This window comes from Stomoxys calcitrans, chromosome 3 (assembly GCF_963082655.1).
Source record: "Stomoxys calcitrans chromosome 3, idStoCalc2.1, whole genome shotgun sequence".
Lineage (NCBI taxonomy): Eukaryota > Metazoa > Arthropoda > Insecta > Diptera > Muscidae > Stomoxys > Stomoxys calcitrans.
Genome location: NC_081554.1, coordinates 115,510,679 through 115,582,767, shown reverse-complemented (window position 1 = coordinate 115,582,767; position 72,089 = coordinate 115,510,679). Strand labels below are relative to the sequence as shown.

The 72,089-nt window shown below is 37.4% G+C and overlaps 1 protein-coding gene across 2 annotated transcripts; it reads right to left on the bottom strand.

The window, feature by feature from the left end:
* Positions 1-47,397: 47,397 nt before the first annotated feature.
* Positions 47,398-71,803, bottom strand: LOC106091558 (neutral and basic amino acid transport protein rBAT). Of its 2 annotated transcripts, none has more exons than XM_013258109.2 (3): positions 70,796-71,803; positions 48,959-49,140; positions 47,398-48,896 (listed from the first exon to the last, which is right to left on the bottom strand). In XM_013258109.2, the coding sequence occupies exons 1-3, from the start codon at positions 71,162-71,164 to the stop codon at positions 47,531-47,533; spliced, it is 1,917 nt and encodes a 638-aa protein (XP_013113563.2). In that variant the 5' UTR covers positions 71,165-71,803; the 3' UTR covers positions 47,398-47,530. The 2 variants fall into 2 exon arrangements, with proteins under 2 accessions (XP_013113563.2, XP_013113564.2); XM_013258110.2 differs by lacking the exon at positions 70,796-71,803 and adding an exon at positions 49,223-49,336.
* Between the last annotated feature and the right edge of the window lie 286 nt (positions 71,804-72,089).

Sequence of the window (72,089 nt, the reverse complement as noted above, 5' to 3'; positions counted from 1 at the left end):
TCATTTTACTAAAATAGCATCATAAACAATAATGAAAAAGTATACCGACTGATAAAATCATTGTTGTGTTTTAAAGCTTATTTTTTCCACTTATTCTTCCTTATATGTTCAATGCGAAATAGGAACCCAGTACAGTACATTTAGGGTAGCAGTATTTTAAGAATAGATAACCGAAATATTGATACTATAAGCGGAAACGTAAAAATTATTTGTCGCAATGACAGAGACGTCTATTCTAGCCAGTGACAGCAAAGCGGTAGACCTTTTCAAGTCTAGATTGGGCCACATAGGTTTCGAATGCTCACAACTCCCACTTTGTGACCATCCATCATTCATTCCCCTGGGGGCCTGATACTGAAAACTTAGCTTACATGTCGCAGAAGCATACCTACAGATTCCACTTTCCCTGGAATGTATATAGTAGTTTCTCTCAAGCTCGTCCGCTTTACAGTTCCCTGGGATGTCTCTGTGGACCGGCAACCAGAACAGGTGAATTTTAAATTGTTCGCCATCTCAAGAGATGAGAAATCTGTGAAAGTCGAGGGCGGTTTTTGTGTTCAGAAATATGTTCTTCAGGGATTTAATGGCTTCCTGAGAAATTACGTATGCCAATCGTTGTTATGACATTATATCTTAGCCATTCCACCACTTCTTTAATTGCAAGAATCTCCGCTTGATACACACTACAATGGTTTGGGTCGCATTTCGTAAAATCTTCAGCACTCGTTTGGGGTACCCCTTTAAATTTAGGTGTTCCATTTGAATTAGGTTGTAATTTTTCATGAGTCCGTTGTTGTTATAAGTGGCATACTTAGTCGTTCAGTAGGCACAGATGGTGTTATGTATATACTTTTATTTATCCCAAAGGTAGGTACTAAGTTCGAGTTTCATAGGGAAATTCAAAACAACAATCTTTATGAAAACATAATCATTTTACTAAAATAGCATCATAAACAATAATGAAAAAGTATACCGACTGATAAAATCATTGTTGTGTTTTAAAGCTTATTTTTTCCACTTATTCTTCCTTATATGTTCAATGCGAAATAGGAACCCAGTACAGTACATTTAGGGTAGCAGTATTTTAAGAATAGATAACCGAAATATTGATACTATAAGCGGAAACGTAAAAATTATTTGTCGCAATGACAGAGACGTCTATTCTAGCCAGTGACAGCAAAGCGGTAGACCTTTTCAAGTCTAGATTGGGCCACATAGGTTTCGAAGAATCTCCGCTTGATACACACTACAGTTTTCGGGTAACCTTCTCGATATTCCCAGTTCTAGATCTTTATTACATCCCAAAGCCCACCTGGTTTTTAGTTTGGACATAGTACACAGAAAAAATTAAAAACAATGTTCAATTACGAAATTTGTACATTCAATTAAAAAATTTGCTGAAATCGAACCTATAAAAGAATTTGTATTATTGATTAATAAAAATAAATAATTGATATATTTTACATAAGTAAAAAACTTGTTATTGCATTGGATTAAATTGCAAATAAAACATGAAATATATTGGTTAAAAATATTTATATGTTTTCTTAATGGTCCCAGAGTTAAAAAAAGAAAGATTGTCGATTCCATTTGAGCCTCTCTTCGTCGTTAAATGATCCACATGAAGTCTAGATCCACATGTGTTATCTTCCATCCTCAGCGCCCAAATTAACATAATCTATATATGGATATTAAAATATAAAAATTAAATAATAATATGTATTTATAAATACCATGTTTACATTCTACAATGTTCTCCAATTTATTGCGTTTGGAATTTATCCATTCTATTTCTTAACATCCGGAATTTTTCTGCATTACACTATCAACGCGACATTTTTTACAAATAAATTTGTTTTATTTAAAAATTATAATGAAAAAAAAAAAAATTTATGTAGAGACAAAAACCACGCCTCAAATTTGCTTGATATTTTTTGTTTGTTTTGCCACGCTACTTATAGTTTGTATGTGATAGAAGCTAGACATATATTAGACTCATTCACATATGTGTGAATTGTGGTATACAAAATTTATACCATTAAATAACAATTTAATTCGTACAACTAAAAATATCTTCAGCGTATACCTTCTTTACCAATCACTTGCCGTGATACAAAAAATATCGAATTTCTTTGTCCAAAATAATTAAAGTAATTAACACCTTTGTTGAAGAGATTTTTATAAGTCAATACCATGTTTTATCGGGCAAGTTTAGGCTATATTTTTTCTGTGTAGTTAAAAACAGAATAGTGGCACACACTATTCAAAAAGCGACTCAGGCAGAGTGTAATCCACACTGCCTGGAACATCGGCATTGTATCTAGGTTTACATAGTGTCCGTAGCCGCCACATGACCAAAGGAAAAGCTTCCTTAGCCTCACGGCAGTGGTTGCAGCGATTTGCCTAGCCACAATGTCCAGGGGTATAAGATGTAGCATTAAATTCAGTGCATCAGATGGTGTCGTCCTCAATGCGGCTGTGATGCACAAACAAATCATCCTTTGGACCCGGTTGAGTATTAAAAAGTAGGTGGACTTTTGAAACGCCGTCCACCAGACCACAACACCATATAGTCCATATATGACTGACAATAGTATATGCCCAATCCAAGATACTGGATAAACCATATGCTAAGGAACAGGTGGATAAATTATGTGTCCCATGACATAAATATAGGGGAGAAAGTGGCACAGGGCACGCCACAGGAGGGCATTTTATCGCCACTCCTATAGGTGACCACCATAAATGACCTATTACGGATGCTGACTGAGGAGGGATTTGAACCCGTCTGCTATGCAGCCGGTGTTATAATACTTCTAAGGGGTAAGGATCCGAACGAGCTATGCAGAAGGGCCGAAAGGGTCTTGCATATGGCATATGACTGGGCTAGACCCAGAATTCTCAATGTTAACCCAAAGAAGACCAAAATATGCCAGTTCACGAGGAAGACGAAGGTGGGCCAATTTAGCGCAATTAAACGATTTCGATATCTGACACGGTCAAATACTTAGGTATGATCTTGGATAGTAAACTGAATTGGAAGTATCACATTCAGGAGCGTACTGAGAAGTCACACATGTTGGGCACTATGAAATGGGGCCTGAATCCAAGGATAGTCCACTGGCTCTACAGAAGCGTGATAAGACCTATACTTACATACGCCTCAGTAGTTTGGTGGACTGCTATGGAGAAAAAGTGCAATGTAAGGATACAACAGGTTCAGAGAACATGTTGTCTTGGCATAGGCGGAGCGATGAAGACCACGCCCACTAGAGCACTGGAGACTATTCTAGATATCCGACCCATTGATAAACAGATTAAGTATGAGGCAGCCACTGCGGCTATAAGACTTAAGGGGATGAGAGAATGTATTGAGGATGGGAGCAGCCCATCGCGGTATAATCGAGGCGACGATAGGAAACCTGCAAAGGAAGTGGAGAGTTTTCCGATCGGATACCTGAGATGAACCTTGAAGTCGAGTGCGGCACAGTCATGGAATGACGGAACCATAGTATTGCCATCTGGAAGATCATGTTACACGGATAGAACAAAGCTAGAGAACAGAGTGGGCCTGGGGGTCTACATTAAGAACCCAGGGACTGTGATCTTTTTTAGACTGCCTGACCATAATACGATCCTACAGGCGGAGATCCGGGCGATTACAGTCTTGCAGTGTAAAAAGGAGATTAACGCCTTCTCTGAGGATGGCAATATCCGCATCGTTTGGGTGCCATAACGGAGTAAGCGGAAATGAAAGGGCAGACGATTTAGCGGTGAAGGCCAGAGGACTGCCGTCAATAAATTTGGTTAACCCGAAGCCTTTCGAGTCGACACGAAAGTTCGGTAGGATGGCGAAAATCCTAACGAGGCTATTACTGAAAGGAAGCAAGAAGGAGGTCTGTATAGATATTGGTATCATAACGGGACACATAGGACTACGAGCTTATGTAAAATCGGTGCGGCAAGTGATAGCATGTGCAGGGGACGATGATGAGACGTTGGAGCATTTCCTTTGTCACTGCCCGGATTTCGCGTCTAACGGATACCGGCACTTAGGAGATGACACAACACCAGACATGAACTAACTTTGGGGAGTGGTATTGAAACAATTAAGTAGCACGGAATTCCTAACTTAAAATTTTCTTTTTAAAGGTTACTTTTTTGTTTTTGGAGCGCGCAACAAGCCGAATACTGGCTTAGGTGTATGTCCATAGTGGCATGGGGCGGATTAATATCTGCACCCTCTTTTCAACCTAACCTAACCTTAACAAATATACAATGACAAGATTGACGTTAAATAAATATATAAATAAAGAACAAGTAAAAAGGCATTAAGTTCGGCCGGGCCGAATTTTGGATACTCACCACCTCTGGTATATATGTTTCATCATAATCCGTTGAAAAATGCATTATATATGCACCCATAGCAGCTATATCCATATATGGTGCGATTTGAACCAAATTCGGCTCGGACATAGAGTGGTCTAATAGATACAAGTCACTGTTCAATTTTGGCTCAATATTGGTCTTTTTGGCAGCTACATTAAAATGTATACACTCAACCAAATTTGTTCAAAACAGCAAAAATGTTTGCTAAAACAGCAGTTTTTGTCTGCTGAAAATGGGAAAGCAGACATTACTGCTGTTTCAGCAAACATAGGGCTGCTATATTAGCAAACATTTCTAACTGCTGTTTCAACGAACAAAATCTATTGTTTTTAGTACAAACATCTGCTGAATGAATAAAATTTAATGCTACCTTTTATGGTTGCCTGTTACTTGTTTTGATTACTTTAGGCATTTATTAGAAATTTTGTTGGAATATTACTGTAAAGATGTTACCTAATCTATCCATTGGAATACATTTCGGAATGTGGCTGAGCTAGCTGGCATTTTTTTTTTGGCTCTACTAATGTGCACATGACTGGCATGGCTTTTGTATCTTAACTTAAAGAAAATAGGTTATGGAAAGTATACATTCAGTGGTGATAATAAACATCCACTGAGACACACATTTACATATGTGTTCTATTTTTTCTTTTCCCCATTTCATAATCCCCTTTATAATTAAGCAGACATTTTCAGCAAACAACAGACTTTTCAACAGTAAGCCTGCTGCTCTGAAATTGCAGAACTACTGCTACAATAGCAGTAAAATTCACAACTAATAATCAGCACACAGAGTTTGCTTTTTCAGCAAACATTTTTCCAAGAGCGCCATGTATATAATAACGCCATGGATAAAGTCAATGATAAAAGGGGTTGCGCACGATGTATGAAAGTAAATTAACCAATCGTCAAAGTATTCATCTTGTTTACAGTGTGCTGGGTATCAAAGCGTCTTTTTTGTTGTTTGTATCTGTAAAGTTGTATGTAACAATCGCATAGACTGATTTTACGATATACGGTTTTGTGCCTCTATCGAGAGATCGGTTTATATGGCAGCTATATTTAAACATATTTGTAAAAAACTATGAGAAGTTAGCTTAATACGTTAGGATGCTCTCAGCCGTCGCACGGAATTTCCTATGATGGAAAGTAGAAAAAAATTCTTACAGCCCTAGTGTTGCCCGTCGTCATACAGCTCGTGGTCATACGACGCCTATATTCTCCATTAACGCAGACTGGTCCATATATTTTTTTCGAAGGGTTTTTCTCTCAAACACTCCAAGTATCGCCTCATCCGCTTTCGCAAGTACTCGCAAAAAACGAAAAAGTTTGAGACATTTTAACGCGAAACAAAGTACTTTTATTAAGAAATTTTTCTATTATTGTAACTATGCAAAGTTTCGCTTCAACATATGATATGTTAGCCGTAAACGTAGAAGTATTGAATGCGACTAACTTTATTTATTGAAACCCCTTTAGCAACTTTCTTTCTTTTGCTGTAAAATCAAAATCTCTTTAAGAAAGGGTTTCACTGGCCGCAAACGATTGTTCGTTTACTGGGCCAATAATTATTCTCTTGTATCTCTCCTACCAGAGAGAGGGCGCCATAGGTACTACCAATAACAAACAACATCAGACCAACATAGAAGGCTTTTATTGGGTTGCCCAAAAAGTAATTGCGGATTTTTTAAAAGAAAGTAAATGCATTTTTAATAAAACTTAGAATGAACTTTAATCAAATATACTTTTTTACACTTTTTTTCTAAAGCAAGCTAAAAGCAACAGCTGATAACTGGCAGAAGAAAGAATGCAATTACAGAGTCCCTGCTGTGAAATTTGTCAACGCCGACTATATGAAAAATACGCAATTACTTTTTGGGCAACCCAATAAGATATGTGTATTATAACATCGAAGTAAAACCAAATACACTCTAGAAGAGTTTGAAATACCAACTTGGACCTGCTTATAAATGGTAAAAATTTGAGTTAGAATCATCATGTTACAACATTAAATTGAACTTGTCATCCTTTTCAGTATGCACAATCTTTTTAAAATTAAAAAGAATATACATATACATAAGCATGACTTTGAATTCAGTAATAAGTAAAGGAAAACTAGTTGAAACCGCAAATAACATTTTATGTATCAAGAAAGGAAGGTATTGCTAGTGTAAAAGATATTTGTCACAAATTCTTGCAAGAATTAATCGCAAAAAACGTGTACTTTTATCGTAAACAAAATCCAACGATTACTTGGCTAAAATTTCTTTTATGTTAAATGAATTATTTTTTTTGCGTGTACCCATGTTTCGGCATGGGTTGGAGGCCACCTTAGCGCAGATGCCAGCATGTCCGCATATACGCTGAAGGCCTGGATTCGAATCCTAGCGAGAACATCAGAAAATTTTTTCGGCGGCGGTTATCCCCTAATGCTGGCGACATTTGTGAGGTACTTTCCCATGTTAAAACTTCTTCCCAAAGAGGTGTCGCTCTGCGGCACATCGTTCAGATTCGGCTATAAAAAGGAGGTCCCTTATCATTGAGCTTAAATTGAATCGGACAGCACTCATTGATTTGTGAGAAGTTTGCCCCAGTACCTTAATGGAAAGTTGTTCATGGGCAAATTTGCATTTGCATTTACTAAAGCATGGGTAGTATCAGTGTCTTATATAGAGTAATTTTCGTCTGTCGAGAGGTGGCTTTACTCTTCATCTGCTTGCTTAATCCAATGATGCATCTGTTACCCAATATTATCATTCGTTTTATTTGAAAACTGGTGTCATTTCTTTCTGTTACTGCGGTGCCGAGGTTGATAAAATTTCTGACTATCTCAGAGTTGTAGTTTCCGACTTTCTCCATTTTCTTTATCTGCTCGGGTTTACATGGCTTTGTGGATGTTCAAATCATCCACTTTTTCTTATCTGCATTTACTGCCAAACCCACTTGCGTTGATTCTCTTTCAATTCTTTCAACGGCTCCAATTTTTTCTTCCAGTAACCGATCCATAATATTAAAGAGATCACACGATAGGCTGTCTTCTTATCTAAAACCTCGTTTTATGTTCAACGGTTCGGAGAGTTTCTTTCCTATTTTGACATCGTCATCCTGCAAAGTGGTATCAGTTTCGCAAGAATACCAGACGTATAAACCCAAAGTTTTTATGAATTTTTTTACATTAATGCTTATTAAGTACTAGGTTAAAATCATGAAATCGTAGTCTAAAAACTCATATGAATTGTATAAAGGGTGAAAAGGCATTGCCATTAATGCAACGAAATGTAAATGTCATGAAAATGTACTAAAGAATATACAAATGCCAATACTCGAAGGCTTCATGACGGGCTTAGTCAGCAGCAGCATTCGAGTCAGTATTGCTGACTGAATTTAGAAACATCAACCTAACCCCCTAAAGACTCTATTACACGGCATGTAGTTGTCTTATGACATGTTTAATTTAGCACATGTTGAGTTGTACATGTCGTGTGATACAAACGAAACTAACATATGAAAATCACTTTTCAAAATAGCACATGCAACTATTTTCGGTTAGAGCGTGGTCTATTCCTTCTGATAAAAACATACAGAAATTAGCTGTTTTTGTTGTTAGCCGAATGAAAGCAACCCCAAATTAAATTGTTTACGCAAATTTATAATTTAATCAGCTTTCTCAAAACTTTAAAAATTATCACGAATAAAACGAAACGAATGCAGGTGTGAAAGCAAAAATGATGAATCGTATGTAAATTGACAATTTTGACAAACATTTTCAATTATATGTGAATACAGAACGTAACATGTCATAAGACATCTACATGCCGTGTAATAGCGCCTTAACCTATTTGTTTCGCTTTCCCTTTTTATTTCACTCAACGGATAGCATCTTTCACCTTGGTGGGAATTGTAAAACTGTGATCCAACAAATACTGTGCACAACCAGTTGGTAGGATAACATCCAAACCGTTCATAAACTTTCATCTCCCCTTACGTACTGGACGTCTCCACGATTTTACTTTACCAGCCTCAGACAAGGCTTGAAATTTCTTTCAACGTAGGGGGCTGTCGAAGGCGGCTTTGTGGTCAACGAAAAAATGATTGGTGTTGATTTATGCAATGCTAATTGCATCGCTATCGACACAAAAAGGTCACAGACATAAGAAATTTTTGCTATTTATTATTATTTTTTTTCTTAATCAATCAGCACGCAGGGAATGTCCCCTATGACCGTACATAGGGGACAGCAGCCCCAGGGATGATTGTGAATCTCCGGCCCTTATATGCGAGTTGTATTCCATCTTCGGCCTGATGTACGTAGTGCAGATATTAAGAATATCAGAGGGAGTGGAAATCTTACACCGCTTAAGAAAGCCCAAGCACTTGAATGCTTCCTTCGACGCTTCGAATACATGTTTTGACCCACGATGTTTACACCGTCGATAGATATTGACGATTGTAAAGTGTCTGTGACTCGTTTGTGGGTCGACAAACAGCACTGCGTCTTGCGTGTATTAAAATCCACTCTCTTCATTCGACCCCACTCAGAAATGGCCAGCAAATCCCTGCAGAGTGTTACAAATTTTTGAGTAGACGAACGCACTTTATGTTTGCCTTCTGAAAAACTGTCAAACTTTATATAAAAAAAATTGAAATGAAAAATGTATGATACAAACGGTTATTTCACGCTTAGGATTCAAAGATAACACTTAATATGAAGGCAAGATTGTGTTGGTACACAAAATTTCTTATAACTAAGTTTAAAATAATTATAATTTTTTTTTTTAAGTTTTCACAACTATAGGTGGGTATTAAGTTCAGTTTTCACAGTGAAACTCCATATAAAACAAGTAAAAAGGAGTTAAGTTCGGTCGGGGCGAACCTTGAATACCCACCGTCATAATCCAGTGAAAAATGCATTATTTATGTCCCCTACCAGCTATATCGAAATAGGGTCCGATTTAGATCAAATCCGGTACGGACATTGAATGGTCTAATAAGTACAAATCATTGTTAAATTTTTAGAACAAAATATTTTTTTTTTGGTAGATATATCTAAATATAGACCGATCTGAACCATATGCGACACGAATGTCGAAAAGCCTTTCATGAGTCACTGTGTCAAATTTCAGCGAAATCGAATTATAAATGCGTCTTTTAGGGGGCCAAATTGAAGAGGGATATTGAAGGCCCTAACACAACTCACTGTCACAAATTTCGGCGACATCGGACAATAAAAGCGCCTTTTATGGGTCCAAAACCATACATCGAGAGATCGGTCTATATGGCAGCTATATCCAAATCTTATCTGATCTAGGTCAAATTGCAGAAATATATCGTAGAGCCAAACACAAACCACTGTCCAAAATTTCGGGGAAATAAATGCGTCTTTTATGGCCCCAAAACCTTTTATCGAGAGATCGGTCTATATGGCAGCTATATTCAAATCTGGATCGATCTGTGCCATATTGCAGATGTATGTCGAGAGGCTTTACTTATTGGCCCAAAACCTTAAATCGAGATATCGGTCTATATGGCAGCTATATCCAAATTTGTGCCGATCTGAGCCAAATTGAAGAAAGATGTCGAAGAGCCGAACGCAACTCACTGTCCCAAATTTTGGCAACATCGGACAATAAATGCGCCTTTTATGGGCACAGGACACTAAATCGGCGGATCGGTCTATATGGCAGCTATATCCAAATCTGAACCGATCTAGGCAAAATTGAAGAAAGATGACGAAGGCCACAACACAACTCATTGTCCCAAATTTTGGCAAAATCGGATAATACATGTGGATTTTATGGACCTAAGGGGCTATATCATGATATAGTCCGATAAGCTCATCTTCGGAATTAATCTGCTTATGGACAAAAAAAGAATCTGTGCAAAGTTTCAGTTCAATATCTCTATTTTTAAGGACCGTAGCATGATGACAGACGGACGGTCAAAAATATATATATATTTTCTAGGGTCAGAAATTGATATTTCCATGTGTTGCAAACGGAATGACAAAATTAATATACCCCCGTCCTTCGGGGTGGGTATAAAAATAGTGACTTTCTTTAAAAAAGTGGATAAAGTGTTTTTCAATACGGGCCAGTATGACAAAAAAAGAAATCTCGTTGAATTTCTGTTCATTGCGTTTTAAATAAGTAACAATTGTTAGCAAATACAACTCTTCCACTTGTATAAATACTTTGTAGTAACACTGCGCAAGCAACACAATTTTCCAAAAATTGTTCACAGTGAACGACCTTAATGCCTACACTAATCCGAAATCACAACAGAGTACCCTGCCTTTCCCATGATCCGGGTTAAAGCAGTGATTTTTTTTAGCTAGACCATTTGTAAAATACGAATGGGATTCCTCGGCTACAATTAATGATTCCGAACTTTTGGTTAACCCCAGAGTTTTTGATCCGTCACTTCATATCGTAAAACTAACCTTCGGCGCATACGGACATACTGTGCGAGTGCTTGTAAACAAACCCTTCTTGAAGTCATTAAACTATACGCAGCATATTGATATTGCCTTTATTCGGTGGCGCTGAATTCTCCGCGCTAGTGCAAGTGAAGGTTTCGCAATGTGCGCGTGGATTATTGAACAATTAATTAATAAAAAGATTCATTTTAATTCTTATCAAATCACAAAAATTAATATAAGAGAAACTCTACCGACAGAGACGAAGATACAAATAAAAATTTATATACAAACAACAAACATCTGTTCTGCTTCAGCAAATACTGGCATAGAAGCGACAGTGTTACCATATCAAAAAAAAGGCGGCATCTGCTAATCAGCTGATTGTCAGTCCAGTCAAAACGGTGTTATCGACTCTGCTACGGTCGTTAATTTCAAAAAATGAGTTTCAACGAGTTTTCTTCTCTCGATTCTCCCCGTAACAGCTTAACCCTATTTAGGGTAAATAAAATGAAAGAATTAGAAAAAATCAATTCGGAGCTCATGCAGCGTATCCAATCTTTGGAACAATACTGTGCCCAGTTAAAAGAAGAAAATAAAATATTAAAACAAATGCCTATGGTTCAATGTACGAGTGCAAGTTCAAGTTATAATTCAAATGGAAGTACAAATTCCAAGCCTTGCGAAGATCAAACCATACACTACCAAACTGACGAGGAAGAACTAGCTCGAGAAACCGAGTGGATTCTACAAAAAAATAAAAAGAAAAGAAAAAAGTTAAATAATGATGTTTCTCCTCACCAAAATCAGCAAAGTGACAACGCACATCAAATTTCGCCAAAAAATAATATAAATAATAAAAATAAAAACGATGAGAAATATCGCCCACCGCCAATAATGGTATCAGGCATTACTGACTACATAAAGTTTCATCATGATTTAAAACAAAATATTACAAGCTCGTTTTTAATTAAAATGCTAAGTAATGAAACATACAAAGTGAACACATTTAATTCTGATGATTATAGAAAGTTGACAAAACATCTCTTTTCAATCGGGGTGTCTTGGCATAGCTATGAAAATAAAAATACGAGACCAATTAAAGTGATGGTAAAAAATCTCCACTATGCAACCGATAAAGAATCAATAATTGATGACCTCAAATCTCAAGGTTTTAATGTTCTTGATGCCCAAAATAAACTTAAATTCAAAACTAAACAACCTCTTAATATGTTCGTTTTATCTTTTGATTCCAAAGAAGACATCCAAAAAATATTCAAAATAAGAAGTATTTGCCACTCCATTGTTCAAATCGAGGAAATAAAACAACAAAGAGTGCTTCCTCAATGTAAACAATGCCAAAGTTTTGGTCACACCAAAAATTACTGTAATAAACCTCCACGGTGTGTCAAATGTGCGGGTAAACATAATTCGTACGAATGCGATAAAGAAATAGACCGTCCAAAATGCTGTAATTGTGGTGAACAACATCCCGCATCATACCGAGGATGTCAAGTCGCCAAAGAGTTGCAGAAGCTAAGAAACAAGAAATTACAATCAACCAGTAAGCGTACTATACCATACACCAATATTCCACGAAATAGCAATGAAAACCCGCAATCATATGCGAGTGTCACCGGAAATATCGTTTCAGAAGCTCCAAACAATATACTGTCACAAATACTCAGTAGGCTTAGTACTCAAGAAAACTTTTTTAAAACTATTGAAATCAGACTAGCTAATCTCGAGAAAACATCAAACGTATCTAAACATGTATAACCCGCTTAAGATTATGTTATGGAACGCCAATGGCCTCCACAAACACCAAAGGGAGCTTGAAGTCGTGCTCAACAACGAGAAAATAGATGTTTGTCTAATATCAGAAACCCATTTCACTACTCAATCATATATAAGATTCAAAAATTACGAGGTGTATCATACCACTCACCCAACGAATACTGCTAGAGGAGGTAGCGCAGTTATAGTTAGGAAGTCGATAAAGCATATAGAAGATGAGGAAATAAAAACGGATGAATTTCAGGCTACCACAATAAAAATATTCACTAAAAATGAAAATTTACTCATAACAGCTCTCTACAGTCCACCGAAACATCAAATTAAATACGAACAATATAAACAGCTGATAGAAAAACACAACGACAGGCACATTATTGGAGGCGACTTTAACGCCAAACATACTCACTGGGGATCCCGATTAACAACTACAAAAGGCAGAGAACTACTCAAAGCGTCGAATGATACTGGTTGCTCAATAATCTCATCAGGTACACCAACCTATTGGCCAACTGATACAAACAAAATTCCCGACTTAATAGACTTTTTTCTGGTCAAAAAAATATCGACGTCCCGAATAAAAATAGAAAATGGTTTTGATCTAAGCTCAGACCACTCTCCAATCTTCCTTACACTTTTTGAAAAAATACTAACAAAAGAGCCTCCACCCTTTTTGATAAATAAATTTACCGACTGGCAATATTTCAATTTAATCTTGTGGAATGCAGATTTGAAAGTCGAAGCACCAATCTCTGTAGACGATTTGGAAAATGAAGTTGAAATACTAACTGCAACTATTCAGAAAGCCGCATGGCAAAGTACTCCTGATTATCGAAGTACTGCTTCTGAACAAACCTACCCGGTATATATTAGAGAAAAAATTCAACTGAAACGCAAAATACGTAAGAAATGGCAGCAAACTAGACATCCGTCATACAAGACACTCTTAAATAAAATCACTAAGGAACTCAGTGCAGAAACCAAACTTTTCAGAGATATGGAACTTAGGCAACATCTGTTGTCGTTAACAACTGATAAAAGTACCGACTATTCACTTTGGAAAGCAACAAAAGGAGTTAAGAGGCCTGTACCAAGAAATTATCCAATAAGAAAAGATGACTCATCATGGGCCAAAACGAATATGGAAAAGGCGCAAATATTTTCAGAACACATGGAGAACGTTTTCTCCAATAACAATGAAGTTCCAACTAATGGTAATGAAGGTATAGGAAATTTCGAACAAAGCATCGAGAATGTTACAGTTGGTGAGGTATATGCAGAAATAGGCCGTATGCAGCTAAAGAAATGTCCAGGTTTCGACTTAATAAATACTGAAATACTAAGAAATCTTACATATAATTGCATCATTAAAATAACCCAATTATTTAATTCCTGCTTCAAGTTAAGAAGAATGCCAACTTTTTGGAAAATTGCAGAAATCCGTATGATACCTAAACCAGGTAAACCTACAACAGAGGTAACCTCATATAGACCAATATCTCTACTACCAATGTTATCCAAACTGCTAGAAAAACTGTTTTTGAGTCGTTTAAACCCCATTATTGCAGAAAAAAATCTCATACCAGACCATCAATTTGGTTTTAGAAATTCCCATTCAACTATTGACCAGATACACCGCATAACTAATACTATTGAACAAAGCTTTGAGGATAAAAAAATATGTTCTGCTGTATTCTTAGATGTGTCGCAGGCTTTTGACAAAGTATGCCATGTCGGGCTTATAAGGAAATTAAGCAGGATGTTGCCTGAAATATATGTTGAATTTCTAAAATCATTCTTATCGGATAGATTCTTCAGAATTAAACAGGATGACTCCTACTCAGACATGAAGAAAATTGGTACAGGTGTGCCTCAAGGAAGTATCCTAGGTCCCGTCCTATATCTTTTATACACTAGCGATTTGCCAGAACCACCAAACTCAGTCATTGCAACTTTTGCGGATGATACTGCTATACTTGCTGTGGCAGATACAGAGGAGCAAGCAATCACTAAATTGCAACAAGCTCTTAATGAAATAAATCGTTGGGCCTCTGTTTGGCAAATAAAGTTGAACCATTCGAAGTCGGTTCATGTAAACTTTACAAATAAAGCTACCAGGAACATCCCCGTGCATATAAATGGAGTCAGTATCCCTTATTCGGACAATGCGAAATATCTTGGTATGACCCTGGATTCGAAATTACGCTGGAAAGCGCATGTCAAGAAGAAAATCGAAGAACTTAATATTAAATGGTCAAAACTCAAATATCTTATGGGCAGGAAATCTGAACTTTCCATTCAAAACAAATTACTTTTATATAATCAACAATTAAAACCAATATGGCTATATGGCATCCAACTATGGGGTTGCACGCATAAGAAATATATCTACATGATTCAAAATTTTCAAAATAAAGTACTAAGGAGCATAGTTAACGCCCCTTGGTATGTTCGCAACAGTGATCTCCATAGAGACCTCCGCATGAACACAGTGTCAGAGGAAATATCAATTGCAGCAACGAAACATGATGCCAGATTACGCCTTCATGTAAATCCAGAAGCCATTAATCTCAATGATCCAAGTACCAGACGTAGACTGAATAGAACTAAACCCTATGATCTCTTAATATCATGAGCTTTAAACTTATTTATTTTCTTTTTGTTTCCAATGTAAAATAAATTTTCAGATAGATTATATAAAATTTACATATTTTCAATGATAATTATGTTAAATTTGAAAAAAATTGCTTGTTAGCTTCTTATTGAAAGCTAGTTGCAATTAAAATAAAAATAAAAAAAAAAAAAAAAAAAAACTTCAACTTTGAATTAAAAACACATCGTTGTCCGACTTTTTTGACCATTTCCAAACATTACACAACTTTTTTTCTTTATCAACTTTATATGGAATGATTAACCATGTATGCCGAATGTTTGTAGCGCTGCTGCCCTATATTAACGCATCATTTGGCGACTAGAGTATTTACATATCGTGAGTACGCGATGGTAAGGCAATGATTTTTTTTTCATAGATACCAACAAACGTAACGTTTTTAAACAAAAGCAATGTTGACTGGCGAGCGGGTAACCGCTCATGCAACCAAGAACCAGTTGACACCAACATCTAGTTCGGTTGTTAGCTTTTGAAGTGAATTTTGTATTAACAGTTCCACATTATGCTACAGGTAATGCAAAATTTGCAGAATTGCAGTTATTTCAAATTTTTCAATAATAAATATTTACTGTACCCTACAAAAACTATTTGCTGAACTGGAAATGAGAAATGATTTGGAAAAATTCTTGTTTCTTATGTGGAGGCAAGAATTTGGTACACCACAGATTCTTCAAAAAAGAAATAGCGCTATTCCATAAAGATTGCTGGCGTGGGAATTGGGTGGGGCGGGTGCTCCACACGCTTAGATTGGTATGTCAAAAGTGATTTTGGAAAGCGAAAAAATGTAAAAAAGGTAAGTATGAGCAGCAAGCGGAGAATACATACATATATTTAAAAAAAATAGCCGGTATGAAGCTTGGCTCCACGGAATTGCACCCAAAACGAAAATATGGCCCAAACAGGTATATGGGCTGTTTTCAAGCAGCCATTGGGACCAATTAAATTAAATTAATATTGGGGTATATTTTCATTTTACTATGGAGCCTTATTTCACGATCTTGTATTAATGGGGGAATATTATTAAAATTTAAACAAGCAAGGGCAATTGCTTGCTGTGTGAAATGACATTTTGGACACACGACTTAATGCGCAAAACAATGAAGGAAAGAAAGAATCGGGCCTGGATGCAATACCCTCTGAAATCCTAAAATTAAAAATTGCTAGGAATATGCAAAAGATGGTTAATCTTTTCAATCACATTTATGACACAGGACACCACCCTACCGAATGGCTTATATCAGCATTCATTCAGATAACAAAATCAAGCCATGCGAGGAAATGCAACGAATTGCAGCCTTATAATTTCGATGTCACACGCTTTAAAAATTCTCTTGAGAATAATACATGAAAGAAAATTTGATTCATATATGGAAGAAACACAATTTGGTTTCAAGGAAGGAGAAGCGCTTTTAACTTTAAAAATATTAATGCAAAAATGCCGAGATGTACAGAAGGACGTATATATTTGTTTCACAGACTATGTGAAAGCAATTGATGCGATTCAACTTGCTATCCTGATTGATACCCTTTAGTCTATTGGAATATGTAGAAAGAATTAAGGTGTATACAAATTTTTACTGGAACCAGTCTCATACATACAAATTGAAGGCTAAGCGACTGCTAATATTCCCATCTCGAAAGGAGTAAGGCACCTTAGCTATTCAATATATATTCAGAGAAAATCAGTCAAAAATGATAACATCGGTAATAGGATTGTTGGATTTAACGGGGTACTTATAAATAATATGCGATATGCCGATGACACTACACTAACTACCGAAACTAGTGGACAAACACACTCACCACAATTAAAGGTATGGTCTAAAAATAAACATAAAGAAAACAAAATATATGTACAGCAAAAAGTCAAATTACCAGTAAGTCAATGGGTAACCAGAAACAAAATGCAGTAACCAATTATAAAAATGTTCTGGCCTCAGCACCTTAAAGGCATTACATGAGGTAAGCTGGCAACAAATTATTTACATTATTGTACAAACTAATAAAGTTTTCAAATAAAACAAGTAAAAGCGCGCTAAGTTCGGCCGGGCCGAATCTTATATACCCTCCACCATGGATCGCATTTGTCGAGTTCTTTTCCTGGCATCTCTTCTTAGGCAAAACAGGATATAAGAAAAGATTTCCTCTGCTATTAGAGCGATATCAAGATATGGTCCGGTTCGGACCACAATTAAATTATATATTGGAGACCTTGTAAAATGTCAGCCAATTCGAATAAGAATTGTGCCCTTTGGGGGATCAAGAATAAAATAGAGAGATTGATTTATATGGGAGCTGTATCAGACTATAGACCAATTCAGACCATAATAAACACGTATGTTGATGGTCATGAGAGGATCCCTCGTACAAAATTTCCGGCAAATCGGATAATAATTGCGACCTCTAGAGTGTCAAGAATTCAAGATCCCAGATCGGTTTATATGGCAGCTATATTAGGTTATGAACCGATTTGAACCATACTTCGCACAGTCGTTAGATATCATAACAAAATACTTCATGCAGAATTTCCTTCAAATCGGATAAGAATTGCGCCCCCTAGTGGCTCAATAAGTTGAGATTCAAGATCGGTTTATATGACAGCTATATCAGTTTATGAACCGATTTGAACCATACTTGGCACAGTTGTTGGATATCATAACAAAATGCTACGCAAAATTCCATTCCAATCGTATAAGAATTGCGCACTCTAGAGGCTCAAGAAGTCAAGACCTAAGATCGGTTTATATGACAGCTATATCAGGTTATGAACCGATTTGAACCATACTTGGCACAATTATTGGATATCATAACAAAACACGTTGTGCAAAATTTCATTCAAATCGGATAAGAATTGCGCAATCTAGAGGCTCAAGAAATCAAGACCCCAGATCGGTTTATATGGCAGCTATATCAAAACATGGAGCGATTACAATACCAACCGACCTACACTAATAAGAAGTATTTGTGCAAAATTTCAAGCGGCTATCTTTACTCCTTCGAAAGTAAGCGTGCTTTTGACAGACAGACGGACGGACGGACATGGCTAGATCGACATAAAATGTTGCTACGATCAAGAATATATATACTTTATGGGGTCTCAGACGAATATTTCGAGCAGTTACAAACAGAATGATGAAATTAGTATAAAAATAAAATTAATTTAATTTGCAATTTACATTTAATAGCTGTGTTCAGGAACTCAAAAATTTGTGCACATTTGCCAGCATAAGAGAGCGCTGGAGAGAGCAAATTTTGACAGTTATAAATGCAAATTTCTACTGGGACATTTTTTGCCAGCAGAAATTTGCAACTTTGAACAGATGCTTTGTAAAGGTCACCAATTTTATGAAAAGCAGCCGTTACATGAAAATACAAATGCTAACGGCAAAATGGATCAAAAAGGCAGAGGTAAGTAAAAAATAGAAATATTGTTTATTGCCAATTGTTAAATTTGTTTAATTTTTATTTACTTTTGATGAAAATTCATGGCAGCAACTAATGTTCAGGTCAGGTCAGAAAACTCGACAAATGAAGTTGTCATTTTACCTCAAGTCGGTTGTTTTACATTAGAAGGCAAGTACAAAATTTGCGGAATTATCTGGAAAATCTTGAAAAATTAAAACATTGTATCCTTTCAGATAACAAGAAAAGAGCAGTTGTCGGTTTCTTAAGTGTTTTGATGGAATCATCCCATCGGAGAGCTGCGATGAAGCCAGGGAGGGAAGATGCTGCCATGGGATTGAGTGGGTCTAGCTGGGCAGTTAACAAGTGATGCACAGTGGAATTAGAAAAAATTAGTGCAAATTAGTCTGCCAATTGTGAACGGGTACAGATATCTTCAATGATAACAAAGTGTCCGAGCCACCACATGAGCAAATAGAAAGCTTAGCCTCACATCAGTGGTCGGAGCAATTTATCTAACCACAATATCCAAAAGCATTAGATGGTTAGTCCAAGGTATCTTTGTCAGCACAACAAGTGTACTTTTGTATACGATGATGGCATGTAAAGCAGTTGTAATCCTATGCAGCCTTCGAAATGCATGCTGATGAATTGAAATTGTCCAGCGAAAGAAGCGGGAGTAGTAGTCCCTCATGCGCCTTGGCTACTGATAGGAGAAGGGAGATCGGTCTGTGCGACTCCCCCTTGGTCGCGTCCTTTTCACATTTCAGTAGCGGGATCAGACTGTCCATCTTCCAAACATCGGGTACTATAATAGTGTTCAGAAAGGATGAGGAAAGTTGTAAGATAATCGATTCCAGGCAGATAGAGATTCTACAGATTCTACTGTTCGACTTCCACGCCACGGATGACATTCGTAGCTTCGTGCACGGTTGTGTTTGTTGATGTAGCAGTGTGTCGTACACTGAAGTACTCCATCGGGCTAATGCGGTACGCACAACCGGCTGCCATGGGATTGCACGGTAATTTGTGATGGCTGTCCAGCAGCACGGAGATCACGGATATACAAATGGTTCCGCTTCCAGCCTTTTCACTCTCGGGTCAATAAATTGACGTTCAAGGAAAATACCTCAAAATATCACCAGTGTTTTTTATTTAAAAAAATTGTTTTCCAAGCAAGCAAATAAAAAACTAACCAAAACAAAAATCAGCTGTTTTTCTGAAAATTTTCACTGGAAGTCGGTAGCGTACTTTGGCTTGCAAATTTTTTAAAGAGAGTAAAATGGCTTTTACTCTCCTGCAAATTTTTACTGGAAAAGTTAGGGTACAAACCTAATGTATTATTAAAATAAACATATTTGTTAGAATCATGGCAGAAGCTTAACAGAAGATTGACAAATTTGCTTTTATATGAAATTTTAAATGCAAAAATACTATTTATAGCTTTCAAGTTATCTGGTAATTTATTATCAATATCGATACGTTGTTTAATTTTTTCCAATCTACAAAGTGGAACTCTTACATTGTTTCTATGACTGATTTTGGAAAAATTAAAAGGTGTGATGACCGATATTATTATTGTATTTGAAAACGAACACATTCATGCAATCCATATGTTGACAGTATAGTCTTTCCTACATCCCGTTACAATGATAAGGGTGATACAAGGATAAGTTAACAGCGAGTTGTATATCGCCATCAGAGCTTTGTTTTGCATTCTTTGTTATGATTTCAAAGAATTATTGATTTAATTGTTGTCATAGGCAACGGCCAGATATTTTAAATGCGGTTGTACCAGTGACTGAAAAATCATAAGTTTGACTTCAACGTTTAATCCCAACATAAAGTTTGTAACACCCAAAAGGAAGAGAGGTAGACCCATCGATAAGTATACAGATAGTCTCAGAATCACTTTCTGATTCGACTTAATCCGATTGTCTTCAAATTTGATATGGGCATGTTTTTCGGCCTAGAGACGAAGCCTATTGAAATTGGAAAAAATCGTTCTAGATTTGGATATAGCCCCCATACATATGTTCGACCAATTTGCAGTAATACTGCAATAAAATGGTCATTTGTTAAGCGATTCTCACGAAATTTGGCCGGAGGGATTTTCTAATGACTCCCGACATTACTGGAGAATTTTCATAAAAATCGGTTCAGATTTAGATATAGCTCCCATATATATATATCGCCCGATTTCCACTCCTAGAGCCACTGCAAGCGCATTTATTGACCAATCTTCTCAAAATTTTGTACAACGCTTTCCTCGACGACTTCTATAAAGTTTGCTCGAAATCGATTCAGATTAAGATATAGCTTCAATATATATGTTCGTCCAATTTGCAGTAATATTGCAATCAAATGGTCATTTGTGAATCGATTCTCTCGAAATATGGCAGGAAGGATTTTCTCTTGACTCTCGACATTATAGATGAATTTCGTAGAAATCGGTTCAGATTAAGATATAGCTGTCATATATGTATATGGCCCGATTTTCACGTCTAGAGCCACTGCAAGCGCATTTTTCGAGCAATCTTGCCAAAATTTTGCACAACGCTTTTCTCGACGAGTACCACATTATCTGAATTATCGGTTTAGAATTAGATATAGCTCCCATATATATGTTCGTCAAATTTTGGGTAATTATGCAACTAACCTAAAAGAACTAGTTTGTTGGAATTATAATAAATGCTAAAAGTGCTATGAAGGGTCAATAGTTTAATGCCTATGACAATCCCATGTTAAATTCATCAGCAGTTAGCATTTAAAGTAATCGAGTGTAAAAACAGCTCTGATTACTTTGCAGTTAGTGAATATATATAGATTTGAAACAAGTGGCCTGGAGCACTGGGTAGTTATGTGCGTATGTATCAATGTGTGTATGTTCATATAGAAATTCACATATATGAGTTAATGGAGGTATCTGAATGAAATCAAAGATCTACATCAAAATGCGTAAAACACCTTATGTTTGCTTCTTTCTATCAATTGGATAGTGATGGCCCATCATTTCATTGTTCAGGTGGGAATAAATTTGTATCTTTAGCGGCTGTATGGAAATATTAAAGCGAAATTCCTCTTCCCACCCACAGATGGGAGATCTTAGTTTCTGTTATTTTCATAAAACTTTTGACTCTTAATATCACAGACCAAAAAAGAAGGCTTGGAGAAAACAATCCTCCAAGCTCTTTAGTTTTGTGCTCTTCTTCTAAAGATTACTCCAAGTTTCGGTATTTGATCTTCCCTCCGAAGTTTTGTTTCTCCCCGCCTATGGTTTGAGTAGAGGCTCAATTGAAAATATTTTCTGACTGAAATACGTTCGCGTAGTTAGTTTTTTCTTGCTTGTGTTTTGGCTAAAACCCACTGATTAGAAAGTTATTTAAAAAAAAAACACATGTGTTATAAAGAAGCTAAATCGGTAGATCGGTATACTTAGTTAAACGCTTCACTTTCGGACATATAATGAAGTCCGTACCCTTATTTCTTATTGTTAGGAATAACTAATATACACTGAAAAAAAAATTGTCCTAATATAAAAGATTTTTTTCGTAATATTAAGAAAGAGATTTTGTCCTAAATGACAAGTAACTCTATCGACCTGTTCGTTGAAAAGCTTCCTGGAGGCACGTTTTATATGGCTTCTGAATTAAGGCAATATGAATCTTGCCCTTGCTGGTTTTCCCTATTAGAACGTGTCTCGCTCCGGTGGAGGTTTATTTGGATGACCTCAATCATTGGTCCTCCATTAAATGGGCTTCTTGGGAGAGGATGTTGGTCTCATCGTTCGCTCCCTGTTATTTAGGCTGCATTGACTTTTCTGTCACTGCACTGCCTGATTTTTCTTGCACTCATTGGCTACTTATTAACTCATTATTAATAATAGACCAATAAAAAATTGTTGACAATGCGTCAAATTAAAGATATCTTGGAATTCTATAGTAAACAAAACCATTTTTAAGCTAATTTATAGGCTGTGCACAATCTATCAGTTAAAAACAATCAATGTTAAAAGTTTACAATAATTATACTTACAATACATATAAATCATTGCATATTTAACAAGTAAACGCGTGCTAAGTTCGTCCGGCCCTAATCTTATATACCCTCCACCATGGATAGCATTTGTCGAATTCTTTGTGCGGTATCTCTTTTTATAAAGGGTGATTTTTTTGAGGTTAGGATTTTCATGCATTAGTATTTGACAGATCACGTGGGATTTCAGACATGGTGTCAAAGAGAAAGATGCTCAGTATGCTTTGACATTTCATCATGAATAGACTTACTAACGAGCAACGCTTGCAAATCATTGAATTTTATTACCAAAATCAGTGTTCGGTTCGAAATGTGTTTCGCGCTTTACGTCCGATTTATGGTCTACATAATCGACCAAGTGAGCAAACAATTAATGCGATTGTGACCAAGTTTCGCACTCAGTTTACTTTATTGGACATTAAACCAACCACACGAATGCGTACAGTGCGTACAGAAGAGAATATTGCGTCTGTTTCTGAGAGTGTTGCTGAAGACCGTGAAATGTCGATTCGTCGCCGTTCGCAGCAATTGGGTTTGTGTTATTCGACCACATGGAAGATTTTACGCAAAGATCTTGGTGTAAAACCGTATAAAATACAGCTCGTGCAAGAACTGAAGCCGAACGATCTGCCACAACGTCGAATTTTCAGTGAATGGGCCCTAGAAAAGTTGGCAGAAAATCCGCTTTTTTATCGACAAATTTTGTTCAGCGATGAGGCTCATTTCTGGTTGAATGGCTACGTAAATAAGCAAAATTGCCGCATTTGGAGTGAAGAGCAACCAGAAGCCGTTCAAGAACTGCCCATGCATCCCGAAAAATGCACTGTTTGGTGTGGTTTGTACGCTGGTGGAATCATTGGACCGTATTTTTTCAAAGATGCTGTTGGACGCAACGTTACGGTGAATGGCGATCGCTATCGTTCGATGCTAACAAACTTTTTGTTGCCAAAAATGGAAGAACTGAACTTGGTTGACATGTGGTTTCAACAAGATGGCGCTACATGCCACACAGCTCGCGATTCTATGGCCATTTTGAGGGAAAACTTCGGAGAACAATTCATCTCAAGAAATGGACCGGTAAGTTGGCCACCAAGATCATGCGATTTGACGCCTTTAGACTATTTTTTGTGGGGCTACGTCAAGTCTAAAGTCTACAGAAATAAGCCAGCAACTATTCCAGCTTTGGAAGACAACATTTCCGAAGAAATTCGGGCTATTCCGGCCGAAATGCTCGAAAAAGTTGCCCAAAATTGGACTTTCCGAATGGACCACCTAAGACGCAGCCGCGGTCAACATTTAAATGAAATTATCTTCAAAAAGTAAATGTCATGGACCAATCTAACGTTTCAAATAAAGAACCGATGAGATTTTGCAAATTTTATGCGTTTTTTTTAAAAAAAAAGTTATCAAGCTCTTAACAAATCACTCTTTATATGAGCAAATCTACTTATTTGAGAGGATTTGCAGCAAATCTCCTTCCAAATTCAAATGCAACATTGCGTTAGCATTACATACCGGTTATTATTTGGATTTTTGGGCAGTATTTTTTTTTAACATCTGGTAATTTCTTACTGAAATTATAAACTTTTGTAGTAATTTAATTAAACCGTTTCCCAAACTTAATCGCTGACTGCAGTGTATATGCTGAACACAATAAAAACGCTCATCACAATAAAAACGCTGTCAAAAGCGTCACTGTTTACCAATAAAAACCGCATAAATCGTAGTGGAAAAGGGTTTTGGAGATTATCTCAAATAAAGTGGATTCGGGCTCTAGTGGAAACGTGGTATAATGAATAAGAAGTGTTAGCTATATCAAGTTGTAGTTCGATTCGGACCCTAAATGAAGTGAATGATGAACATTGTAGAAGTCATTGTGTAATATTTCAGTCCATTCGGATAAGAATTGCACCTTGTAGGAGCTTAAGAACAAAACCGAAAGATCGGTTTATATGGACGCTGTATCAAGATTCATATCGATCAAACCATATTTCACATGCATGTTAAAGGTCACGGGAGAAGCCGTTGTACAAAATTTCAGCCAAATTGGATAATAACTGCGCCCTCTAGAATCTCAAGAAGTCAAGACCCTAGATCGGTTTATATGGCAGCTATAGGAGGTTATGTACCGATTTGCGCCATACTAAACACAGTTGGAAATCATAACAAAACACCTCATGCAAAATTTCAGCCAAATCGGATGAGAATTGCGCCCTCTAGCGGCTCAAGTAGTAAAATCGTGATATCGGTTTATATGGCAGCTATACCAGGTTCTTAACCGATATAAACCATACTTAGCACAGTGGTTGGCAGTGATACCAAAACACCTTATGCAAAATTACAGCCAAATCGGATAAAAATTGCGCCCTCCTAAAGCCGAAGATGTCAAGACCCAAGACCGGTTTATATGGCAGCGGTATCAGGTTATGAACCGATTTGAACCATACTAAGCACAGTTTCGGTCAAATCGGATGAGAATAACTCCCTCTAGAGGTTCAAGACCCAAGATCGGTTTATATGATAGCTATATCAAAACATGCAACGATTTTTCCCATTTACAATCCCAACCGACCTACACTAATAAAAAGTATTTGTGCAAATTTTCAAGCGGCTAGCTTTACTCCTTCGAAAGTAAGCGTGCTTTCGACACACAGACATACGGACGGACATGGTCAGATCGACATAAAATTTCATGACGATCAAGAATATATATACTTTACTAGCTGACCCGGGCCCGCTCCGCTGAGCCTTCTTTTACTTTATATGGAACAAAAGTTTCCTTGGAATATTCATTTTCGACTATTAAAGAGCTCTTAGTAAAATATCATGCTACGAAAATAGTATTTCGCTTGACAAACAGTTTACCAATATAAGTGCCTTTATCTGAATCCCACATGAATTTTATTGGTCTACGAATTTAAGTTTGGATGTAAGGTGTACTCCATTCTAAAAATACTTTATTTCAGCCCGATATTCTCATGATATCTGATTTAGGGGTGTTTTCGGGGGTGAGGTGGTCCCTCAGACACTTGAAAAAATATCAGCATCGTGCTCTTCTTTCAAATACCATTTATTTAAACCCCATATTGGCATTGGTTTAGAGGAGTTTACACGATGAGCCGTCCCCCAAACACATGGCCCTATAATAGGTTATAAAATTCTTTTTCTAATCTCAAATACCTTTCATGTGAGCCACATATTGGCATGATCGAAAAATTTTTACCCTTTGGGGGGTGTTTTGGGGAAAGGGTGTTGCCCTAAATACATGGTCCTACATCTGGATATTAAATTCGTATTCTACTCCCAAATACCTTTATTTGAGCCCCATATTGCGATGGTCCGTAATAAATTGCTGTTTGTGGGGTATTTTTGGAAAGGGGTAGACCCCCAGAAAATTGGTCCCGAAAGAGGGTATCAATACCCCAATGCCTTTCATTTAAGCTCCACATTGACATTGACGGTTATTCTCGATTTAAATATATCAGCAACGTACTCTATTCTCTTATATCTATATATCATTTATTTAAACCCCATATTGCCATTGGCCTCAAAATTGGATATCAAATTCGTTTTCTAATCTCATATAAACTCCTTATTGCAAAAGTCAGCAAATGTGTCCGGTTTGGTGTATTGGCTCTAAAAAGTATAAATATTTAGTTGCACTCTCTTTAAGACCCAAATTGTCGTGGTGAGCAAATATGTCCTATTTGAGGGTTGTTATGGTGGTGGGACGTCCCCTAGACAGTTGGTCCCTAATGTTGATATCAGATACGTGGTCTACTCCCAAATACCTTTAATTTGAGCCCCATATTTCCATAGTTGGCAAACATGACCGGCTTGGGGGGGTGCTTTGGGGGATGGGCGGCCACTCAGTGAGTTGTCCTTGAAAATTGCATTTGGATACTAGATTCGTATTCTACTCGAAAATTCCTTTCATTTGAGTCCCATATTGCCATGGTCGGTAAATAAAGGGTGATTTTTTTGAGGTTAGGATTTTCATGCATTAGTATTTGACAGATCACGTGGGATTTCAGACATGGTGTCAAAGAGAAAGATGCTCAGTATGCTTTGACATTTCATCATGAATAGACTTACTAACGAGCAACGCTTGCAAATCATTGAATTTTATTACCAAAATCAGTGTTCGGTTCGAAATGTGTTCAAATTTTGACAAATTTTGTTCAGCGATGAGGCTCATTTCTGGTTGAATGGCTACGTAAATAAGCAAAATTGCCGCATTTGGAGTGAAGAGCAACCAGAAGCCGTTCAAGAACTGCCCATGCATCCCGAAAAATGCACTGTTTGGTGTGGTTTGTACGCTGGTGGAATCATTGGACCGTATTTTTTCAAAGATGCTGTTGGACGCAACGTTACGGTGAATGAACACATTTCGAACCGAACACTGATTTTGGTAATAAAATTCAATGATTTGCAAGCGTTGCTCGTTAGTAAGTCTATTCATGATGAAATGTCAAAGCATACTGAGCATCTTTCTCTTTGACACCATGTCTGAAATCCCACGTGATCTGTCAAATACTAATGCATGAAAATCCTAACCTCAAAAAAATCACCCTTTATGTCCGATTTAGGGGTGTTTTGGGGGTTGAGGTGGTCCCCCCAACACTTGGTCCGACAATTGGATATCAGATACGTTTTCTAATCTTAATTACCTTTTATTTGAGTCCCATATTGTCGTGATTGGTCTAAGCATATGTTTGGTAGGTTTTAGGGTGGGGCGGCCCCCCTAGGTACCCCATCCGAAATTTGGATACCAAATTTTTATTTTTAGGGTACTATATGAGAACACACAAAATTTCGCTTAAATCGCACCACCCATCGCCGAGAACTGGTGTTTCTAAAAATTAGGGTAAGTGGGAGGGTTCTTCAGATATCAAAAAGTGTATTTTCACCACGGGATCATTATGCACCATCTGTGAAAATTTCAAGCAAATCTGTCCAGCCGTTTCTGAGTCTACAAGGAAAACACAAACATACAAACAAACAAACACAAATTGATTTTTATATATAAGATGGGGTCTTAGACGCATATTTCGAGATGTTACAAACAGAATGAAGAAATTAGTATACACCCATTCTATGGGGTATACTAAGATATTTCAAAATTTTCCATAGAAAAGTTAAGCAATTGAACAATTTTGCGAATAATGAATTGCTTTAACGATATATATAAAATTTTGTCAAATTCCCAAACCATTGGCAATAAATCTAAAATTCCTTAAAAAGAAAAATTCATTTAAATAGGCCAGATTTTTATTAACCCAATTAGTAAAAATGCAAATTAGCTCAAGAACATTCAATTAAGGAACAGCTAAATTACTGTTACTGTCCGATACAAGTTTAAGGTCATTGATAAGGGACCTCCTTTTTATTTCTGAGTTCGAACGGCTTGCCGCAGAGCGACTCCACTTAGAGAAAATTTCCGGCGGATTACCTATGGTAATAATCTTTTGATTTTTTTTTTCGATTTTAGGTTCTAATACATTTTTATTTTTTTCATTAGAAAAATATGGGCATATTAAGCAATAGTTGGATTTAATATTTATCAAGTTTCATTTTCACCAAAAACGCAGTTTTGATTGTTTTTAATGAGTTCGAAGGAGAATTTAATGAAGTCATTTAGGCCAAATGAAGATTGCTTTCGTAAAAATGGTCTAAAATTATTTTTTGAAATATCTAAAAACTATATTTGCTTAATGTTGAGTTTGTTTGCGTAGAATTTGAGTTTGTTTGCGTAGAATTTTTTGAGCATAAAATGCGTATAAATTTCCGAAATTGGACAGTATTCAGGTATATAAAAAAATAATGAAAAAAATTGAGTTTAAATAAAAAATAAGCGCAAAATAATTTTTTTAATATTTAAATCAAAGCAAGAAAGCTTATTCGCCGAAATGTTTAACAAAGTAATTAAATAGCCCATATCTTATTATTATAAAATAAAGACATCCGCTATGGGTCTGTTTTTGGAAGCAGTAACGTCCAACAATTTTCCGAAAATAAATTGGATTTTGAAAAATTTTCGATATGTGTAGGCCATGTGCGGAAAGAAATTTGACGTTGGAGCATTTCCCATGTCATTGCCCGGCAATAGCACGACAATAGCAGACATGAACCAACTTTAGATCGGGGTATGGAAAACATGGGTATAGGATTTTTTTCAAGGTTACTTTTTATTATTTAAGGCGCACAACAAGCCGATTACTGGCTTAGGTGTATGTGCATAGTGGTATGGGGCTGATTAATAACCGCACCGTCTTTTCAACCTTAACTAACCACAATATGAAGGGGTTTTCATAGAAATCCGTTCAGATTTAGATAAAGCTCCAATGTATATGTTCGTCCGATTTTGCTTAATATTGCAATAATTTAGTGATTTGTTAACGATTCTTCCCAAAATTTGACACGAAGGTTTATCTTAAGACTCTTCTAATCACTGGTAAATTTTCCAACGTGGTGTAGAATACTGCTCAACAAGACACCTCTGCGGCACGCCGTTCAGACTCGCCTATAAAAAGGAGGTCCCTTATCATTGACCTTAAACTTGAATCGGACAGCACTCACTGATATACGAGAGGTTAGCCACTGTTAATTAGTGGAATGTTAATGGGCAACTTTTCATTTTTGTGTAGGGTATCAATAGGTCGGCTTTGTCCGACCTTACTGTTATCATCATTTTCTCTCACTGTATGCATGTATTTATGTATAGCAAAAGAAATATATAGTGCAAGATATGTTTTGTTCAGTTAGTTTGAAAATTGAGTTTAATAATGAGCAAAAATTATTTTTGGAATGTGTTGTTAAACCTGTATGTCCCAAGAATGTGCTCCCTCATTCTTGGGACATACAGGTTTAACAAAGTAATTCCAATCAGAGATAAGGCTTCGATATAGAATAGGACTGATCCACATACTTCTGTTTGATCTTGCAAACCAAAGTGTCTCATATAAATATAGTGGCTTACGCGTTTAAACAAACTTGTGGAGACCTAAAGCGATTTAATACTCTGCAGTGAATTAAATATTCCATACAGAAAAAAATCAAAAAATTAAATACGATCATAGAGCTTTAATCCATAACTGTATTTTAGGTTAGGTTAGGATGATGCCAAAACCTTAGTCGTCGAGACATCCACATTGGCCAGATTTGTGATTCCTCATCTTCCCTCTTCTCTTTCCGATGGGTTCACTTCACAAAGCAAACCGTCCTTTAACGTACTTTCTGAAGCTACCCCGATGAAAAAGCAAACGCCGTGATATTGAACGAATTTACGCCTCTCAGTTCTTCTAGTGCCTGACATAAAGCAGGACATTGACAAAAAATGTGAAAGTTTTTCTCCGAGGCATCGATCTTATGACGCCAACGGCAGATGCCATTATTTCTAATGCCAATTCGAGACATGTGTTTACTTAACTTATAATGTCGTGTTATTATTCCGATAACCATACTCAGATGTACCTTTTCCATTGACAATTCCTAATTCGACCCTTTAGCCATTCCGTCAGAGTCGGTATCCTTATATATAATCCGCTGTCTACTATTTCCGTTCCTACTTGTAAGTCCCTCTGCAGGTCTTTCAATGTGCTGTCCAGTATACAGGTATGTCTAACTGGAGGTCTCCTAAGCAGGTCAAGCTGTAATAGTCTAAACAGAGTCTTCTCTGCCGACTCCTTTATAAACAAATGGATCGGCTGGATTCCTTTCATAATATGTAGGGACCTTGTCGCAGTAGTGCCCATAGATCGCGAAAGTGTGTCCCTCTATCCGTCACCGCCCACCTAACATGACAACCATATTTCAGAACTGGCCTTTCAGAAATTTAGCCAACTCCAAAGTTGCCCCTGCAACGTGGTTAGTTCCAACTCCGGAATTCTTCGCTTTCTTGTGAACAAGACCTGTACCGTCTTCCTAGGATTCACCCCGCAATCCTCAGCCCAAAATGCCGTGCACCAAAGGGCGCCACTAAGAATGTCTCATATAGTGTTTAGAAGTTTACCCGTAGCGAATGGCAAGGTCGTCTGCATAAGTACACATCTTCACCCCTTTCAACTCCAATCTGAACAGAACCACATTAAGAACAAGCACCCATAGAAGCAGTGAAATGATGCCGCCCTGGTGTATACCCCTAGTGGCATTAACCCTTCAGTGTCCTCCCAAGCTAATACACGTCACAATGCAGAGCAGAGTCCACTGATCTGCCCTTAATATATGCATGCTGTCATTTAGAGTAGTAAGACCGCCAAGTTTATTTCCAATGTGGAAATCTAAAATTTCTCCAATGTCTTAACAAAGGAGCAGAGACTGATCTGTGGTGGCCACTTTAACTCTCCTCCAAGATTAAGGTACATAGACAAATTGTATACAAGCCCTTAACAACAAAATAAATCTTCCCGAAAAGCACTCATAGGCAACCTTTTGCTTCAGGTGACGTGTAAGGTTTGAAAGAGTGTAAAGCCCCACGAACACTATCATAAGTATCAGGATCACCGTTCCCAGTGATTATCAAATCGATCTCCGCCTCTTCCCTGAGCTTACGACACGGATAATGTGTCCCAAGCAAATGCAATAGATTCTCACGAGGGGATTCAGTGCATTCCCCATCCACCTTCTGCAGATTACCCGTAAATGGAGAATCTTTGGCCATAAGCTTCCGTAATTACATTTGAGAGTTCCTCGATCAACCTCACAAAGTCCTCCCTTTCGATCTTTCTCAGTGACTTATAAATTTTAAACTTATCCTTGTACGCTTCCCATAAATACCGGTCCTCCTAGGGTTCCCGAATGGTATCAAGTCTTGTCGCCCAGCTTCACCAATCCCAAACCATATTTACTTATGGTCCGAAAAACTAATTTTCTTCGATACGGCTCAAACATTGATCTCAAAATGAATGTTACCCAATATAAGATCAAGAATCTTCTATCTAGTATATATCTCAAAAGTGGAGCCGTCTCCCCTATTATAGAGGCTTAAGCCGTTCTCCAAAATAAATTCGAGAACGCTTTTTCCTCTAATCTTGGTATCTGAACTGCCCCAAAGAATATGGTGAATGAGATCTCTCGCCGTCAATAGGGGTGGCAACTGCTGACCATCATGCAACAAATATGTGAAAGAAATGACAAGTTGCTTACCGCCGCATGACAAGAACACCACGATCTGATCTCCTGTGCAGAACTGATTCAAAATAAAGCATGTCAAATTCCTCTTCGCCAAAATACAAGTTCAACCTTTGACGAAACCTTTCCTAAAAATTTAGTCATAACCGCCGGCCTCAAGCCCTATAATCTTACCACTATTGATACACGGTTCCTGGATTAACGCCACATCTTTGTCGTTTTAATTTAAATGAAGAATAAGATTGTTTGTGGCCGCTACACAGTAATGAAGATTAATCTGAATAAAAATAACATACAGTGGTCCTGCCTCGATTCATCATCCAACTCACGATTCGCAAACGACAGTACAGGTTTCGGGCAAAATGGTCCCACCACCTTCCAAATCTACAAACCAACGAAATTTTTCACAGAATTTCGGCCAGTCTGGCCCGGCTTCCCCTTGAAAATTGGCACTAGACTGGACCTCTTCAGGAACCGGGTAATAGTCATCCTCACTTTCTTTATATCTTACTCTAATCCGGCTATGGCTAGATTAGTATGTAAAGACAGGTTCGGGGAACAAATTGTTCTCTCACCTATTCCACCCCCCGGATGTGACTGTACCGAACCGGCTATGGCTAGAACGGTACAGCCAAGTGCCCAAAAAACCCATTTACCTTCATCCTACAACACTCGACGGCTTGGTGCATCGCAGCCAGAAAATAATTCACATCCTTTCATCAATTTACATAGAAAAAGGGTTGGCCTATAATATATTTCCTTATTCCTAGGATTATAGCAATGAAAACGAGCCAAAGAAACAAAACTTTAAAATACAAATTCTGTATCCGTTTCAAATTTCGAGTCTTATTTTACTTCACAGAGGACTGTGATTTTTTGAAAACTTTGTGTTCTTGGTTTGGCCCGAGGTCATCGAAAAATTTACAAAAGCAGCTGTTGGTGTTTTATTTGTAATTTTTACCAATATTTCGATCACCGTCGGTGATCTTCATCAGGGTTTGAACTATGAATTTAACAAACAATTAATTTTACAAAAAAAAAATTAAAAATAAAAATATTTATACATTTGAAAATAATTAAATTTTGAAACAAAACAGTTGAATTTTTCTTTACTGTGCACAAGTTCGACTAAAGCCCCTCATTTTTGTCTGTATTTCTGTACCAAATTCCTATAAATCGGTGCACAATTGTCTGTGTCTTTCTTAAAGTTCATGCGTTTGTTTATACGGGTGTCAATAACATGTAACATTTCTAAAGTAAATAATATTTTCTGATTGGATTCTTGTGCTAGTATATCTACGTCTTTCAAATTTTTAAAGGTTTTTCTTCAATTTCCTGGTCGGGTTTGCAAGATGAAAATCTTGTTTTTTTTTTTCGTTTTAGTTGTTCTCACATATGTCATTGGACATAAATTTGCTTCATCCCCGTTACATTTTATCTTATAAACTACATATGAGTTGTCCTCTTTTTTCATCCTTGATTTAGTCCTACTGAGTGGACTATTTAATGTGTTGTGGCTTTTTAGAGCAAGCTAGTATTTTTCCCTGTTGTTCATATTTGAATTGGTTAGCCTTTTCGAAAACCTGGAATATACGTCATTTTCTTGAAAATTTTTGGTGTTGTTTCCCTTTTTTGTCCTCCTTTCTTATCTTGACTAATTTTATAAGGTCCTTAATAGTGTTGTTTGGGAAGTCATTTAGTGGGAGTATTTGTTGCATTTTCCTTTCGTTTTCTTGATGAAATATTTTGTCACTGATTTTTAGTACTCTGACGATAAAATTAGTAGCCGTATGATTTGAATGATAATTTATGAGTCTCCCAGAACTGTATCTTTTTGATGCCAATTTAATTTTAACTTATTTTGATGTCGGTGGATAGGAATGTGTTGTTTGATTCACATTCCATTGTGGACTGATCATCTGGGTGGAAGGAATTTAGAGTATTTTCTACTTCTTTTCTTTCCAATACCCGTATTTGGTCAAAAATCTTGTTTTTTTGTCATTCTATCAATTGAAGCGTTTGGTAAGGTTTACAATATCGGTGAGATGGGCGAACCCATTGGCATACCTACTTTTGCTCATACAATTTCTCATCATATGTAAAATATCTAGAATCCTTTATGCATAATGTTAACAATTCTATAAATAAATCCTTTAGTATCTTTGTGTGCTCCTGGACGTAATTTTTTGAAAACTTTTTTTTTAACATCTTTAATTAAGGTACACTGTTGTTTTGTCCCATAGTCAATTTCTTAACTTTCAGCGATGTTTTGACCTTCATTTTAGATTTGTGTCTTTAATAACAAGATGCAAAGATAAAGATTTATTGACATACCACACCAAAAAATCCTCAATACCCAGAAAAATATCTTTCACCAAGGAAAAAAGTTGGAAAATGTATAATCTTTAAATTAAGTTTGCTTATCCTTGGTTCGAATCTTTAAAGTTAGGACAAAAACTTTTTCAGTGTAGACATAATATACCAAAAGAATCCTTGTCTTCATAGGAGTCGAACGTTGCGTGAACCACAGTGATCTCAATTTGGCTTATGTCTGACTAACAATGCCATTAACATGAACTGACCACGACAACACCGAATTGGTAGTAATTTCAAGATTCTTAGCGGAAGAAACAATGTCAATGCTTTGTCCACTAATACTGTTGTCAGGCTTATAAGGCAGTTAACGTGAAATATGGCAGAATTTGTTGAATTGTTGTTATTGTAGTTCACACATTCCCGTCTCTGCGATGGTTTTGCGGCTCCGTCATTGGTAGTTCAATGGTAATGTGTTATATGCAATGAAAGTGAAATTAAAATTGAAAAACTTGATCATTGCGAATATATTATTGTAAAACTAAACACCAACCACTACAGCTGTTCGTCTAAGGCTTGTGTAAAATGAGATTAATTATGCCATATCTGGAGTTTATTTACTTATTCTGTTAGCACTAATAATGTCTGCCTGCCTAGCCCTACACATAGCGAATTAAAAATGTCATCTTTACTCTATTCATTAGCGCTCAATAATAACACTTTTCACCACATCCGTTTAGATTCTGCATAAATACTTAATGAAATTTGATAATTTTGCAAATTTGGACCTTTTTAAGAACGATTATGATGTGGAATTTTTGGGGAAAATTTCACTATCGATCGATCAGAGAATAGCCAGATGATGCTTCACGCTAACTTTTTCAATTTAAAACAAATATAATCCAAATATGCAATAAATTTTCTCAGAAATACTGCAGTCGAAACCGCATAACTGTAATGCGCTTTAGTGAAACATCCTGCTTAAGTGAAACTTGGTGGAAAGAAGCATTCATTTTTGTTGTTATTCTATTAAAGCTGGCAAACTATCGATATTCGCTCCATTCGATAGTTTCGATATATTTTTTCTTAACTATCGATAGTGTCGACAAATTTGTTAAATATATTAAACCAAGTAAAAGGCGTTAAGTTCGGCCGTGCCGAACTTTGGATACCCACCACCTCGGGTATATATGTAAACCACCTTTCATCAAAATCCGGTTAAAATTGCATACCTTATGCCCCATAGCAGTTATAACGAAATATGTTCCGATTTGCACCTAATAAGTACAAGTCATTGTTCAATTGTGTATAACAGAATATTGGACTTTTTAGGAGCTATATCTAAAAATAAACCCAACTGAACCATATACAACATGGATGTCGAGAAGTCTAACATAAAGCACTGTGTCAAATTTCAGTGAAATCGGATTAAAAACAGTGCCTTTTTCGGGGCCAAGACTTTAAATCGAGATATCGGTCTATATGGCAGCTATATGCAAATCTTGATCGATCTAGACCAAATTGCAGAAACATGTGAAGGAGCTTAACACAACTCTCTGTCCCAAATTTCGGCATCATCGGACAATAAATGCGCCTTTTAAGGGTCCAAAACATTAAATCGAGAGATCGGTCTATATGGCAGCTATATGCAAATCTGATCCGATTACGGCCGAATCAAATAAAGATTGTTGAAAGGCCTAACACAACTCACTGTCTCAATTTTCAGCAAGATCGGATAATAAATGTGGCTTTTATGGGCCTAAGACCCTAAATCGGAGGATCGGTTTATATGGCAGCTGTATCCAAATCTGGACCGATTTGGGCCAAGTTGATGAAGTTTGTCGAAGGGCCTAACATAACTCACTGTCTCAAATTTTATCAAAATCGGATAATAAATGTTGCTTTTATGGGCCGAAGACCATAAATCGGCGGATCGGTCTATATGACAACTATATCCAAATCTGGACCGATCCGGGCCAAATTAAAGAAGGATATCGAAGGGCCTAACACAACTCACTGTCCCAAATTTCATCAAAATCGAATAATAAATGTGGCTATATCAAGATATAGTCCGATATAGCCCATCTTCGAATTTAACCTGCTTATAGACAAAAAAATAATCTGTGCAAAATTTCAGCTCGATATCTCTATTTTTAAAGACTGTAGCGTGATTTTAACAGACAGACGGACGGACATGTCTAGATCGTCTTAGATTTTTACGCTGATCAAGAATATATATACTTTATAGGGTCGGAAATTGACATTTCGATGTGTTGAAAACAGAATGACAAAATGAATATACCCCCATCCTTCGGTGGTGGGTATAAAATAAGTAAATTAGGGTGATGACGTTTTAAGTTGTTTGTGCAAAATTATATCTTGTTGCACAAATGCAGAAATTTTGCTGTTAATGATTAAAATAAAATGTATTCTATTAGATATTGAAAAATGTCACGCACAAACCCTTTGAAATGAATTTATTGTTAATCTTTTTAAATCATTTTGTGGTGAGATTTTTTTTAACGAATCCCCTTATAGAGTCAAACTTCTCTACAGAGAACTTCTGTACAATGAAGCTGTCTCTATAATGAACAAATTTCAAAAAACTGCCATTTCCTTCCCACTTTCTTGTATTCTGATCTCCTTATAATGAATTTCTATACAGTGAAGTATTCTATACAATGAAACAATTTTGCATGTGTAAATTTGACTTATGTGCGTTTCTGTCTCCTTATAATGAGTTTTTCAAACAATTTTCTGTTACGCACACCAACAGCTCTGTGTACCGAGAATAAAGTTACATAGAATAAGGGGATTCCCAAATATAAAGAAGTAAAAGCGTGCTAAGTTCGGCCGGGCCGAATCTTATATACCCTCCACCATGGATCGCGTTTGTCGAGTTCTTTTCCCGGCATCTCTTCTTAGGCAAAAAAGAATATAAGAAAAGAGTTGCTCTGCTATTAAAACGATATCAAGATATGGTCCGGTTCGGACCACAATTAAATTATTTGTTGGAGACCTGTGTAAAATTTCAGCCAATTCGTATAAGAATTGCGCCCATTGGGGCTCACGAAGTAAAATAGAGAGAACGATTTATATGGGATCTGTGTTGGGCTATAGACCGATTCAGACCATAAAAAACATGTTTGTTGATGGTCATGAGAGGATTCGTCGTACAAAATTTCAGGCATATCGGATAATAATTGCGACCTCTAGGGGTCAAGAAGTCAAGATCCCAGATCGGTTTATATGGCAGCTATATCAGGTTATGAACCGATTTGAACCTTACTTGACACAGTTGTTGAAAGTAAAAATAAAATATGTCATGCAAAATTTCAGCCAAATCGGAAGGAATTGAAGCTCAAGAAGTGAAATCCCCAGATCTGTTTATATGACAGCTATATCAGGTTATGGACCGATTTCAACCATACAGGGCACAGTTATTGGATATCATAACAAAATACTTCGTGCAAAAATTCATTCAAATCGGATAAGAATTGTGCCCTCTAGAGGCTCAAGAAGTCAAAACCCAAGATCGGTTTATATAGCAGCTATATCAGGTTATGGACCGATTTAAACCATACTTGGCACAGTTGTTGGGTATCATAACAAAACACGTCGTGCGAAATTCCATTCCATTCGGATAAGAATTGCGCCCTCTAGAGGCTCAAGAAGTCAAGACCCAAGATCGGTTTATATGGCAGCTATATCAGGTTATGGACCGATTTAAACCATACTTGGCACAGTTGTTGGATATCATAACAAAACACGTCGTGCAAAATATCATTTCAATCGGATAAGAATTGCGCACTCTAGAAGCTCAAGAAGTCAAGACCCAAGATCGGTTTATATGGCAGCTATATCAGGTTATGGACCGATTTGAACCATACTTGGCACAGTTGTTGGATATAATAACAAAACACGTCGTGCAAAATTTCATTCTGATCGGATAAGAATTGCGCACGCTAGACGCTCAAGAAATCAAGACCCAAGATCGGTTTATATGGCAGCTATATCAGGTTATGGACCGATTTGAACTATACTTGGCACAGTTGTTGGATATCATAACAAAACACGTCGTGCAAAATTTCATTCCAATCGGATAAGAATTGCGCACTCTAGAGGCTCAAGAAGTCAAGACCCAAGATCGGTTTATAGGGCATCTATATCAAAACATGGACCGATATAGCCCATTTACAATACCAACCGACCTACACTAACAAGAAGTATTTGTGCAAAATTTCAAGCGGCTAGCTTTACTCCTTCGGAAGTTAGCGTGCTTTCGACAGACAGACGGACGGACATGGCTAGATCGACATAAAATGTCGCGACGACCAAGAATATATATACTTTATGGGGTCTCAGACGAATATTTCGAGTAGTTACAAACAGAATGACGAAATCAGTATACCCCCCATCTTATGGTGGAGGGTATAAAAACCAAAACAAACAAAGGTAGAAAGTCATATCAATTACAATTTTGGCATCAATTAGTGGTGTTCAGTGAAACGATAATGACGCAGCGCAGTAGCATTTTCGTGGAAAAAAATTACCCTAATTTTCAGAAACGCCAGATCTCGGAGATGGGTGGTGCGATTTAAGCGAAATTTTGTGTGCTCTCATATAGTACCCTAAAAATAAAAATTTAGGGGGGCCGCCCCACCCTAAAACCTACCAAACATATATTTAGACCAATCACGACAATATGGGACTCAAAAGAAAGGTATTTAGGATAAGAAAACGTATCTGATATCCAATTGTCGGACCAAATGCTATGGGGACCACCCCAAGCCCCAAAACACCCCTAAATCGGACATATTTACCGACCATGGCAATATGGGACTCAAATGGAAGGTATTTGCGAGTCGAATACGATATCCAAATGTGGGATCACGTTTCTGGGGGTCCATCCCTTTCCCAAAACACCCTTCAAACAGGACTTATTTACTGACCATGGGAATATGGGGCTTAAATAAAAGGCATTTGAATGCAGAATACGAATCCGATATCCAAATAAGGGACCAAGTGTCTGGGGGGCCGCCTCTCACCAAAAACATCCTCCAAAAGCGACAAATTTACGACATCCCCCAAAGCACCCCCCATGCCGGTAATTTTTGCCGACTATGGAAATATGGGGCTCAAATTAAAGGTATGTGGGAGTAGACCACGTATCTGATATCAACATTAGGGCCAACTGTCTAGCGGACGTCCCACCACCATAACAACCCCCAAATAGAACGTATTTGCTCACCAAGACAATTTGGGTCTTAAAGAGAGTGGAACTAAATATTCATAGTTTTTAGGGCCAATACCCCAAACCGGACATATTTGCTGACTGTTGACTTAAATTTGACCGATAGTATTTATAATGTTAAATACAAATCGATATCGATTCAAAACTTAAACCATTGATAGTGTCATCGTGCAAATTTGAATTCGCTTAAGTGAAAATTGCTTAACTGAAACTACCGCTAAATTCAAAAAGTTTTTACATCCCATGAGTGAAAAAGTTATTTCTATGGGAAATTATTTAAAAACACGCGTCATCAATAAAACCATATTTTGATAGTTCTACTGAGCGTTGCTTCTTTTCAACTCCAGATATACGATTATCATACATGATTAGTACTTTGACGTGAAAATTCGTTTGCATTTATGTATTTATATCGCTTAACTGGAAACTAATTACACTTATCCGAACTTCGCTTAAGTGAAAATTATGAATAATTGAAACCAAATCGATGCATTTTTAGCGTTTCACTTATCCGGTTTCGACCGTACTTCGGTTTATTTATGGGGAAAATATCTACATATAATTTATCTTATGTAGGTCAATTAAAAGTGTTTCTGAAAGTCGTTTTAATTGAATTATTTGCAAATTGCGTTACCGCTGAAAATATTTTCTGATGGCCTCGCCAGGATTCAAATCCAGGCGTTCATCGTCATAGGTGGACGCTACGGTGGCTTAAAATTGAATTATTTATCTTGTAATTTGTAATTTGTAATTTATTTATTTACACCCGCACAACAAGAATATAAAATTCTTATGATTAAAGTGCGGGTAATATCTCCAACAATTGTACATAGTAAACACTTAAAACTAAGAATCTATAGCTATACAATACATCACAGATTTTGAATGAATAACTTACGGAAAAAACTAACAATTGTGGCTTTGTAGATTTGAATTTAAAAGAAAAAAAAAAGAAAACAAAAGTGAATTTATCAATTAAAGAGAAATTAGTAGACTTAGTTGATCCGAAAAAAAAGAAATTAAGGTAAGTATAGAAGAATAAAAATAAATATATAAATAAGTCTTAACATTCATCAACTTAATGCAGTAAAATGTTTCCAAAGTCTGGTTTTAAATGTTGCCGAGTTACTGAGTAATTGCAGATCGTTAGGAAGAGAATTCCAGAGACGTACAGCGAATATGAACATATGCCATTCAGAAACAAGCCTCCGATACATTTTGGGAATGATTTTTTTACCTCTAGTAGATCTGGCGAAGTCAATAAATCCATACAGATATTGTGGTGCCTGCATGTAGATCAGTTTATGCAGGAAAGTAAGCGATCTTAGGAACAACAAGTGCTGTAAGGAGACGCCATACAGAGATAAACAGTATTCAGAGATGGAATCGCGCCGTCTCAAGCCAAATACATAACGAGTAACACTATTAAAAAAGGTGTTTAGCTTACGTCTACTTACCGAGTCGCAATTAGCAAACAACTCACAGCCGTAGAGAATGCTAGGAACAAGATAAGTCTTTGCCAAGAGAGACCTAACCCGCAGCGGAGTAACCGACTGAGTGGCCCAGAGAGCACGCAATTTTGAATATCCCTGACCAACGACAGAGTCGATATGATTACTCCAAGTCAGAGTGCTGTTAATAACAACGCCCAAGTTCTTTGCATGAGGAACGATTTCCAATCTAGAGTCGTTAATGAATATACCGACATCACATGAAAAACGAGACAGCCTGTTTCTGATAACCACACACTTGGACTTTACAGGGTTGAGACACAGGCCATTGGCTTTCGCCCACGTGCTGACTCTTGACAGATCATGATTAAGCAGACGTATGTTTTCAGCAATCTCATCCCTCGGACTGCCGATATATATTTGTACATCGTCAGCGTACATATGTACCTCACAATAAGATAATTGACCCGCCAAGTCGTTACTGTACAATGAAAAGAGAAGATGAACCCGGAATTGATCCCTGAGGAACACCTTTTGAAACAAGCAGAGGTGCCGATAGAGAAGACTTATAACTGACGGACTGAGTGCGGTGTGACAGGTACGACAAAATGAGACGAACGGACGTAGAGGAAAAATTGTAAAGATGTCTCATATTATCACATAACAAGGAATGATCCACAGTGTCAAATGCCTTAGAATGGCCAAGAAGAACAAGGAAATTTATCTTGTCATTCTCCAAATTGACCCTGATCCACTCAGTGACCTCTGCCAATGCAGTTACGCAGCTGTGGTAAGGTCGAAATCCGTCATATGTATATGTCATATATGCAAATTGCAACATCGTTTTTTTATAATACAAATTTGTTTATAGGATCGATTTCAGCAAAGTTTTCAACTGTTTATACAAATATCTTAATTAAACCAAGTTTTTGATATTTTCTGTGTGACAAGCAATTCAAAATTTGACATGCTCGAGATGACCAACTTTTAAGCCCAACGGATCAGCCTTTGGACGCACTGCGCATTTATTGCAAAACACCTCAATACTGACTATGTTAACTTTCGTGTGCATATCTCTATCCGTTCAAAAGTTCCAAAATTATTCTTAAGATTTGGATGTTGGAGACCATAGTGGAAGTCATTGAGCGAAATTTCAACCAAATCGGATAAGAATCAGGAGATCGGTTTATATGGGAGCTATATCAGCTTATTAACTGATTTAGACCATATATTGGCATAGACGAAATAAAACACTTCATGCAAAATTTCAGCTAAATCGGATAAAAATTTGGAAGTCATAACCAAACACCTCGCTCAAAATTTCCGCCACATCGGATGAGAATTGGGCACCGTTAAGGCTCAGGAAGTCAAGACTCGAGATCGGTTTATGTGGCAGCTATATCAGGTTATGAACCGATCTTGACCATAGTCATCGCATTTGTTGGAAGTCATAACAAAACGCAACGTGGAAAACTTCAGCCAAATCGGATAAGAATTACGCCCTAAAGAAGTCAAGATCCGAGATGGGTTTATAAGACAACTATAGTATTGGGTTGCCCAAAAAGTAATTGCGGATTTTTTAAAAGAAAGTAAATGCATTTTTAATTAAACTTACAAAGAACTTTAATCAAATATACTTTTTTTACACTTTTTTTTCTAATGCAAGCAAGAAATCCACTTAGAACGACAAGACCATCATATATATATATATATATATATATTGCATATATAAAAATCAATTTGAGTTTGTTTGTAGGTTTGTTTGTTTGTATGTTTGTGTGTTCCTTACCGACCCAGAAACGGCTAAACCGATTTTCTTCAAATTTTCACAGATGGTGCATAATGACCCCGTGGTGAAAAATGTGGCCCCATAGACACTTTTTCCGAACATAGATATCAAATTCGTGCTTTACTCCCAAAGACCTTTCATTTGAGCCCCATATTGCTATGGTCGTAAATTTGTCCCCTTTGGGGGATGTTTTTGGTAAGAGGCGGCCCCCCAAACACTTGATCCCATATTTGGATATCAGATTCGTATTCTACATTCAAATACCTTTCATTTAAGCCCCATATTCCAATGGTTAGTAAATAAGTCAAGTTTGGGGGTGTTTTGGGGAAGGGGTGGACCCCAAGAAACGTGGTCCCACATTTCGATATCAGATTCGTATTTTTCTCGTAAATACCTTTCATTTGAATCCCATATTGCCATGGTCGGTAAATATGTCTGATTTAGGGGTGTTTTGGGGCTTGGGGTGGTCCCCCTAGCAATTGGTTCGACAATTGGATATCAGATACGTTTTCTTATCCTAAATACCTTTCATTTGAGTCCCATATTGTCGTAATTGGTCAATATATATGTTTGATAGGTTTAGGGGTGGGGCGGCCCCCGTAGGTACCCCATCCGAAATTTGGATACCAAATTTTTATTTTTAGGGTACTATATGAGAGCACACAAAATTTCGCTTAAATCGCACCACCCATCTCCGAAATCTGGCGTTTCTGAAAATTAGGGTAAGGAGTAGGATCCGCCCCCTTCAGATATCAAAAAATTTAGTACCCTATTTTCCCCACGGGGTCATTATGCACCATCTGTGAAAATTTGAAGAAAATAGTTTCAGCTGTTTCTGAATCTATAAGGAACACACAAACATACAAACAAACAAACCTACAAACAAACACACATACATTGTTAGGATCGCATTTGACAAGTTCTTTGAATGCCCTTTTCAAATATAGAGGAGATATCAAGGCGTATTTATCAGGTGGCCGCATCAACCCAGCTGAGAGAATTTGATATGTCAATTTATTTTTGATCGTCGTATAAAAATATAAACTTTAAAATAAATATTTTATAAATTGTGTTTGCTGTTGTTATGGTTTCTAAACTTAGGATATAAAATGGCACGCGTCTAACAACCTCATTCACTATCAGCTTCACTCGGGGAGCTTAGGTTCATTTTGTCGCCCCTGAAAGATTCAAAAAACGCAGAAGAATATTGATATAATTTACGTCAGTACAATGTCAGACATAAAAATGAAGAAGATTAGGAGCCAACATGCATGACAATACGGCTAGGCGGTCTGGAGAAGTTCTCTCCAATATGTCATTTAAAGCTACTGTAGTGAAGAATGTCGAATTTACACCGGGAAAATAGGGCAATCCCATAATAGGAGCTCAACAGTCTATGACTTCCCCTCATACCCACTATACTATTGGTGATCCTTCGGCAGCATACTTTATGCACATTGAACGGCCACAAAACAACGTCATGTTCGTAGCTAACAAACTTTTGCCGTCCTTTTCAAATGACCTGAAAATCCCACGGGTATCCAAGAGCCAAAAAAGGGGTACACAACCTCTCCTTGTGGTGATTGAGCTCTTACCACAATCATCTTATTTGAGCCATACGTTAATTATCCCGTCCGCCAACATCAGCATTCACTTGGTAGCTATCCATGGATACAATAACCTAATGAAAAGTATTTATTTAAACCTGTCATCTTGGTGGTAGGTAAAAACTCTGGACCTAATTGGAATTTTGAACATTTTTTTTTTGCTTGACACTGCTCGACCAATCGAAGCGAATTTGCCGAAAATTATAAATGTCAAGGCGAATCGATTTTTTTCGCCCTGTTTACAATTTTTGACACATCAAGTTCCAAAAAACTATGCTTTGTTGTAGTAATTCGCCGACGCGGCCACCTTATTAAATACGTCTTGGGTGATACATAAAAAATATGGCGCACAGTGTTCCCAAATCGAAAAATCTTAGAAATAATTCTTGAAGTTTTGAACAGATAGAGATATGATTTCTAGATTGGTTACAAAATTCTTAGAAAATTAAATGAAAAATTTGTGTATATTGTCCCTTTTTCCTAAAAGCCAAAAATTTAACATAATTATATTCTTTTGTCTGTTTGGGCTCTCTTTTTTCGCTCTTAAAATTTTATTGAGATTCCATTGCAGGATATTGTCCGGCTTTAGACCATTGTTTAATGTTTTATATTCAAAAAATAGTATAGCAAAAATCATTTAAAAGTCAGCAGAAGTGTGTTGTTGCTAGAATCATTTAACAGGCTATCCGTATCGCGATTTCAATTTGGGGATTCTTTGAGGATTGTGCCATCCTCAAAGAAGGCGTTGATCTCCTTCTTCCACTCCAAGAGGGGGCCACCGTGGCGCTGAGTTTAACATGTCCGCCTATGAGGCCGAACATGCAGGCTGATATCGGGGCCGATAGAGACAAATTGCCTTCGGGGATCAACGCTCAATTGAAATGTATCGTTGTGCGCTTGAAAAGATTGATGAGATCTAGCCAGGTGCAGCACTAGATTCAGTCAAGAAGGAAGATATTTCTTCTCCACTAATGGCGCAGGCTTGGATACCAAAGATTCCCTCAGATTCTGAATCGATACTTGAAAGACTAAGGGAATGTAATCCCAATATTTCAACCACCGACTGGAAGATTGGTAGATTAGATGAGGCTCATGGCGACCGGAAACATGAAGTATTCGTATTTAACTTCGGCTTCTAACTTCTAAAGAGGAATCATCCACACCGCAAGTGTCCGGTTTCCAGAGGAAGAATGGTTCCACTGCTTTCTCAACTGCTCCTAGATGCGTAAGGAAACTTATCATGACAAGATCGAAATATGTTGTGAGAATGAACTTCTGGCGGACTTAGAAGACAAGGCTAACGGAACAGTGGTAGACATTTTGAATCCTAACTATGATCCGATTTCTGCAGATAAATCTCCATCATTCTAAGGCCGCCTCGGCGGCACTAATGGTCCTTTTGATGGCAGGTGGATTTGACGTGGTTCTTATTCAGGAGCCGTAAATGTGTGGAGGAATGATTCGTGGACTATAAATTCCGGAATTTAAACTTCTCAAGAATACTGGGAATGGGAGACACAGAGCCTGCAAAGAGTAGTCTCAATGTTATTCTTCTTCCGTCAGAAGGAGATATACTTTAGGTTCTCATTTCTTTCAGAACTTGTCTGATTTAGCGGATGTGAACATTCGCAAGTTATTGGGCTTTTTAAAGTGATCTGGATGGATCAACGGTAGGAACTAGAAGGCATCTTCCTTCCCCAGTAGATGGCAAGGGACGAAATCATCTAGTTGAGTCTGTTGGCAGACTCCCACTTTAACCTGACCTAATCTTAACTCGTTGCTTGATCTTTTTTAATTTCTGCCTATAAAAAAACTTGACAAATGCGATCAGTGGTGGATGGTATACAAGATTCGGCCCTACCGCACTTAGCTAGTTTTCACTTGTTTCGATTTTAAGACGAAACTTTTTTAAATTGGTACAAATCTGTTCTTAAATATGTTTCGATAACGATTTAACGAAAGTTTATTCTAAAGTTATCTCATGTAAATTGAATAATTCAAAATTTTTCTTTAAATTAGCCAAAATAACAATTTCGTTAACCAAAACTAGCAAAAGCTTTCTAAGTTCAGCAGGGCCGAATCTTATATACTCTCCACCAAGGATCGCATTTGGCAAGTTCTTTGCCCGGTATCTCTTTATAGGCAAGTGAAAATTGATAAAAATTGCCATGCTCTTGGAAGCATATCAGGATTTGGACCGATTCTGACCATGCTTGGTTTGGATTTTGAAGGCCATAGGAGAGGTCGTTGTACATAATTTCAGCCAAATCGGATAAGGATTGCGCTCTCTAGAGGATTAAGAAGTATAATCGGGAGATCGGTTTATATGGGAGCTATATCAGGTTATAAACCGATTTAGACCATACTTGGTATAGTTGTTGCTAGGCAAAACGAAACGTTTTGCCAAATCGGATAATAATTGCGCCCCCTAGTGGCTCAAGAAGTCAAGATTCAAGGTCGGTTTATATGGCAGTTATATCAAAGCATGGACAGATTTGACCCATTGTGCCAACTTTCAAGGGCTTATTTTTACTCCTTTGAAAGTTAGCGTGCTTTCGACAGACAGACGGACGGACATGGCTAGACCGACTTCAAATATCATGACGATCAAGAATATATATACTTTATGGGGTCTTGGACGAATATTTCGAGGTTCTACAAACGGAATGACGAAATTAGTATGCCCCTATCCTATGGTGAAGGGTATAAAGATGTGTATTTTATATATTTTTATTTTATCGGAGCGGATTTTGAGATTGGAAAACGCTCCGCTCCGGGTCCAAAAACGTTCGCTCCCGCTCCTGCAATAATAGGCCTTCTCCGCTCCTGGTCTAATGTCATTGTATCATGTGCTTTATATTATTTTGCTCCACATGCCATTTTGGCAAATCGATTTGACGATGATGTAAATTTTTTGACACAATTGAGGATATCTGTCTACAAACTTCAACAACACAAGCAAAAACGTTTTAGACAATGTTATTTGATGTTCTCGCCACGATTCCTTCAGCGTCATAGGTGGACATGCGTACCTTAGTCTGCCATGTGTGTGCCGAGGACAGATTGTGTCGGAGAATTCAACGAGTTTTAATAAGCAAGCTTTACTGCTTGGCTGTTTTCATTCGGCAAAGAAATCGGACAATAAATGTGATTTTTTCTATTAAAGTATAATGTTTATTATTTTTTATACAACTTACAGAAATTTAACAAAATATCCAATTTAACAAATTTAAGTACAGGATGTGCGGTGGCATGGAAATAGTTGAAAGCAGGTTATCGCCCTACTTGTCCAGTCTCACAATAATGCTCTCTGTGGGTCCAATCTGGAAGTCACTAAAGTATATCTTATCATTATTCCCGTGCAGCATCACAATGCCGCTGTAAAATTTGGATGTCATGTCCAGAGTCACTCGAATCTGCCCGAAATTTGACACAGAGACAAAAGTATTACGTCTGGGATAAATTCTTTCAACAATGAGGATATCGTCCCCGCTACGCCTGATGGCCGTATTGGGAAGGACCGTATCACCTTTGCAAATGGCATTTTTGTATATGGAAGGTGACCGGTCGCGCAGCGCAATCATGCGAGACACCAGAGTGTAGTCATCGAAGCTTGTTCCCGAGGACTTTGGCAGCCATGGCAATGTTTCTCTTGTTGTGAATTGTTGAGTGAAATTGAGAGGCCATTGCATGGTAGACAGGTGGTGCAAATGCTTAGTCTCATTATGCTCTTTCAAATGATCATCTACCGCACGCAGACCTATTTCATCGCCATAGAATATACTTGGAGTACCCGGTAACATAAGTTGCATTAGCGTAGCCGTTATACTGAAATTTGAACTGACGCCCTCACGCGCCATTCTTGGTTTGTCCACACTGCCAAGTGACCAGTGAATCCAAACACCTGGATCTTTGGGGGCTATATCCGAATTAAGGAGGTCGTTTAAACGCTCCTCCATATAGATTGTGCCATTGAAGACATTCAAGTAGACATCAACTAGATCTATATGTTGCAATGCGGCACTCTTCTGCGCCTTGTTCAACCTCTGAAGCACTTCTTCGCTGATGATGAGGACTCGTTCATTGCCCAGAATGTCTTTCCATTCCGCCAAGTGGTACTCAATGTCTTCCAAATCTGGAAAGTGCTCTAAGCCCTTTATGTAGAAACCATTAACACCATACTTGATCCAATGTTGAAGGGCCATGGTGATCAGATTCACGGTGATAATGGGCCTGGCAGTTGTTGTTGTCGTATCCTCTGTATCTGATGTATTGGATGCTGTACTGGCTAAGACTTTTATCAAACTTGCTCCTTCTGACTTGCCTAACTCTTTGATGAAGGGATATAGGGGTAGATCCAATATAAGGGACATATTGCGAGCATGCAGAGATTGGCTTAGCTGCTGTACCTCCCCCAAATTGCCGAGAACTTTCGATACTTCCATTAGACTGGCAATGTGGTTAAAGTCTTCCGGGTAATGAGACGTTGGAAAAATCGAATTCAAGCGAACAGCTGAGACACCCAAAGATTTTATGTAGTCGAGACGTTTAACAACACCACGTAGATCGCCGATGCCATCATTATCTGAATCTTGAAAACTGGCCGGAAAAATTTCGTAAAAAACACTGCCCCGATACCACATTGTCCTAAAAATAAGATAGGAATGCGTTAATACCGTTTGTGATGGCTGCTGGTCCATAGCACTTACTTTGGATTGCACACCCTGGGCAGGGTAACAATCATGGCCACCACCACGGCACACATTGCCAGGAGGCTGGACATGAAGACGAAAAAGGTGCACTTTCTAATAAGGGGCCAATTCCATGAGACAAACGAGGGCGTGTCTTTGCCAAGCTGAAGATTTCCATTGGGTCCGTGTCCATTGGCGTCCTAAAACGAGAGAAAACCAAGAAGTCATTACCATATAAACCGTTGACTGTTAAAATATTCGATATCGATTAAAAATAGTGACCATGTTTTGGTTGTCCATATTCGCTCTCCATTGACTTTTCTGCCACAGCACAAACTACTGGCCTGCTGTCTTTTTGATCAAAGCGATTTGTGTTCAATGTGCTAATTTAAGCTTTTCAAAATACATTCTAATCTGCGAGATGCATCTGTATGCGTAAGTCGCTCAGACTGACACTTATTCACACCTTTGAAACGCTTTTGTAAAACCATAGCTAGGGGTAGAGGCGAAACCACTTTGTACCCTATACGTGTAGTGCTTGCATCCAGTATTTATCCAGAAATTTGTTTATCTAAATATTAAAGAAAATAGCTTTAAGATAACTTTTTGCAGCAACAAACTTCTGTTTCTATTCGTTGACCGCAAAAATATGGTGCAAACACTAGAAACTCGGATGCACATAAAAAATTAAAATCTTGATTTAATTAAGAAAGTGATATATTCAATTAAAAATCGTTCCTACACTGAAGAAATGTTTGTCCTCATATTAAAGATTCAGGCCAAAGATGAGCAAACTTTATTTAAAGATGATAAATTTTGCAGCTTTTTAACGGAACATTCCTTACTTACTTTTTTATTTTAAACGGTAGGTTTATAAATCCTAAACTTTGCATCTTGTTATTTAAAATGGCTAAAATGTCGTTGAAAGTATGTTCATTGAACTTGAAACACGACAACAGTGTAACTTAGTTAAAGACGCAAAATAGCTTTACAAATGAGAGCGTCTTTGAATGTTTCATTTTTTTTGGTTAAAAAAACATCTATGAAGTAAAATAAGAATTAATCAGCGATCAAAATGTGTAGCGGACGATCGTGTCCGTTAGTAAAAAGGAAATTAAATTTAAAGACAGCATCTTTACATTAAAGTCTTGGTTCTTCGGCTCGTTTTCATAGCTAAAATCGTACGAATACGGAAAATCTTAAGGTTTGGGCCAACTTTTTGTCAGTTTATAAAGCAGTTTGTGTTATTAATAAAAAAATTTGAAATAAGCATTTATTTTTTTATTCTTTCAAAAATATATTTAATTGACCTAATTAAAATAAATTATAGATATTTTCCAAATTTTTACTTCAGTTGATTAATGGCGGAAACAAAATGAATTGTATTGCATTAAAACATTTTGTATTTTTATTAAAAACAAAAAACTGATTAGTATTACAAGCGGAGATGCTCTTATTGCTGTTGTAGCCACATTTTACTGTGGAGGTTGCGATCCTCGTCAAGCTCCTGTAAGTGTTGAAGCTCGTTTCTGTCCAAAAGACCGATCGCCGCGGGAACAGGTTGGCCATTGGTTATTTAAAGGCGATCTGTATTTGTGCAAGAGCCGGTGCCGCCCGGCCTCTCACTGGGACTCTCCGCTCGATAAAGTGGATTATCCGCAAATACCATTGCAGCTACTCTGAAAGCAGAGAAATGAGACACCAAGCTTTGTTTAGAAGCATAGTTATACTACAATATGTTAGGCTTTTCGACATCCATGTTGTATATGGTTCAGATCAGTTTATTTTTAGATATACATAGCTACTAAAAAGACCAATATTTTGTTATACATAATTGAGCATTGACTTGTACTTATTAGTATTTAGTCCAAAACTTTGCTTTTTTGCACTTGCTTTATTATTTTTGGTTGAGAACTGCTTTTATCAGTGACGCACATGCTGTCTCTGTCTCCGTATGTTCAAAAGTGTCAGACATACCTCCATTGTTTTCTTTTCTTAATTAATTTCGGCTCTCATAACTTTGAAAGGTAGCTGAGTGTGCGTGTCTTCTATTCATTTGCGCTCAATGTGAGCCATCATGCGTATTGCTTAAAATGCAAAATACTATTGGTAATCATTTTATGCTCAGCGACAAAAACCACTTACAATAGCTCAATGAATTTAAAGCGCATTTTATGTTTTGGCCTTTGAGAGTGATAAGCGTCAACAACGATTGCTGGTATAAGGTGTGAGCGTGCCATTCGCTTCATGTCTATCGTGTGCACTCATATTTAATGTGGCTTGCTGCTCTTCTCTGATGTGGATCTCACTGGTTTACGAAATTTTGTTAGTTTATACATTTACCCATATGGGTTCAACGAAATTTTACTGGAAGTTGGCATAGCAGCAATGGGATACAATTGTCGAAGCCGTCTCTGTTAAGTGCATAATAAGGGAAATATTTTTATAATGAAATAACACGTAATGGATACAAACCTTAGCATTTCGCGTATAATATCAATATATATTTTTTAGAAACACCTGTAACCCAAATGTTAAAGCTTAATCTGTATATACTTGCAAGGTGTACCTGTATTCTCAATTTCAGAGCTTTAGCTCAATATATAAAAATATGTACCATTTTGTACGTTTTAGTACCTTAATGTACGAATTTCAAAAAAATTTTCCAGTCGTCTAGTATTTACTCTTAAAGTGTAACTATATCCCAATTTTGAGAGCTAAAGCTCAGTCTGTATTGAAAGTACCATTTTGTACGTTTCAGTAGCAAAATGTAAGAATTTAAAAAAATCTTCCACTTGCCCACTACCTGTATCCCAAATTTCAGAGCTTTAGATCATTCCACAAAAGAAAATACTATTTTGTACGGTTTGGTACCTAAACGTACGAATTTCAAAAAAACAGACATTTCGGTCGCCCAATATATACTCTCAAGGTTTAAATTTCACCACAATAAGAACATTTCTTTCCACTTCTTGTACGATTTGTATTCACGTTCGATGTGGGCGAAGATATACTATTTGGTAACATTTTTCACTTTTTGGTACCACAATGTAAGAATTTTGAATAGATCATGTAGTTACCCATCATATTTTTCCTAATTGTACCGACGTGACAAATTTCATGCCTCTAGCTTCGTCTGTAAATAAGTTTCCAAGTGGTACCAATTTCGGAACCAAAATGCACGAATTGTGAATATATCATTTAGTCACCCATCATATAGTTGCTAGTTGTACCTACATAGCAAATCACAGACCTCTAGCTTCATTTTGTAAAAAAGATACCAAATGGTACCAATTTTGGGACCAACATGTACGAATTGTGAATAGATCATTTATTAACCCATCATACATTTGCTAGTTGTACCCATATACCAAATTTCAGACCTCTAGCTCTATTTACAAGGAAGGTACCAAATGGTACAATTTTGTTACTTCAATGTAACAATTGTGAATAAATCTTTTAAACACCCATCATTAATTTACTAGTTTACCAATATGCAAAATTTCGTACCTCTAGCTCCATTTGCAAAGAACGCACCAAATGGTACCAGTTTTAGTACCAAAATGTACGAATTGTGAGTAGATCATTTACATGCCAAATTTCAGACCTCCAGATCCATTTGTAAAGTAAGTACAAATGGTACCAATTGCGTTACTAAACGAACGTTTTCTCACGTAACCAGTACAATTTTTTCATTTCACTTTCATTATTTTCCAGCTGTCGTGTTTTAAGTCAAGTTTCAATATTCTATCTCTATCTATCCTCCCTGTTCAAAGTTCACCCATATCGTAAATTTTTGGTAAATTTTTTAGTACCCAAATGTACAAATTTCCACAAACTCTTATTGTCACTCAATTAAGATACCCAAAGTGTACCTAAGTTCTAAAATTCAGAGTCCGTAAAACAAAGTATCAATTTCGGCACTAAACGTACTACTTCTCCCACTTCCGCAACGATTTTCCAAAAATTTCAAGACTTATTTTTTCTAGACGCTCTTTAATTTGAGCCCAAGAACATTCTGCTAGCCCTATCCGTTTGCCCCAGGCAAATAGTGCACATTTTCGTGCTATTTGGTGCTATTTAATACCTTAACGTACGAACGTCACCAAACCCGGCCTTAACTCGCATCTCCGACCTAAGACCAACATTCGAACAAAATTTATAGGGTAAGTGCTTCTAAGTTCGGCATGTACCAGTAGTCGACACTTTTATTTTTATACCCTCCACCATAGGATGGGGGGTATACTAATTTCGTCATTCTGTTTGTAACTACTCGAAATATTCGTCCGAGACCCCATAAAGTATAAATATATTCTTGATCGTCGCGACATTTTATTTCGATATAGCCATATCCATCCGTCCGTCCGTCCGTCCGTCTGTCGAAAGTACACTAACTTCCGAAGAAGTAAAGCTAGCCGCTTGAAATTTTGTACAAATATTTCTTATTAGTGTAGGTCGGTTGGTATTGTAAATGGGCCATATCGGTCCATGTTTTGATATAGCTGCCATATATTGTAAACCGATCTTGGGTCTTGACTTCTTGAGCCTCTAGAGTCCGCAATTCTTATCCGATTTGAATGAATTTTCGCACGAAGTGTTTTGTTATGTTATCCAACAACTGTGCCAAATAAGGTTCAAATCGGTTCATAACCTGATAAAGCTGCCATATAAACCGATCTGGGATCTATAATTTGCATAATGGCTATAATTTGCATCATGTCTTTACAAATCCTAAAGCTTTCCTAATTTGGTGGAGATAAAATAAGAAAAGGTGGTAGAACTAGAAATCAGAAATACGAAGAGATTTCCACATCATTGCAGTTGTAAACTTTTGCTTAATTGCCCAGTAATTTTTCTCGGTAGATGAAATATTGTAAATAAACAATTGATCTCAAATGACCAAGCGACAACCGCTAGGGTAATATAAAACTTGCTCTCATAGATAAAAGTCTGGCTACTCATATACTTTCAACAAATTTCCTTACTTAAGGTGGGTATTAAGATCTTTTAACGTAATCTATTCATTGTAAAACGATTTTATACCCACCACCGACGGATGGGGTATATTCATTTTGTCATTCCGTTTGCAACTCGTGGAAATATCCATTACCGACCCTTTAAAGTATATATATTCTTGATCGCCGTAAAAATCTAGGACGATCTATCCATATCTGTCCGTCTGTCTGTTGAAATCACGCTACAGCCTTTAAATATTAATTAACGCAAAAACACAGAAAAACAAAAAATAAATTCATAATCTCTCCCGCGCCAAAAATTAAATAGCCACAATCATTGGTATATTTCTTATCTGGAGATCGTTATATATAAAAGTTATATTCAACTAGGATTTGGTGTGGACTATATTAGGAAAGGATGTAGAAAGGTCAATATTACCCAACAATCCGAATTTCAGGGAAATCGGCTAAACACTTAGCCATTTATGAGACCATGAAGCTCAATCGAGAGGTATATACATATATAGAAGATTCATCCAAATACGGTGCGATATGGATCGTATTCGACGCGAATATAGAGGGTATAATAATACCCCTTTCTCTACAACGCATTCATGCAAAATTTCGTGAAATTGGCTAAAAAATTCGTCTTTTATATGCTCAAAACTTTAAATTCCAAGATCCGTATATGTGGCAGCTTAATCAAACTATGATACAATATAGACCAATTTTGAATAAAAGGGTTTCTAATATAACATATTTTTGGAAATTTCAAACAAATTGTGTAAAAATATTCCTTTTGTGAGCTGAAGACGGTAAACTGGGTAATGGGTTATAAAGGGGCTGTATAAAGATGTAGTTCGAAAATGGGCCTCTATAATCGAACTGAACCCCATACTGGCTAAAAAAATATTCTGTACTATTGTAATTTTTGTATTTCTTCGCCAGGATTCGAACCCGGAGATTGAGATTCATAGGCGCACAATTAACTTCTGTGCCACAGAGACCTCCACATTGTACAGACTATGATTTCGTTCATGGGCGGGGAAATTTCGAAGATGAGCTACATCGGACAATATATTGCGCAATATAAATATATATTCCTTATAAACCTATCTGCTATTCGATTTCTGAAGGGGGCGGAGGAACCATTTTCCACACTCTAATGCCGAAAAAATATATTTTGTGAACAATTTTCATGACTAAAATGTTCCTTTGATTCTCCTTTACCATTAAAAATTATTTGTGATTAAAAATTTTAAATTTTTCTATGCTTTCAATATTTCCACTAATTTTTTTCCTAAAACCAGACAGATTGTTGGTGGACACCCGCTCACTAAAAGCTAATTTCTGCAGTAATCTGTAATCTCAGCTCAAATATTTTTGTTCACAAGGAGAGCCGAGGATTGTATTGACGTTTGTTGACCATTTTTTTTTAAACAGAAAGTTTTATTTATGCTTTGTGATGCTATGTGAGTTAAAAATATAAATGGGTCGACTACTGGTACATGCCAAACTTAGGAGCACTTATCGTATCTCGCGTTGATAAATTGCTCATGATTATGATAGACATACGGCCGTATTCACAAAACTTAATGAGGGCTTTAAATTTGTTATTTGTCACTTCTATAAAGGAAATCTGTCAAATAATCCTATTTTAATCTACATTTAGATTCGTGAATGCTGGTGATAGGCTTTAGTCTATTGTACTAAAGATGGAAATGATTTTAACAATTTAAGGGCGGCTAAGGTCGCGACATCGAAGTATTGATCTGCGACCCCATAAAGTAGATATATTCTTGATCGACTTGGCATCTGTCTGTCTAAATCACGATGGTGATGGAGAGAAATAAGCTATCACCTTGAAAATTTAGGCCATTTGCAAATGGCTCATATCGGTTCAGACTTCGATACAGCTCCTACTTAAAATGGTGTTACGACTTGACTTTTGTGCCCCTAGAACAGCAATACCCAGCGCTTTACGGTAGCGTTGATAACAAGACACACATATTATACCCTCCACCATAAGATGGAGGTATACTAATTTCGTCATTCTGTTTGTAACTACTCGAAATATTCGTCTGAGACCCCATAAAGTATATATATTCTTGATCGTCGTGACATTTTATGTCGATCTAGCCATGTCCGTCCGTCCGTCCGTCCGTCTGTCTGTCGAAAGCACGCTAACTTCCGAAGGAGTTAAGCTAGCCGCTTCAAATTTTGCACAAATACTTCTTATTAGCGTAGGTCGGTTGGTATTGTAAATGGGCCATATCGGTCCATGTTTTGATATAGCTGCCATATAAACCGATCTTGGGTCTTGACTTCTTGAGCCTCTAGAGTCCGCAATTCTTATCCGATTGGAATGAAATTTTGCACTACATATTTTGTTATTATATCCAACAACTGTGCCAAGTATGGTTGAAATCGGTCCATAACCTGATATAGCTGCCATATAAACCGATCTTGGGTCTTGACTTCTTGAGCCTCTAGCGTGCGCAATTCTTATCCGATCAGAATGAAATTTTGCACGACGTGTTTTGTTATTATGTCCAACAACTGTGCCAAGTATGGTTTAAATCGGTCTATAACCTGATATAGCTGCCATATAAACCGATCTTGGGTCTTGACTTCTTGAGCCTCTAGAGTGCGCAATTCTTATCCGATTGGAATGAAATTTTGCACGACATGTTTTGTTATTATATCCAACAACTGTGTCAAGTATGGTTTAAATCGGTCCATAACCTGATATAGCTGCCATATAAACCGATCTTGGGTCTTGACTTCTTGAGCGTCTAGCGTGCGCAATTCTTATCCGATCAGAATGAAATTTTGCACGACGTGTTTTGTTATTATGTCCAACAACTGTGCCAAGTATGGTTGAAATCGGTCCATAACCTGATATAGCTGCCATATAAACCGATCTTGGGTCTTGACTTCTTGAGCCTCTAGAGTGCGCAATTCTTATCCGATTGAAATGACATTTTGTACGACGTGTTTTGTTATGATATCCAACAACTGTGCCAAGTATGGTTCAAATTGGTCCATAACCTGATATAGCTGCCATATAAACCGATCTTGGGTCTTGACTTGTTGAGCCTCTAGAGGGAACAATTCTTATCCGATTTGAATGAATTTTTGCCCGAAGTATTTCGTTATAATATCCAACAACTGTGCCAAGTACGGTTGATATAGCTGCCATATAAACCGATCTGGGATCTTGACTTCTTGACCCCTAGAGGTCGCAATTATTATCCGATATGCCTGAAATTTTGTACGATGGATCCTCTCATGACCATCAACAAACGTGTTTATTATGGTCTGAATCGGTCTATAGCCCGATACAGATCCCATATAAATCGTTCTCTCTATTTTACTTCGTGAGCCCCAATGGGCCCAATTCTTATACGAATTGGCTGAAATTTTACACAGGTCTCCAACATATAATTTAATTGTGGTCCGAATCGGACCATATCTTGATATCGTTTTAATAGCAGAGCAACTCATTTCTTATATCCTTTTCTGCCTAAGAAGAGATGCCGGGAAGAGAACTCGAAAAATGCGATCCATGGTGGAGGGTATATAAGATTCGGCCCGGCCGAACTTAGCACGCTTTTACTTGTTTTTATTTTTTTTGTTTCAGTCGTTGATACAGCAACGAGTGAACATCCGCGGGGTTATACGCATCGTTTTTCTGCTTTTATTTAAACAATGATTATTTTTGATAAAACGATTAAAAGACATTTAAGTTTTCTTATTTTATGTTCATTTTTGCAAAATCATTTAGTCCAAAAAATAATTTTTTACATGTTGAGAGATCCCGAGAAAAAAATTGGTATCTGGCATCAGATACAATTGGATCCAAAAATTGGTTATATATAATTGGATTTAATTGTATAAAATTAGATCTAATTGGATACAATTTGATACAACTGTATCTCGAATTTGTCCTAGATATAAAATCTTCAAATTAAAAAAAAATTGCTGACTTTTTATACCCTCCACCATAGGATGGGGGTATACTAGATTCGTCATTCTGTTTGTAACTACTCAAAATATTCGTCTGAGACCCCATAAAGTATATATATTCTTGATCGTCGTGACATTTTATGTCGATCTAGCCATGTCCGTCCGTCTGTTTGTTGAAAGCACACTAACTTTTGAAGGAGTAAAGCTAGCTGCTTGAAATTTTGCACAAATACTTCTTATTAGTGTAGGCCGGTTGGGATTGTAAATGGGCTATATCGGTCCATGTTTTGATATAGATGCCCTATAAACCGATCTTGGGTCTTGACTTCTTGAGCCTCTAGGGGGCGCTATTCTTATCCAATTGGAATGAAATTTTGCACGACGTGGTTTGTTATGATATCCAACAACTGTGCCAAGTATGATTCAAATCGGTGTAAAACCTGATATAGCCGCCATATAAACCGATCTTGGGTCTTAACTTCTTGAGCCTCTAGAGGTCGCAACTATTATCCGATTTGCCTGAAATTTTGTGCGACGGATCCTCTCATGACCATCAACATACGGGTTTATAATGGTCTGAGTCGGTCTATAGCCTGATACAGCTCCCATATAAATCGATCTCTCTATTTTACTTCTTGAGCCCCCAAAGGGCGCAATTTTTTTTCGAATTGGCTGACATTTTACACAAGTCTCCAACATATAATTTAATTGTGGTCCGAACCGGACCATATCTTGAAATCGCTCTAATAGCACAGAAAAACTTTCCTTTTATCCTTTTTTGCTTAAGAAGAGATGCCGGGAAAAGAACTCGACAAATGCGATCCATGGAGGAGGGTATATAAGATTCGGCCCGACCGAACTTAGCACGCTTTTACTTCTTTTTGTTTTTGTTTTTTTTTTTTTTTTTATTTTTCATTTAAAATGTTGATGGTTTTTATATAACTCTAATTTTTTACCATTTTCTCATATTAGTGCTACCTTTACTTTTTGCCGCCAGTAGGGTTTGCACATGGGCCTCTCGTCTGCTAGTCAAATGCGCCACCAACTCAGCCAACCACTAGTTTATAATGTGATAGTTTATAATATGATGCAATTTGTAACAGTGAGTTCTGGTAGACTCCTACACTTTTATGCTGAATGTGGTCTAAAACGGACCATAATTGGATAAATTCAGAGAATCTAATCGACGAGATACAGGATTGGAGGGTCTCCATGGAGCATTCCTTATCCGACCATCGCTACATTAGGTTTAGAATAGTACGGCCAGCGCCAAATCCGATAAGCTTCCGTAATAAGTTGAAAACCATCTGGCTAAAATTCGGAAGACTACTCAGAAGAAGACTTGGGAAAAATGATTTAGATTGTCCGAGCATAGAAGACATTGACGACAATGTCCACAGGATTACGACCGCACTAGTGGAGTCTTTCGAAGATAGTTGCCTTCTTCGAGAAAGGAAATCACCACAAGTAAAACCATGGATGACCGGGGAGATCAGCAACATTGGGAAAGAGGTCCGCAGACTTTAGGCGAAACGTGCCTTCTGGAAAATTTTCTGCGACCAGGTCGATATCGTAAATGACGCCGCCAAGATGAAAAAGTTTCTCCCAAAAATTATGTCGAAACTGAAACGTTAATAGACGACATGGAAGTGAGAGCAGAGATAACGTAGGATATGTTGAGGCTTCTTAGAAACGTATTTTCCACAGAATACGGCGGGACTCACGGCGACACCGGAATAACGAGATTGATCGAAGGCTTATCATTACAGAATTTATAGTAAAGGAAGCCTTGAGGAGCTTTAAACCTTTTACGTCACCCGTACCTGGTGAAATATTTCCTGCGTTACAACAGAGGAGGCAGACTATCTGACTGGGACTTACCTATACTCATATACTTATATTTATACGCAAGTATGGCATTTATACTCAAGACCTGCAAGGCAAGTTATGCGACACCAAAGGCCTACAGACCTATAACCCTTACGTCCTTTCTACTAAAAACCATGAAACGCAATGCGGATTCCATGATAAAGAGTAAGACCTACAGCGAATTGCTCAAATACAAACCGCATGCCTATGTCAGGGGGAAAGTCGGTGGAGACTGTCCTGCACGAGGTTGTGCATAAAGTAGAAATATTTCGATGCCAAGACGTACACATTGGCGGTTTGTATTTACGAGGGGGCGTTTAACAACGTGCGGACCGACACATTGATCCAATCCTTTGACCAGTACCGGGTGAACCGGGTCCTTAGAGACTGCATTAACTATATGCTGAGGAACAGGATAAATTGCGGGTCCCATGACATTAATATCGCCACTCCTTTGGATGACTACCATAAATAACTTGTTATGGATGCTGACTGAGGAGGGATTTGAACCCATATGCTACGCAGAAGATGTTATAATGCTTTTAAGATGTAAGGATCCGAACCAGCAGAAGTGCCGAAAAGGTCTTGTATATGGCATATGACTGGGATAGACCCAGAAGACTTAAATAAGCTTGTTTACTAGAAAGACGAAGGTGGACCAATTTGACGCACCACGTTTCCTCAGTAAAACGATTTCGATATCAGATAAAGTAAAATATTTAGGAGTGATCTCGGATACGAAATTTAATTGGAAGTGTCACATTCAGGAGCGTACTGAGAAGGCTCGCAGATGTTGGGCACTATGTTGACGGGCCGAAGGCTTGAAATGAGGCCTGAATACGAGGATAGTCCACTGGCTCTACAGAATCGTGATTAGACCAATACTTACTTACGCCTCAATAGTTTGGTTGACTGCTGTGGGGAAGAATGGCAACGTTGCGAACCATGCAACAAGTTCAGAGAACATCTTGTCTTGGTATAGGAGGAGCGATAAGGGCACCAGCCCCTAAGGCACTGGAGACTATTCTCGATATTCGACCCATCGATTAAGTGTGAGGCTATGAGACTTAAGGCGATGGGAGAATGGATTGAGGATGGGAGCAGCTCATACCACCGCGGTATAATCGAGGCGACGATAGGAAACCTGGAAGGAAGGGAAGAGGTTTCCGATCGGACCTGCAGGCGGAGATCCGGGCGATCACGGAATGCGTGAAGTGATGTGGTGCTAACGCGGGGACGTCAAGTCTGAACATCTTTACCGACAGTAAAATTGCCATAAGGGCAATAACAACCAGGACGGTAAGGTCACGAACAGTCTTGCAGTGTAAGAAGGAGATTAACATCCTTTCTGAGGATGGCAAAATCCGCATCGTTTGAATGTCAGGCCATAACGGAGTAAGGGGGAATGAAAGGGCAGACGATTTGGCAGTGAAGACCGGAGGACTGCCGTCAAAAAACTTGGTTAACCCGAAGCCTTTCGGCTTAACGCAGTCCGAGCGTGGGCGACGAACGCGCTTGTAACACTAAGGAAAAGCGAAACAGTCGGTAGGACGGCGAAAATCCTATGGGGTGATCCAGATCGTGAGAGAACGAGGCTATTACTGAAAGGAAGTAAAAGGAGGTTTGTATAGTTTTTGGTACCATAAAATGACACATATGCAAAATCGATACGGCAAGTGATAGCATGTGGGGAAGATGATGAGGCTTTGGAGTATATCCTACGTCATTGCCCGGCTTTTGCGGATAGCAGATACCGGTACTTAATTGGGGAAGACATGAACCAACTACGGGGCGAGGTATGGAAAACAATAGCTCGGAATTTAATAAAGTTTTCTCTTTTGAAGTTACTTTTGAGATTTTAGAGCGTACAACAAGCCGATTACTGGCCTAGGTGTATGTCCATAGTGGCATGGGGCGGATTAATATTCGCACCCTCTTTTCAGCCTAACCTAACCTAACCTGGTCTTTAAAAAACTACCCTCCCCCTGGCTACGTCCCTAATGGGAGCTATATTAAAAACATAACCTATTTCTATGAAATTCGCTAATTACGTCGGGAGACATTACAGAATCTTTGAGTCAACATTTCGTGAGAATCGGTACACTACTAACATTGAGCGATTTGATCTGAGCGGATTTATTAATTTGCATCTCATACAAATACGGCTGCCCGAGTAAAAAAAGATTGATATCGTCAGATCCAATGTATCTGGGATGAGATAAAGTTAGATCTAATTAGATCCAAATGGATCTGCAATTTCCAATTATATCTGATGCCATATACAACTATATTTGGTAGTAGATATAACTGGATATGGGACAATATATAATTATATCTGCTGTATAGAAATATATCCAAAAAGATATGCTAGATATAACTATATCTGGCATTGGATATAATTGTATCTGGCCTTATATATAATTATATCTTGGGCCATATACACATAGTCCAGTTAAGTTTTGTTGTATATGTTGTTTCTTTATATTTCTTAAATTAGAAAACAAAAACAAAAATACAAGTTTGCTTTTGCTTTTTTGTTCTAACGGCACTTTTGTCTCATAAGAAGAAATTATGACAACCAAAAAGTCTGCGTTCACTTTGTTTACTTCGAAAGTACCGTTACTTTTTATGATGCTTGTTCTTATTTTTGATCAGTTTCAGTTCATTATCATAACAAGTGATAGTTACACGTGTTTTTTTGTTAATTAATAAATTTGGAGACATGGAAACTAAAGAAAGAAGGACAAAGCTTTAGAAATATTGGTGGAACAGTTAGAAGAACGTATTCTTCTGTCCAGCGCGTAATTAATAATTACAAAGAAACCGACATTATAACATCAAAGCCTCGGCTTGGGCGTCCAAAAAATTATCCATTAGAGAAGAGCGCAAAGTGATTAATATGGCAGACAACAACCCTCGTACAACATCAACCAAAATTGTTGAAAATATTAAAATAATGTTTAAAAAAAGCATCTGTGCCGAAACTGCCAGAAAAATATTACATAGAGCTGGATTTCATGGAAGAGTTGCTCGATGAAAGCCGTATATTTCAGTCATAAACAGACAAAAGCGGATTGCATTCGCTAATACTTTTATCAATAAGCCTTCTGAATTCTGGAAACAAATTATTTACTCCGACGAGAGCAAATTCTGTATTTTTGGCATTAAAGGTCGGCAAATAGTGTGGCGCAAGTCCGGGACTGAGCTGGAAAACCAAAATTTAGTTGGAATGGTGAAGCACGTTGGTGGTGGAGTTATGGTGTGGGGGTGTATGGCTGCTAGTGGAGTGGGTCAATTAGAATTAGAATCTCAATATTTTGAAAAAAAAAATTTAAACCAAGCGCTGCTAAACTAGGGTTAGCAACGACATTTTGGTTCCAACAAGATAACGATCCAAAGCATACATCGGAGGTTGTTAGGCTTTGGCTTCTATATAACACTCAAAAGTAACTTAAAACACCACCCCAATCACCAGATCTCAACCCCATTGAGCATCTTTGGGATCTATTGGAAAAAAATTCGTCAGCACATTATAACCAGCAAGGAGATGTTACGAAGTGTCATGCAGGCAGAATGGGCGAAAATAACATCTGAGGAAACAGAGAAGTTGGTAAACTCCATGCCAAATAGACTAAGTGCAGTCTTTAAACAACGTGGCTATCCTACCAAATATTAGGAATGTGTTAATATGTTTTTATTTTGTGTTTAAATAACTCTTTTGTTTATTTTTAATTATTGAACGCAGACTTTGTGGTGTTTATATTTAATTGTTATCATATTTAAATCAATCTAGAGTAAAAGTGCTTAACCAAACTTAGAATTTTGTTTTTGTTTTTTAATGTTAGGAATATGAAGAAAAAATATTGGGTTGCTCAAAAAGTAATTGCGGATTTTTCAGGTCGGCCAAATGAAGTTGATGATGACCAAATCAAAGCATTAATCGAATTAGATCGTCATGTAACTGAGCGTGAGATAGGAGAGAAGTTAAATATACCAAAATCAACCGTTCATAATCACATAAAAAGTCTTGGACTGGTGAAAAAGCTTGATATTTGGGTACCACATGTATTGAAAGAAATTCATTTAACAAACCGAATCAACGCTTGTGATATGCACCTTAAACGCAATGAATTCGATCCGTTTTTAAAACGAATCATAACTGGAGATGAAAAATGGATTGTTTACAACAACGTTAGTCGAAAACGATCATGGTCCAAGCATGGTGAACCAGCTCAAAACACTTCAAAGGCTGATATCCACCAAAAGAAGGTTATGCTGTCTGTTTGGTGGGATTGGAAGGGTGTGGTATATTTTGAGCTGCTTCCAAGGAACCAAACGATTAATTCGGATGTTTACTGTCATCAAGGAGAAGCGACCAGAATTGGTCAATCGTAAAGGTGTCATATTCCACCAGGACAACGCTAGACCGCACACATCTTTGGTCACTCGCCAAAAACTGAGTGAGCTTGGCTGGGAACTTTTGATGCATCCACCATATAGCCCTGACCTTACACCATCAGACTACCATTTATTTCGATCTTTGCAGAAATGGTAAAACTTTCGGCAATGATGAGGCTATAAAATCGCACTTGGTTCAGTTTTTTGCTAAGTTCTATGAGCGTGAAATACTAAATTTGCCAGGAAGATGGCAAAAGGTTATCGAACAAAATGGCAATTATATATTTGATTAAAATTCATTCTAAGTTTTATTAAAAATGCATTTACTTTCTTTTAAAAAATCCGCAATTACTTTTTGAGCAACCCAATTTATGTAAAAGAGTTGATTTGATTTATAATTTTATTTTGTGTTCTTTAACCAATCATAAAAGTTTGTCAGGCGAACGCAGACTTTATGGGCTATGTGTATATCTATTTCTTGCCCTACAAACAACTGAATTTTGTTCTTTCAGTGTTTTAACGTACCAATGCTTTAATGCAAACCAGACGAAAGGCACGTCGCATGTGGTGTAGGTCACTGTCTATACACAAAACACCACTGGCAGCATCAACCGTTGGGCGATCGCCGTTCGAAGAACAAAAGAGTTTTGCAAAAGATGTTTATAATAATAATTTTGGAACCACCCAAACTCGTCGGTAGGATTTGTCAAAAAGATATGTCTTCTAGGTTCAAACTATGCTCTTAAGAGTACTTCCAAGTCACCAAATGAAGACATCCAACGATTATAAACACAATTGCCCATCTGCTACTCTAAGTAATATTTTTGTATGAACTATTTCAAGACCAAATAAATTTAGCGCAAGACATGTGAATGAACGGGAGGCTTACATTGAAAACTTACTCTTATGGCAATCGACGATTACTTAGAGTAGCAGTTGGGCAAGTGTGTTTGTTTGTAAAAGTTGGATGTATTCATTTGGTAGAAACACATGAAGTGAAATAATTTTTTTCCTTGCTGCGCTTAAAGTGAAAATACTCGTAAGAGCATAGAAGGCATACTTTTTCGACAAATGCTATCGACGAGTTGGGTAGTACCGAACGAAATCGCGATCTAGGATACCAGTCAAATGCTATTACCTACCTTACTTTAAAAATTATGGTTTTTTCTGTGTACCCCATGGCCTGCAGCCGGACATTATCCCATTGTATGAATTATTTTAGGACCAAATTAAGTTTCGCACAAGACACTAAAAAACTCAACATCTAAAGACGCTCCTATTTGTAAGGCTATTTTGCGTCTTTGATTGCGGTACACTATTGTCTTGTCCCAAAGTCAATTTCCTAACTTTCAAGAATATTTTGACCTTCATCTTAGATTTTTGTCTTTAGTAACAAGACGCAAAGTTAAGGATTTAAAATGAAAAATCCTTTATATAAAGGAAAGAAAAATACGGGAATATAAAAGGTAATGTTGACTCGAATCTTCAAAATTGTGACAAAAATGTAATCAGTATAGATAAGCAGCATGCAGAGGAATAGCTGCGTACATTGTTGGTCTCATGACATAAGTTTAAGGGACAAAATTTACCCAAAGTTGGTATAAAAATTTTATTTCGCTTTATGACAATGTTCTTTTCTGAAAATTTGCTAAACTACGGGAACATATCCTATTACCAAAGAAATTTCAATTAGTTCATTTACTTAAAACGGGCATGGAAAATGCCTAAAAATTCTCCCTTGCCACCAGTTCACAAAAATTAAACTCACGTCCAAAAGTACTCCCAGAAGGGAAAATTACATCCATACATACTTGTAAAAAAGCAAAAATTGTATGGAAAAAAATTTTGTAGCAAATTTCTACTGAAGCTTGTTACTATTTTTGAGATTTTGGGGACACGTCAGTATGAAATCCACCATGTTGTAAGATCATGTTTAATATAAATTTTTTTGTTAGTTTGGAATGAAAAAAGGCATGCATGAACCTTTAAATATGTGAATGCACTTTAAAGACATTTTCAATAGCATATTTTATTTACAAATAGTCAGCATGTTTTGTTATGATTAACTAATTAAGTTTTTAAGAATTTCTTACCCACATAAAATTAACCTTTAATTGTGCGTGGTCGATTGTTTATGTTTAAACTCATAAAAGGTGACAAATTATGATCACAATAATCCTAATTTAATATTTTTTACATGAAATTTAGAAAAGTAGATAATAACTTCTTGTCAAAAAATGTTTGATAATTTTGGGTGTTTCTTTGAAGATGAATTTGTCTTGTCTGGCATTATATAGACGGAGACATAGACTCCGTTTACTGTATGTGGTTGAAATCAATTTATCGTCAAGGGTTACTAATCGCAGCTCCAAAGTGTAAGATTGTTGTTGTTTGTTTTTATGTTTTTTGTATGCTTGGCTGGGCGCTGAATTCGAATAAGAATTGCGCTCTTTAGGGCTTCAAGAAGATCGGTTTATATGGGAGCTGTATCAGGCTATAGACCTATTCAGACCATATTTGACACGTATGTTAAAGGTCATGGGAGAAGCTGTTGTACAAAATTTTAGCCAAATCTAATAATAATTGCACCCTCTGGAGGCTTAAAAATTATAAATCCCAGATCGGTCTACATGGTGTAACGACCCTCATCAAACAGATTCTGTCTCTTTCCCGCGTTTGCTACCTATTGTCTCGTTCTTGCTCAAAGAGACAAACCTCGGTCAATTACAAAATCAAATAAGTTGTAGGTAGCTATAAAAAAAGAGTTAGTGATGACCATTTTATATAACCGAAATGTAGTTAGGTATGGATGAAGAAATTAAGGTGGAATTCTTTCTTCATCAATAGCCGTGTCCCGCCCTTCCTTGCTGACTATCATTTAAATCTGTCAGCCCACTTCTTGCATAAACTTTTCGTGTTTCCTTATTTCTCTTCTAAGTTGTGACCCACTTGTTATCTGCATATGCAATAGTTTATGACGAATCTCGGGTCTCAAACACGTAAAACAGTCTCACAGATATCTCTGTCTGAAAGAGGGTATCTCAACCTATCGGTCATTAATGATATAATGTCCACATAGTCATCAATTCTTTCGTCAGCCTTCTGTTTGCGCTTCCTTATATCGTCTAAGACGTCATAATCACTTATGTCGTCTTTGTATTGTGCCTTCAGAGTCTCTGTCAATGACTGTCAATCAATATTATCTTGTGTGCGATGGTATCTCCAGTACCAGTCCAGAGCCTTACCATCGGATAAAACATGGGCTTGTCTTCCTAGTAATTAAAAGTCACCTCCGAGGTTATTTGACGTAAGCGCATTGATTCGGTAAATAAATTCATCTACCGATATATTATTTGAAAATCCTGTAAATTTAATTCGCCAATTTTTGATTATACCTAATACCTTGTCTGTGTCCAAATTACTTGAAGATCCACCAGATCTTGTATTTCCTATGGCTGCAACAGAATTTGCATATCCTAACTCCAGCCCATTTGCGGATCAATCTGTAGCTCTATGTGTATTCGCATTCATGTTCCCCATCATGGTTCAAATCCCTCAACCAATTCAGACCACAAATCCCTAATTGATTCATTCAACATAGTTCTCAATTCCGTACCTCGTGCATTTGTTTGCGATGTGGAAGGCTGATTCTGGCGTCTGAGTGCTTGATTTCTAGTAGTCACTCCAACTCATGAAAGAATTTGGTCAAAAGCATAATCATTTCGGTTAATATGATAATATTGAAAATAATAAAAACAAGTAAAAGCGTGCTAAGTTCGGCGGGGCCGAATCTTATATACCCTCCACCATGGATCGCATTTGCCGAGTTCTTTTCCCGGCATCTCTTCTTAGGCAAAAAAGGATATAAGAAAAGAGTTGCTCTGCTATTAAAACGATATCAAGATATGGTCCGGTTCGGACCACAATTAAATTATATGTTGGAGACCTGTGTAAAATTTCAGCCAATTCGTATAAGAATTGCGCCCATTGGGGCTCACGAAGTAAAATAGAGAGAACGATTTATATGGGATCTGTATCGGGCTATAGACCGATTCAGAACATAATAAACACGTTTGTTGATGGTCATGAGAGGATACGTCGTACAAAATTTCAGGCATATCGGATAATAATTGCGACCTCTAGGGGTCAAGAAATCAAGATCCCAGATCGGTTTATATGGCAGCTATATCAGGTTATGAACCGATTTAAACCATACTTGGCACTGTTGTTGGGTATCAAAACAAAACACGTCGTGCAAAATTCCATTCCAATCGGATAAGAATTGCGCACTCTAGAGGCTCAAGAAGTCAAGACCCAAGATCGGTTTATATGGCAGCTATATCAGGTTATGGACCGATTTGAACCATACTTGGCACAGTTGTTGGATATCATAACAAAACACGTCGTGCAAAATTTCATCCCAATCGGATAAGAAATGCGCACTCTAGAGGCTCAAGAAGTCAAGACCCAAGATCGGTTTATATGGCAGCTATATCAAAACATGGACCGATATGGCCCATTTACAATACCAACCGACCTACACTAATAAGAAATATTTGTGCAAAATTTCAAGCGGCTAGCTTTACTCCTTCGGAAGTTAGCGTGCTTTCAACAGACAGACGGACGGACGGAAAGACGGACGGACATGGCTAGATCGACATAAAATGTCGCGACGATCAAGAATATATATACTTTATGGGGTCACATACGAATATTTCGAGTAGTTACAAACAGAATGACGAAATTAGTATACCCCCCATCTTATGGTGGAGGGTATAAAAATTATATATCGTTCATGAAGAATCCTAACCATAAATAAGACAACTGATAAAATAAAACTTAAATAACTAGGCGATTGATCCTGCAAGTAAAATTCCGCTTCTAAACAGAACTGAGAATCGTCACAAGCATCAAAAACGAACACAACAAAAAAAATAAATACCTCTCAAAATTTTAAAAGGAACAATTTCAGCTCAATGTGCCTAATCGCTAATCCATCATTGAAATATTTAAGAGTACGAAATAAAAACAGCCCAAAACAAAAAATAAATAAAAAAATTGATCCTAAATAAGCCGGATACACCGGAACGTATTATGCTATGACGCATTATGCAAAAAATCTCAATGATTAACCAAATTTAAATTAAACTGGGCGCCATTATTATTTATTTAACGACCCTCATCAAACAGATTCTGGCTCTTTCCCGCGTTTGCTACCTATTGTCTTTACCTATTATTCTGCATATACTTCACACGTTAAAATTAATTTTTATAACACAAAAAAAAAATATTTTTAAGAAATACATCACTATTTTCCAATTTTTGTATGTATTAAATTGAGGGTTATTACCATACGACAAATATGTACGAATTCGGTATTAAAACGCACACGAACTTTTCATATATTCCAAATTCTTCAAAATTTCAACTAGATTTTGGTTCACTCGCATATATCTAAAATAAGGAATTACCTATATCAAACGAGACAGAAAAATCTCGAGCGCCAAATCATACTAATTTTGACTACCATTTGTTAAATTTTTATTCATGTGGGGTCACTTTTTTTTAGAGTACATCACAAGGGGACATTTTGTCGCCACTCCTATGGTGATTTCAGATTACTTTTTATACCCTCCACCATAGGATGGGGGTATACTAATTTCGCCATTCTGTTTGTAACACCTCGAAATATGCATCTGAGACCCCATAAAGTATATATATTCTTGATTGTCTTGTTATTTTAAGTCGTATGTCTGTCGAAAGCACGCTTACTTGCGAAGAAGTAAAGCTAGCCACTTGAAATTTTGCACAAATACTTTTTATTGGCGTAGGTCGGTTGGGATTGTAAACAGTCCAAATCGGTCCATGTTTTGATATAGCTGACCGATATGGACTATACTTGTCATGACAATTAAAAGTCATTAAGACATACCAGACTCAAGAAGTCAAATTGGGCGATCGGTTTATATGGCAGCTTTATTAGGTTATGGATCAATTAGGTCCACACATGGCGTTATTGTTAGAACTCAAAACCAAACACTTTATGCAAAATTTCAGCCAAGCGAATAAAAATTGCGCTCTCTAGATGCTCAACAAGTCAAGATCCGAGATCGGTTTATATGGCAGCTATATCAGCTATCCCAACCCACATACACTAATAAAAAATATTTGTGCAAAATTTCTAAATCGACTTAGAGTGTCAAGTAAATCAAGAACATATATACTTTATTGGGGGTCGGATCAATATGTAGGTGTATTATCAACGGAATGACGAAGGAGCTTACCCCTATCCTATGGTGGAGGGCATACCAAAACCGTATTGGCGAATGAATAAAGTTTCGAGAGGTTTTAGAAGTTGCATCGGTGCATCGATTTATATACGGCTACTTTTGATTTGATTTGATTGGATTGCTTTCATCATTTAACACTTGAACTAAAAAGTGGGCTGTGAACAGTTACAAAGTTATAAAACAATTCTATAGTTGCTATTCACATTGGCTAGTTCAAGATGTCGGCAGATTTAGCCACAACAAGTTTAGCACAGTGAAGCACTGCTGAAAGGTGTACGAAACTGTCATAAACATTTTGTCTTAAACTATGCTCCGAGTTGGGTTTCGGCAATTCCTAACCCACAGTTGCGTATTAGGGAGTGTGTATTATTTACCTGGGTTGAGCTGTTATTGTTTTGCAAATGTTTGTAAGAGTGTTTATTAAAGAGCGTGGTGGAGGTGGCATCCGGCACACTCATTCCAATTCCAGAACTACTGCCAGAGGATGAACTTGTTTCGACCTTGCCGTCCTCATTACACAAATTGGCCGAAGTGTTGCTGTCATTGTCGTTGTCGATGCACGGCGTGAGGGGATGCGAGAAAGTCATTGGTGTTGTGGAGCCGTTTGTGTTTGACGACAACAGTGGACAGATGGATGCCTCTTCCTCGGGCATAAATGTTGAAACCGATGGCGATTCAATCAAAGTGTGTGGCAGTTCGACATCGAGTAGTGCGGGGTCTGTAGAGATGCCCATTTTGTTCATATCAATCTGTGACTGGGCGTCTACTCTAAATCTAGCCAAAGTCCAAATGGAATCGGTTTGATTACTTGACTATGGTAACAAAGACGTCAAAAAACATAACCCCAATATTTGGATAAGTGATAAAAATTCTCCCAATTTCGTCGTTAAAAAAAATCGAGGCCGTTGTTTTTACCGAGAGTAGACAAAAAAAAACTTTGCTGATGAGCGCTTCGCAAACGAAAATCGTATGAAGAATTTTACTTTGCCTGCTGCTGATGCTTGATGCAGGGGGTGGATGTGGGAGGTGGGGTCGATTCTAATTGGTTGTGTTGTCGTACTTGTACTCGCGTTTATTTTTATCGTCCGCAAACAAATAAACAAAATTCTGTTGAAATGGCTTTTGTATGCCTTATCCGTGGTTGTAGTTCGTCCTAATTCGATTCGTTTTGCTTTCGAGATGAGACAGACCACCAAATAATTGGAAGAGTAGACGGTGCAAGAGCACATTCACGTTTCAATTGATTTCAATTAAAGCGAGTGTCACAAATTAATTTCCAGCCGAATTGGGATGTTTGCTTTACGACGTATTTTCGCGGCTATCGAAATGTGTTCTTAATGCTGCGGCACTCGTGACACGAGTGAGGAGGAAGAACATCTACAACTTGGCAAGAGACTGTGTGTGTCTAAATAAAGGTGTGTGAGTAATTGAGTGACATAAAGCGCTGGCGCAGTGAGAGCTCGTTTCCACTTCCACATACGATCCAAAGTTAATGTGGTTGGTGGCGCTGTGTTCGAGCATATGTTTTTCATTTTTGCCAATGCGCAAAAAGAAGGAAAATTCTATTGCTTTTACTACCACCAAATGCAAGGCTGGGGCAATTTTCAACGTTGGAAAGTGTTGGAGCACAAGTTATAGTGTTGGCAATACGCAAAATGTAGCGAAATA

Excerpts from the sequence above, each read along its gene's own strand:
- LOC106091558 (XM_013258109.2), bottom strand. The coding sequence starts at position 71,164 with ATGAACAAAATGGGCATCTCTACAGACCCCGCACTACTCGATGTCGAA. Across the intron at positions 49,141-70,795 it reads ACAATAACAGCTCAACCCAG|GACGCCAATGGACACGGACC; the intron begins GTAAATAATACA and ends CTCTCGTTTTAG. Across the intron at positions 48,897-48,958 it reads CCCAGGGTGTGCAATCCAAA|GACAATGTGGTATCGGGGCA; the intron begins GTAAGTGCTATG and ends TCTTATTTTTAG.